The following is a 72,089-nucleotide window of genomic DNA, read 5'->3' on the forward strand; positions in this document are numbered from 1 at the left end:
AGTTATGGACCTTTTAATTTTTGTTTTTCATTATGTACTATAAAACTAATACCTCCCATTTGGTATTAGCCCATATGACAAGCTCATATTAAGTACTCTAAAAAATATTAACTTTAAAATTCAATGCAAACTTGTAACAGAAGTACTGTTATTTATCCATGTTCTACAGTTCAGGAAATAGAATGCTAAATTTCCATTCAACATATGTTAATATTCTTATTTTGATTAATAAAACATACTTTCAATCTCATTTTTTTGTGTGGGCTTAAAAACTGACACCCACTAGGATATTTAAAAACAAAGAAATAAAAAAAAAGAAAGAAATAGCTTTCCAGTAACTGTATTATGCTAAAAAATGCAAGATTTATAATTTAAGTAGAAGCTCAGTTTACTTTTCACAAAGATGGTGCCTAAAGCTGAGAATGAAGCCCTGTACCTCACAAATTTGAAACTAAAGCAAAGGCTTTGAAGGCCAAAAAAGTGATGCTGAAAGGCATCTACATCTACCAAAAAAAAAAAAAAAAAAAAAGAAGAAGAACTAGAAGAAGAAGAAGAAGAAGAAGAAGAAGAAGAAGAAGAAGAAGAACCATGCATTACCTACATTCCAATAGCCTAAGATACTGAGTCTTCAAAAGCAGCCCCAACATCCTCAGTAGAGTGCCCCTAGGAGAAACAAGCTTGACCACTAGGCAATCATCAAGTTCTCCCTCACCACCAAGTCAGCCATGAAGAAAACAGAAGACAACAACACACTTGTGTTCATTATGGATGTCAAGACCAGTAAGCAACAGACCAAACAGACTATGAAGAAGCTTTATGACATTAATGTGGCCAAAGTCAACACTCTGATTAAGCCTGATGGAGAGAAGAAGGCACATGTCTGGCTCCTAATTATGATGCTCTGGATGTTGCCAACAAAAATGAGATCATTTAACCTTGAGTCCAGCTAGATAAATCTAATTTTTTTACAATAAAAACAAACAAACAAAAACCCTGTTCAATTAAGTTAAAGAAAAGGAAAATATCAGATTTACAAGAGTACTCCATTTAATTAAGAAATAAATATACTTAAGTGAGTTGTATTGGGTTGTCAGCAAAATTTTGTTCATATTAGTTCTCAACTTTAAAGTAAAAACTAAATGGAAAGTTAACTAGGCAATTATAGAGTGAAAGATTTCTTTCAACCATCATTCAGATATTACACAATAAGCTTTTAGTGATGACTAGAAAATCCAACCAAATAAGAGAGCAATGTGATAGGTACAATGAGTATAATGCAAAATAACTCAATGGGATTATTGCTTATAATTTTAAAATAAAGGAATTGGGATACCAGCAAAAGAGAAGGGAGATTTTAAAAAATGGAAACATCAAAGCAGTTTTTCAATCTTGAGAATGTTAGGAGATAGTCTCTGGACATAGGTGCCTGGAGACTGCATATCCAATAATGAGAGGACAACTGAACTCAGATAAGAAGCTTCTCTAATACCTGATAGGCAGAACCAATGTTTCAAAACCCAGTCTTTGGGGAATAAAGTTTAGAAAGAGTTTCTGGTGTGTATAGAAGATGTTACCTTCACAGTGCCAAAATAAGGGGCACCTGTGTGGCTCAGTTGGCTGGGCATCTGCCTTCAGCTCAGGTCATGCATGATCCCAGGGTTCTGGGATTGAGCCCCGAATCAGGCTCCCTGCTCAGCAAGGGAGTCTGCTTCTCCCTCCCCCTCTCCCTGTGCTCCAACTCATGCTTGCTCTTTCTCCCTTTCTCTCTCTCTAATAAATATAACGTTTGAAAAAAAAAAAGCCAAAATACATATGTTCTTAGATTGCTGAGTATTGATTTTATAGTTTAATTCCTTCATGAAAGAATCCCCGCTGTTCTCTGTCTCCTGTGGCATGAACTATATTCTGAGCAATGTGAGTTAAAATTGATGAGGATTCAATCAGGGGTGGCTTTAGGATCACAGTATAAGCAGTGGCTGGCCTCTCTATTTACATGAATTAAGCAAATTATGAAATTTTTCTATGACTGTTTCTATTCAAATGACTATTCTAACCTACCTCACAAAGTAGTAAGGGAAAAAAAAATACATACAAAATGTACAGCAGGCACAGAATAACTGGAATAATTTACATAACCTTCATTGCTATATATTTTAATAATAATTAGAAAAAGATAACTACACATGATATTCTCTCAAAATCTTCATCAATGTTTGCCTACTGAGAAGAACATGTCTCAAATCTTCAGCCTGGCATTCAGACCTGTCCACAATTTAACCCAAATCTATTTCCTCACCTTTATTTTCCCCCAATAAATACATTCTCATGTATATTTTAGAATTCTCCCCTAAGATGCATGTTTTCTAATAAATAAATATTTGGGTTTTTGTTGTTTTTATAAAATTTTTGTACATCCAGAATTCATTCATTCTGTTTCTGATGAATGAACCTAGGAGTTCTCCCTATAGGTCTACCTTTCCTCTCCATCCTCAGCACTTGTGTTTAAGGCTAGAATATCTCCATGCCTACCTCTGATGTGGTACATATGAACTAAGACTCCCCAATCATTTTATCATATTTCTCTAAAATAGCTAGTTTAGAGATTCAAAGGAGATCATAATCAGAGCCAGTGAGAAATAATGAGATCTTTTTGCTCTTATATTTATGGGAAATACTCTATTCTTTCTTGGTATAGAAAGGAAAGCCTGAAGCCCTGGGATCATAAGGTAAGAGCTAGCTCAAACTTTTCCAAAGAAGAAGAATTAAAAATAGAAGAAAATTGGATTTTAGTAAAAAAATTTAAGCCCTGAATCCAGCATTTTATTTATTTATTTTAATTTTTTTAAGATTTTATTTATTTATTCATGAGAGACAGAAAGAGAGAGAGAGAGGCAGAGACACAGGCCGAGGGAGAAGCAGGCTCCATGCAGGGAGCCTGACTTGGGACTCCGGGACTCCGTCTCGGGTCTCCAGGATCACGCCCTGGGCTAAAGGCAGTGCTAAATCGCTGAGCTACCCAGGCTGCCCTGAATCCACCATTTTAAAGATAAAAGGAGGTATATTAAAAATGTTGAGCTTAAGAAATGTTGGTTGGCTATAGCTTAAGGCCTAGTAGACCCCTGATTCGTTGTCCTTAAGTTTTGAGTCATTGACTGTGTTTGATTTTGGTTTGCTTAAGTAGGCCACAACAGAATTAGAGCCATCTGTCTAATGGCCTCCTTGTTTAATATTAGAAATATCTACCTTTGAATTGTTTATTTAAGTGAGCCTATACTTTCCTTTCTCTTCTTTTTTCTGTGTAGGCAAGCTTGGTTGGATCTCATTTTCAGTCACTTCAAGATTCTCAATCAATACCTCTTCTATGGATACAAAAACTCTTCTATGGATACAAAAACTGGAAATTTTACATTTATTTCCTTCTCAATAGGATATTTACTTCTATTTTGGAATATGAGCTACTTATTAAAAAATGAACTAAGAACATAATATAATTTATAAGACCAATAATGAGCTATGGCAACATTGTCAAAGATGTTTAAGGCAAAGATTTGAGTTGGGCCAGAAAAGATAGTAAGATTTAAGCTAAAAATAGGTAAATATTAACAGTGAGCCAATGGAATTTTAAATCTGCCCTCATATATTTCAATTTCTATAACTTTTATTTAAGTAACTTGACATACTTTGTTCCTGTACTGTAGCATTTAGCAATTTTAAAGATTATATTTGATCTGGCAATATGGAAAAAAAAGTCTTCCAGGAGCTTTTAAATATGGGGTTACTTTTATATTTGACATTTGATTACAGGAGTTATGATTATATCATTTGGATAAATATTTATTTTTGCCATAGTGTTTTAAATGGAATGCTGCCTTAAAAAAAATCCAGAAAGTTAGCCAATCAACAAGACAAATGGTTTGCAGCTGTTTTGTTAACTCCTATTAACACTCTAGCCTTACCCAACTCCTTCATTTATCCTTCTGTTTTCAAAGGAGCTCTTAATTACTTCCATCCCCATTTCAGTTGTAAATGCTTCTTTATTGCCATTCTTTCATTAGAATAAATCCTCCAACCTATTCGAGGACCTGACACTTCACCACTGATTTACTAGTGATTCAATTTTATTAATCAGATGCTTGCCCTAGCTTTGGAGTATCTGTACTGCCATTGCTGGTAATTGTTGATAAAGGCCTTCTTTCTTCCTTTCCATTTCTTGGAAAATATACAGGTACATTTTCAGCATTTTATTTCAGTAAGTCTGAAATTAAAAAGAACTAGGCAAAATTGAAAATCTTGTAATTGTCTTGAAAAGAGTTAGTATTTCATGCTCTTAGCTGAGCAGGCTATAGTTGCAGTGGGGATAATGTGACCTATACAAGACTTGTCTGAAATTTTCCATTAGAAATTATTTCTTTATAGATTTCAGACTACTTCTGAATTCATATCAGAGGACCAAACCATAATACCATGGCATAATACTCTAAAAGCAAAATTAAACAACATGCAAGAAACCATATTAACTATGGTGGTTGATTTTTACCATTTCTTTTCATGTTCAGAAAATTCCTCTTTAAGACTGATTTAAGATATATTAAAGATTATATATATATATATATATATACACATATATAAAGATATATATACATATATAATGATATATGTGTGCATATATACACTATATCTACACATACACTATATATTCATGAACTATATCTGCATTATACAGTCTTCTTTTATGACTTCGCTATGTGGGGCTTTCCAGCTAACAGATATTATTGACCATGGGCTGAAGTCCTTGGGATCTCTGACTGTAAATGATCTGGTTAAAAATTTGGTGGAGGCATTGCTAAAAGCAGTCTTTTAAACAATCTCTTATTAAACAGTAATCCTTGTCTAACATTTACATATGAACTCCCAAATGTTAAAGTTAAATGCTTTACATTACATGTGCATTATTATTTTCTTCATTTGACATTGTAAGTTTTCCTTGAATATTTTCTATTTATAGTAGTGATACCATATTGCATGGAATCCACAATCCTTCTGAATAGTTTCATTTTCTATTTCATATATTGCTTTAAATAGTAGTTCAATCTTAGTTTTATATAAATGGCTATTCTTGTATAATAGTTTTTTTTCCCCATTTCCACCTTTTCTCATTATTGTATTAGTTTCTTATTACCTCTGTAGCGAATTACTACAAACTTAGTGGTTTAAAACAATACAATTTATTTTCTTACCATTCTGGGGGGTCAGACAGTCAATATGGGGTAGCCAAATTGCCTTTTTCTTAAAAGCTAAAATCAAGAACTTGTTTCCTTATTTCCCCAGCATCTGGAATACCTCTGCATTCCTCATGAGGCTCATGACCCCTTCCTTCATCTTATGATGATGGTATAGTATCACCAAATCTTCTTTTCTCTCTGAAACCTAGTTCTGTCACCACACCTAATTCTCTATCTCTGACCCTCCCGTTTCTCTCTCATTATGATTCATTATTTCATTGGGCCCAACTAGATAATTCAGGATAATCTCCCTATTACAGAGTCCTTAATGTAATCACAACTGCAAAATCCTTTTTGTAAGGTAACATTGACAGGTTTCAGGGGTTAGAACATGGAAATTTGTGGGAGACTATTATTCTCTAACCATAGTTATATAAGTCTCTGTGTTCTTTGTATTCATCATCTTTTTTTCTATGATTTTTTAAACCCAAGGAAATCCCATCATTTTTCAGATCTTCCATAAGTAAAGCTTTTCAATAATTGCATTATAGCCAGTTGAGTTGCAGAGCATGAGAATTTAGTTCCATTTATGCATTGTATCTCAACTTTAAAGTTGTTGAATACTAGCAGTTGGAGTGTTATTCTATTTTCTACTTTTAGTAAATAATTTTCTATTATCCTGGGATTGGTTTGATTTCTGATTACAGTTGGCCCTCAGACAATATGGGGTTGACTGTGCAGGTGCACTTATACACAGATTTTTTTTCAATAAATATGGTACAGTACTGTAAATTTATTTCCTTGTGTCCACAAAGAAACCCTTTAAAACATGTATTCAGTTAGATCAGCTAGTCCTCCCTCCAAATATAACATACATAATTTGTCCATTCCCTTCTATCTTCACTGACATGTCTTTTGTCCAGGTACTACATGTTTAACCTGTATCACTGCAGTTGCCAGTCTCTATTCTCCCACTCTTGCATTTGTCTAATCTATTTTCATAGGACAATAAAGAAATGCAGAAAGAGTAATTTGAATGTCCAGGTCATGTAAGATGCAAATTACTGGCATGGTCCTTAGAACCCTGCATGAATTACTCTCTGCTTAGTTTTCCTATCTTTCTCTTATTACTTCCGTATTCCACTACAGTCATATTGGCCTGGCTGTCTGTCAGTTCTGCACCCAATGAGCCCTTCTCCACAAAACAGATTTGTCACCTTAAATTCTCTTCCCCAAATTTCTCCCACTGCTAACCTCTTCTTGTCCTTCAGGTCTCAGCTTAAATGGAAACTTCTTACAGAGGATTTGTCTGACTACCCTCCCTAAATTAAAGCCTCTCTATCATTATCTGTATTTTACTGATATATTTCCAGACCCTTCCCTAAAATAGCAGGTCTATGGCTTTAAGAACTTTCTTATTTTTTTATTGTATCCCCCAGCACCCTGCACACTACCTTACACATAATAGAAAATCAGTTTGTATCTGGCAAAAATATGAATTAATAAATGAATTATGAAAAGAGGGGAGATCACCTTATTCCTCTCATCACTGGTTTTTGACTCATTCTAAACTAACAAATCTTACAGATGCAACGCGATGTTGGAGAAAGAGACAGGGAAGATATAAAAATCAAAGAGAATGCCCCACAAAGCAGAAAAAAAGTCATTTCCAAATACTTCACCCGCTAGTTATGACATTGCAACTGGAGAAAACTCCTATGCAAATTCAGTCATGCAAGCCCCATTTAGCTCAGGAAAATGTGTAGAAATTGATTGAGTGAGCAGCTGGTGATATTGTAGTCAGGCTCTCTGGAAGTTAATTGGGAAGCGTTGTGAAAAATCCTGACATTGTACATGTAGCTATACTGACTTCCATTGTGCCCTAGACACTCATCACACACGGTTGCTCTCCACTATTACAAAATAACTGGATGCCTCTGAGTCTCTGATGACTCTCATCAATAGCCTGCTAAGAAAACGGAGGAGGAGCGAGTGATGAGTTGGAGTTTGAACTTTTATAATTGGAATGAAAAGCTCCTAATCTTGTGAGTTTTTGTTCCCTTCATGAACTGTTTTTATTCTCCTGTAGATAAATACAAACTATTTTTTTCAAGGTCTGTTTTTATATTGTTTTCATGGAAAATCTATCATTGAAGCTAAATCACTTTTTTTCCTGGTGTTTTATTTATTATCTGTTTCAGTTAGTTATTGTCATGAAAGAAACACCCCTAAATTTTATGCTTAAAACACCAAGTGACCAAGTATTATTTCTTATAAGTCTATATAGTTCAACTCAACAGTGCTATTGTTCTAGAATGGGCTTGCTCATGTGTCCCTGATGAGCTGATGGGTTGGCTGGTGGTCTAGGCCTCATCTGGAGTAACCTGGCTATTCTCCATATGTTTCTCAGATCTTTTGTGTCTATTATATCCTAGGCATTGTGTTCTATCCCAGGAATACAGAGGTCAGTAAAACTCTTTATGTTGAACAGTTTAGGTCTGAAAGAAGAATGATGATATGTAAACAAATACTGCATTTAAATGCCATCGGTAGTATAAGAGAAATTTGTGGTATACAGAAAGGACATCAGAGAGAAAATACTCAATCTTGAAGAGAGTGGGAAGAATCAGGAGGGACTTTTTGATATATGTTTCTTAAATCAAGTTTTAAAATAGTTTGCTAGGTTTCCAAGCCAGGAAAAAAAGATCCAGGCAGGAAGGGCAGCTGAGCAAAAGCACAGATGTGGGAGACACGCACTATTTCATTGAGCCTGGTGGATGTACAGTATAATACACTAGAGCAAGGTAAGACTGAAGGAGTAGATAGGTACCATGGGGTTTTGTATGCCAGACCGAGATTCAGTTTTGCCTTAAACAGTAAAATAACAACAACAACAACAACAACAACAAATTATCCACAACACTTACTATGTTTTTGCTATGTGCTATACATTCTCCTAAGTGTTTTGCATGCCTTCTCTCCTTAATGTTCCATATACCTCCACAACATGGGTACTACTATTTATCCTCATTTTAAGATATGGCTTTTAAGGGTAAAGACTCTAAATAAACTTACACATAAATAAAATAAGTGGCAAAATAGGATTCAGTCCCATATCTGTTGGCCTGAATTCTTAACCTCTAGGCCATATTGCTATCATGAGAGGATAATGGAATGGGTTTAAGTAGAGAAAGAATATGATCAGGTTTTCATTTTATAAAAACCTTGTTTGCAGTACTATAAAGGAGATAAAAGATTGAAGACAGAGTAAGATAGGGAAATAGTCCTGGTTAGAAATAATGAAGATTTAAATTTACACATTAGCAGTGAGGACAGAAGAAAAGAGATGGGGACCCAAGTTCTGTTAAGATTTTGTAACATATTGCATATTTATGAAGAGAAAGAAGGCTAAAATGATTACCAGGTTTCTGACGCAATTGACTGAACAGATGGTGATAGCAAAGGTGCTGTATAGCTTAGATGTTAAAAGTCTAGATTCTGAAAAGGATTATTACCTACCTGAGTTTAGACTCCAGCTCTGCCACTTACCTAGTGGCTAAGTGCTTCAATTTCTTCATTTGTAGAGTGGAGTGACACCTACCATAGTAAGTTGTTATAAGGAACTAAATGAATTAATGGATAAAAAATGCTCAGCATAGTACCTGATAGATACACAGTTAACTCTCAGTTGGTATTTAATATTTCTCAATGAGAAAAGAAGAGGGATTTGGGAAACATTGGTGAATACAGTTTGAGACTTGTTTAGTATGAGGTACCAGTGAGTCAAAGGGTCTGTAAAAGTTCAGGAGAAAGATCTATGCTGAAAAGATACATGTGGAGCATCAGCATCCAGATAGTGGTTGAAGTTCTATGTGGTTGGGCTAACATAGGAAAATGGACAGTCTTAAGAGAAAAGCAACATTGAAGTGGTGAGAAGACTAAAATGCTGATAATAATTAAAGGAAAAGGCAATTAGTCAAAAAAGAAAAGCTTTTAAAGTGATTAAGTACAATACACCATCAAATGTTAAAGGTTAAGTAAGATATGAATGTGTCATAGGCATGTCTAACCTACCATGCCTTAAAGGGGGATTTCATGATTTTTTCCCAACCATTTGTCAATTTAATAGCTGGCACTATTTATCCAGGGGTAAGGCCAAAATCATGGACACCATTCTTGATTATTCTCTGTTTCACTGTCCTAACTTCAGTCCTGCAGTGATCAAATCCTTCAAATAAAAAAAAAAAAAAAAAAATGAAGTCTTTTCAACACCTCCACCACTAATCTCTAGCCAATAAAAAAATACACAAATCTTCTTTCCTAGTACTGAGAAAATAATATTAAATAAAATGGGAAGTTTCATATATGATGAACTCCAACATATGCTGCCTGCAATGCTTCATAGCATGTAAGTGGATGATGAACTAGTAATAAGCATACAAGAAATATTTACTGAATTTAATAAACCAATTCAGCATGATGAGAAGATGTAAAATCTATGTAGGCTAATTTTGACAATATAGTGTTTTGTATGATAACCATCCAGCTAAATGATTCTAGGGGGAAAATACTTTTGACATGCTCAACAATTTTCTTAAGCATTTCAACTGAGTGTTGTATTTGTGTTAATATTTCATTGAGGACATTTTCTGTCACTTAATGTATCTATTTACAATCAAGTTTAATATTATTTATATATTTGTTTCCCCTGAAGAGCTATGGTTTCTACTTTATAATAACTTGAGTTATGCATCTTATGTATGTTTCCCATTTCATTCTAGCTTCCTGAAAGCCTGGAGATAAATATCAATCACATTGCCTGTATTGACCTATTTGGAAATTTCTTTACTTGGTTCTGATGTTATATATTTCACTAATTTGTTAAATATGACCTTTGTTATAAGCTAGCTTAAATTATTTACAGATGAGGTAAGTTATAAGCAAGTATATTTGATTTTTAAATATCCAAGAAAATGTCTTACATGAATCAAAGTTGAAACACAAGTGATTGAAGAAGTGACAGCTCCACAGTGGCCCTCTCTGCTCCGGGCAGCCAGTGATTCTGTCATTGATATGGAATACTTAAAGGTACCTAATTTAAAAAAAGAAAAAAGAAAACTGAACAATGAAAGGACTTCATTTAATGTCCTAGGACTCCCATGAGAAAAAAACCTGTAATACTATAAACAGGATGAATATGAATATATACATATATATATATATACTCATATATGATATGTTATGTTATGTCTCCAAAAAGAAGCCGCATTATATAGGAAGGAGTCCTGAACCTCCAAGGACACCCTTGACTAAATTGGGAAGTAACCTTGTATAGTGGAGTAGTCTTAAGAGCTCAGCCTTGGATGTTCCAGAGACAAGGGGATTTTAGCTCAGGTATGAGGCTATATTTGAAACCATTTCAGCTCAGTCCCCAGGGAGCACCTAGATGACCTCAGAAGAAGAAAGGTATATGATGCAACTAAAGACCTGTGTCACTAGTCACTAAACCTTCTAATGTGGGACCTCCTTTCAAAGATAGTGAATTACCGTAACAGAAAGCCATTTCCCAGAAGGCTGGAAAGAGGAATGAACACCAGAGAAAGGAATGAGGTAGTAAAGCAATCTAGGAGGTGTTAGAGGAGGAATAAATGTCTCCTGAGAAATCCCAAGAGACACATGTTAGGGCAGTTGTCTCTGAAGTCTTGCCATTTAACATAGGGGTAGTAAGTCAGTAGAATAATCAAGACAGTTTAAATGATGTTGTCTAGGACTCAGAAACAGTCAAAGTTTATGGAAACATCCTGGAAATTATAGTAAAGCTTTATAAAATCTGAGTAATTCCTCATTTCCTATACACTCATTACCTCATAGCAACCCAGGATTTCTGCTCTCATCTCAAAGGATTCTATTGTGGTCACTAATGATCTCCTATTGTCTAAACTAATGGATTCATTTTTCATTATTCTATGCAATTTGTTTAACAAATACTTATGGAATGCTTACTAAATTCCAGGAAGTATTCTGGGCACCTGTGATACAATAAATAACATTCCAGTAGAGATGTTACAGAGGCAGAGAATGAAAATTGTTTTCCAGGTTTTTTTTTTTTTTTTTTAACTGATGGACTTGGGTTTCCTAAATTTTTATCAGTAATGTGGGTGAGGTTTTTATGATATTTTGCTAGGGGAATTAAAAATAAGTTAATTCTACCACAAACCACATTCACCCTGCCCTGTAGTTTATCTCAAGGGAGATAAATGATGTATGCACAAATTCAAATGAAAAAATGAGAAATAAATTATCATTTTTTAATCTAGGCTTATGCCCAATATTTTAGTATAAAGATTTCTAATAAATATACTAAAGCATATGAGCTTAAAACTTAAGTCAAGCCCCCCTTCCTAAGACAGATCTTACCATAAATAAGATTCCAAACATCTAACCAATGAGTATTCTCTAAATTTAGAGGTAAAAATTGTTAAACTGAGGATGCACTATATTCTGCCTATGTTGATGAGTGATTCTCAGTTTGTCACAGCACACATCTTGTGGGACACTCTCCTGTTATTCGGGAGATATGAGACATCCTCCCAGGTCATCTGTCTGATAGGCAATACACAATGTTTTTGTTTGGCCTATTGTGTCCCACCATCTAACATAAAAGCAAATAAGGAAATCTCTATGCATACCATTTATAAAATGATATCAATTTTCAAGGCTCTACACAATCAATAGCACACTGCTTATCTGTGGAATGACATATTTTGGTTCAAAATTTGATTTTTTGGTATTTTCTAACTTAAAATGTCATGAAAACATTTACAAAATAAAGATCAATGGTGACAAGTAGCAAATAAACCTCTACCCAGAGATAATTTCAATTAATATTCTGAAACAGGTATATGTTTCAGCATACACTTTCTATTTAAAGTGGAAAACTGGAAATACTGTTCCAGTTTCCACACTGGAAATACTGTTTTCTAACATATCCTTTTCATATAAAATATCATGAGTATCTTTCTATAGTACTTAATATGTTTCTACAACATTATTTTTAAGACAACTTTATGATATACAATTTATATCATGAATGTCCCATTATTGACTTTAACATCACTATTATAAAGAATGATATGATTTGTAGTCTTTTGAAAAGATCTTTTTATACACTCATTATTTGTGCATTAGGAAAAATAAAGGTAAAAGTAAAGTTATTGGGTAAAAAAGTTCATATATTTTTAAATGTGTTGAGATATATTATTAAGAAATGCCCACAGAATTTGGTCCCCAAGAAGAATATGGAAGTGTTCATTTCTTAAGCTTTCTAAAACACTAAATATTGCAATATATTACTTTCTTTAGAGTTTATTTTGGCATATCTGTATTTGTTAAGGGATTTGAAATTAGCCTTATATGTTGGCCATTAGCATGTTTATGACAAACCACATTACTATTTCAAAGAAAATAAGACTTCAGAGTGTAGAACTCCACCAATTATTGCTCTATTTGACTACAGAAAAAGAGAAAGTAGAAGTTCTTGACAAAGCAACATTTCTGTAGGCCACTAAATCATCTGTTCTTTAACAGGACTGAAATAGCAGCAAGTAAAAGAATGCAACCAAAGTTAGCCAAGACAATAGGGAAAATTATTAATTTCATTTAAACAATCTTCAATAAATAAATAAATAAATAAATAAATAAATAAATAAATAATAAACAATCTTCATGAGCCACAGAAATATGAGAAGTAGAGATTCAAATACTACCATATGTCGCCTCTCATCTCTGCTTCTCTCTGCCCATTAGTTTTTAGACTCCAGACCTTAATCCTGTAGTCACAAGAGACATTATTTTGATTGCAAACTTGGGAATTATTTTGTTTTCAACTTTAAAAAAATTCCAGGGAAAAACTGTGACTGCTTTAGATTATATTTTTATAAAGAGAATTAGTTGCTATAATTGGCAGCCTTTACTACATTTTTGTATTTGGGAGATTCTATCTTCCCAAAGGCAAAAAATATTATTTCCAGTTTAAAGATAAAGGCTGGTTAGACAACTAGTGTATGATTACTACACATTAATTGTATCCATTCTCAGACCCCTCCGTTCTGAAGATCTTGACAAAGAGTATCCTAATGAATCTCTTGCATGTTTTACATCTAGAGATGAGAGAAAGATGACCCCTTGTCTGAATGTTATTTTCTGTTATATTTGGGTTAAGCCCTCATTTAATTGGAATAATCAGTTGGGCTGCTAAGTATCCTGCTAAGTATCGAAGATATAATAGTAGAATTTTGTAGGAAGCTTGGAGAGAAAGCATTTCCTTTGCTTACCTATCCAAAGGTAGTAATGAGAGATTCAGCAACCAAGTATATATATGACTCAAAATAATGTGTTCAGTTTCAATGGAAGAACAGACCTCATCAAAAAAACTCCACATTTGTGCCTATCAGTTCTGTCCTAAAACCACCCATGGCTGGAAATGAGAACTGGTATCACCACAGTATGAGTTCTACACGACTTCACAGCTGTATAAGCATGTAGTACTAGGTTTCATGTATAAAGGCATACAAAATCTAAGGTTATATAATCTGTTTTATATTTCTAAAACTTTTAGTTGCTACTAACTCAAATTTACTGCTAAGTGAAGAATAGCAAATCCTTTTCAGTTGAACTATGAATATGTACCTACTTGATTTAAGTTACTAGCAATCAAGATAAAACTGGAATTTTATACAATTGGAAGAGTAGTTACATGGTCTATACACAATAACTGCTCATTAAAGGAACCATAGACTGCTTTTGTACAATATGTGTGTCACACTTTTTGTGGCCATTATCAATCTTAAAGTAATTGAACTGCATATAATTTTGTCCTAAAGTTCCTAACTACTCTTACAAATACATTTATATGAATTCCCCATGTCTTTTCACAGATGCCTCAAAAGGTAAATATTCTAAAAAATACAAAAATAATTAGGAGGCAAGCACAGTGAAAGCACTCTTGATAAGTTTTTCACAAAGAAATAAAATACATTAACTATCAAAAAATGAAATGAAATAAAATATAGAAATCATGAATATAGATGTCCAATATATACAATTCTTGGTCTAAAGGTTAAAAGTTCAACTTCAATATAGATTAGTAATGATGCATTATCATTACCCTTTGAAGGTCACTGAAAAGAAGTCAACAATTTGATGCTAGCTTCCAGGAAAAAATGTCACAGAAGTCTTTTCTTCATCAGTAAAAATTGCCTGAGTCACACAGGAAATAACTCATGGAAATCAAGACCAAAGTCATAAATATTAAATTAGAGACAAGAGTAGAAAAAAACAACAAACAATTTTCATGTTCCCACTGTCTACTTACATGAAGAAGGATAATTTTACTTGATCTGTTAATCAATATGGAAGATACCTTACTTATGCTATATATGTTATTTATTTACTAATAACCCTCTAATATTTCAAAGATACATTCCTTAATTTAAAATAATAATAAATGCAGTATACCGTAAAAGTGTGATTCTTTGGAAATAATTCAGTTGAAAACTGCCTCTACTTGGTCATTGATGGAGATATGGATCATGCTAGTAGAGTCAGTGTCTGCAGAATTTATCAGGAGTTCAGGCTCATGACTAGATAAACAGTTGAAAAATTTTTATTTTTAAATTTGGAACTATGGAAACAATTGAGAATCATCAAATAATTATTATGAAAGATTTTAAAATAATGTATCAAACTATAATTTATATACCTTTATAATTAATTATAATATATTTAATGCAAATCAATTCCTATTCTTTTGCTGACCCCACCATATTAAGGATTAGTTGCATACTGAGCATGTGTGGCAAAATGCCAATTCTAAGTGTTACCTATTTAGCCTCATATGAATCAGTCATCTTTATCTGTAGTAATAATCCTTGAAACATACTGAATCCGGAAGATTTTTAAATTCTGTTGGAATGTACTTCAAATCACAAGTATTAGTCATTTTGCCTTAACAATTATTAATAGTATTCTCATCCTGCTACACTTAATCTTACTCTGTTTGTCTACACACCTTGTTATTAATTTATTCTTTCAATACATTGAACACTATTATGTGTGTCAGTCTATGCACTAGGAGCCAAAGATGAAAAGTTAAATAGATATTGTGAACATTTCCTTTGAAATATTTAATCTATAGTGACAGACAAAGAGAAGATGGTAGAGTAGGAGGACCAGAAGCAAATCTTGTCACAAAATTACAACTAAATATCATCAGCGTCAATGGCCCAGAAAACAACCTGAAGGCTGGCCGAAAATTGTACCATTAAATGTAAAGAAGAGGCCATATCAAAGAGAATGGTCTGGGTGAAGACATGGTCAGGAGCTAAGCAGAGCCACAGAACTGTGTCCATAGAAGGGAGGGACTGTAAGGGCTGAAAAAGGAGAGAAAGGGCTGCTCACACCAGGGAGTCCACACCGGGAAGAGAAATCCCTATAATGTATGGCTTTGAAAACCAGAGGGGATGAATTTCACAAGTTCTTACAACCAGCAGGACTTAAAATCTGGAACTTTAAAAATCAGTGCCCAAGGCTCTGAGAGAAAGGGCAAAAGAAACTGAGTCCCCACCCTTAAAGAACAGCACAACAAACAGCCCATGGAGATACATTATAGAAACAGCAGTTTATGGGCAGTCCCAGTGGCTCAGTGGTTTAGTGCTGCCTTTAGCCCGGGGTGTGATCCTGGAGACTTGGGATCGAGTCCCATGTCTCCAGGAGGCTCCATGGAGCCTGCTTCTCCCTCTGCCTGTGTCTCTGCCTCTCTCTGTGTGTATGTCTGTCATGAATAAATAAAATCTTAAAAAAAAAAAAAAAAAGGAAAGCATCTTCAAGAAAAAAAAAAAAAAGAGGGATCCCTGGGTGGCGCAGCGGTTTGGCGCCTGCCTTTGGCCCAGGGTGTGATCTTGGAGACCCGGGATCGAATCCCACGTCGGGCTCCCTGGTGCATGGAGCCTGCTTCTCCCTCTGCCTGTGTCTCTGTGCCTCTCTCTCTCTCTGTGACTATCATAAATAAATAAAAATTAAAAAAAAAAAAAAGAAAGAAAGAAAGAAAAGAAACAACAGCTTGAAAAACATGTGGGACATACAGGAGGGATATTTGTTTATTAATCTCAGAGCATGTGCTGGAGGGGTAGAAATCATTGGGAGACTTCTTCAGGAACAAAGGAGTGGCAGAAACAATTTCCCTCCTCCCACTCCCCAGCCTAAACACAGGACCACCTGCAGGAACCGGCAAAGGGCTAACACTCTTCACCTAGCTTGCTAGTACTGCAAGTCCCACCCACCATGTATTTTGTGGACCCAATCCTTCAAATATACTCTTGGTTGGAGCCCATTCAGAGTAGTACCACAAGATCCACAGTGTGCAAGCAGCCCCAACAGGGGCCAAAACCACTCCAAAGAGACTCCTTCCTGGGAAGAGAGAATGATAACCATACACACATCAGTCAGACTATGGCCCAGCAGTGGGCTGGGGCCAGACTGCTGGTCTGACTGCAGGCCCCACCTGCCAATGAAAGCTTCTCAGGGACAACAAAGGGAGAGAACCCTTCACTTCAGTGATATAGCATCTCTGGCAAATGTCTGGTCTGATTTAAGTAAAGCCCCAGGTAGCTCCAGACTAGTTCACTATTATAGCACAGGAACCAAACACTGCCCACAATAAGTAAAGAAAGCCATTACAGAAAAGTTTACTACAGGAAAAAATAACTAAGCTACAACAGGAGGACACATGCAACACACAGGAGACCTCCCTGGAAGCACTTCCCCTGGAGCAGGTTCTAGGGGATAGGGGACATTGTACCACAGGGTAGTATAGGACCTTTTCTTCATAAGGTCACTACTTTTGAGAGCAGGAGATGTCACTCACTTTCCTAACAAACAGAAACAGAGAGTTGGACAAAATTATGAGACAGAGTAACATATCCCAAGTGAAAGAACAGGACAAAACAATAGAGAAAGCTATTCAAAATAGAGGCAAGTAATATACCGAATAGATAATTTATATTATAACCATAAAGATACTCACTGAACTTGAGAAAAGAGAGGAGGACCACATTGAGCTCCTTAACAAAGACAGGAAAACATTAAAAAATTAGAGATGAGGAACTAAATAAATTATATAAAAAATATACCAGATGGAATAAAAAAGCAAACTAGAGGAAGCACAAGAACAGACTATCAACATGGAGGACAGAATAATGAAAGAAATCAATCTGAGCAGGTGAAATAAAAAACAATAATTCAAAATGAAAACAGGAGACTCACACATAATAACATTCACATTATAGGGATCATAGAAGAAGAGAAATAAGAAGGTGTAGAAAATTTACTTGATGATATAGCTGAAAACTTACTGAATCTGGGGAAGAAAACAGAAATTCAGACCTAGGAGGTGCAAAGAACCCTTAACAAAATCAACACAAGGAGGTCCACATCAAGACACACAGCAATTTAAATGGCAAAATGTATTGATAACAAAAGAGAATTTTAAAAGCATCAAGAGGAAAGAAAACATTTACATTCAAGGGTTAGCCCATAAGGCTATTAGCTGAATGTTCAGCAGAAACTTTGCAGGCCAGAAGAGTGTGGCATTCAGAATAGGAGGAGAGATAATGAGTTTCTCAGACAAAAGCTAAAGAAATTCATGACCTATAAACCAGCCCCACAAGAAATGTTAAAGGGGACTGTCTGAGTAGAAAGGAAAGATATATAGAAAAATAGAAGCACAAAAGCAGTAAAGTAATTACATCTGTAAAAATCAGTCAAGAGACTCATAAAACCAAAGGATATAATGTATGATACCATATACCTAAAATATGTGGGGAGAGGAGTAAAGAATGGGTTCAGACTTAAACAACTATCAACAATTTACACTTCTATAACAGAAGATGCTATATAAAAAAACAAATGGCAAACAAATCAAAACCAGTACTAGAGATGGAAACAATAAAGAGAAAGGAATCCAAGTATATTGTTAAAGAGGGCCAACTAATTGTGAAAGAACAGAGTAAGGAAAGAACAGAGAACTATAAAACAACCATAAACAAATAAAATAGCAATAAGTACATACCTGTCAATAATTTGTTGAATGTAAATAGACTAAACTCTCCAATTAAAAGACACACAGTGACAAAATGGATAAAAAAACAAGACCCTTCTATATGCTACCTACGAGAGGATCATTTCAGACCTAAAGATACATGCAGATTAAAAGTGAGGGGATTGAAAAGCATTTATCATGAAAATGGATGTCAAAAGAAAGTTGGAGTAGCAACCATTATGTTAGACAAAATTGACTTTAAAACAAAGACTCTAACAAAAGAAAAGAAGGACAGTATATAATCATAAAGGGAACAATCCACCAGGGAGATATAATTGTAAATATTTATGAATCCAACATTGGAGCACCCAAATACATAAAGCATCTAATAACGAACATAAAGGAAAAATTGATAGTAATAAAAACATAGCAGGGGACTTTAACACTCTGCTTACATCAATGGACAGATCATCCAAACAGAAAACGAACAATTAACAGTGACCTTGGATGATACATTGGACCATATCTAACAGATATATTCTGAACATCGCATCCTAAAACAGCAGAATACACATTCTTGCCAAGTGCACAAAGAATATTCCCCCAAACAGATCACATATTAGGCCAAAAAATGAGTCTTAACAAATTCAAAAAGATCAGTGTTATAACATGCATCTTTTCTGACCACAACACTGTACAACCACAGGAAAAGAATCTGGAAAGAGCACAAATACATGGAGGTTAAATAACATGTTACTAAGCAATAAATATGTCAACCAAAAAATAAAAAAATATATATAGGGAAACAAAAAAAGCCAAACACAATGGCTCAAGAGTGACGTTTACAGCAATACAGTTGTATCTCAAGAATAAAAAAAAAAAAATCTCAAATAAATCACCTTACACCTAAAGGAGCTAGAAAAAGAACACAAAACACAAAACCAGTAGAAGGAAGGAAATAATAAAGATTATAGTAGAAATAAATGAAAGAGAAAAAAAAAAAAAACACTATAGACCAGATCAATGAAACCAGGAGCTAGCTCTTTGAAAAGATAAACAAAAGTAATAAACCTTTAGCCAGACTTATCAAGAAAAACAGAGAGGCAGGGAGAGGATCCAAATAAACACAATCACAAATGAAAGAAGATTCTGTATGTTAGTAAATTGAACACCAATAAAAAATAAATAAAAAAAAAACAAATGAAAGAAGAGAAATAACAGACACCACAGAAATACAAAGGATTAAAAGAGAATATTATGAGAAAGTATATGCCAATAAATTGGACAGCCTAGAAGAAATGGATACATTTCTAGAAACATACAACTGCCCAACACTGAATCAGGAAGAAACAGAAAACTTGGAGACTGATTATCATCAGTGAAAATGAATCAGTAATCAAAAAACTCCTAACAAACAGAAATCCAGGAGCAGGTGGCTTCACAGGTAAATTCTACCAAGCATTTAGAGTTAATAACTATTCTCAAAATATTCCGAAGACAGAGAGAGAGAAGAGGAAGGAAAGCTTCCAACTCATTCTATGAAGCCTGCATTACCCTGATACCAGAACCAAATAAAGACAGAAAGAAAGAAAGAAAGAAAGAAAGAAAGAAAGAAAGAAAGAAAGAAAGAAAGAAAGAAAGAAAGAAAGAAAAGAAGAAAGAAAGAAAGAAAGAAAGAAAGAAAGAAAGAAAGAAAGAAAGAAAGAAAGAAAGAAAGAAAGAAAGAAAGAAAGAAAGAAAGAAAGAAAGAAAGAAAGAAAGAAACTATAAGCCAATACCTCTGATCAACATAAGGCCAAAAAATGTTCAACGAAATATTAGCAAACTGAGTCCAACAATATATTTTAAAAATCACGCACCACAATCAAGTGGGATTTTTTTCCTAGATGCAACGATGGTTCAATATTCACAAATCAATCAACATGATACACCACAACAACAGGAGAAAGGATAAAATCATATGACCCTTTCAATATATGCAAAAAAAGCATTTGACAAAGCACAACATCCAGTCATGATAAAATCCTTCAATGTTTAGATGGAACATACCTCAACATAATAAATGCCATATATGAAAGCCATAATGAGACCACCTCACACCTGTCAGAATGGCTAAATCAAAAAACACAAGAAACAGCAAGCACTGGAATGGAGTTGGAGAAATAGGAACTCTAGCACTGTTGGCAGGACTGAAAACTGGTACAGCTGATGTGGAAAACAATATGGAGATTTCTCAAAAAATTAAAAATAAAACTTCCCTATGATTCAGTAGTTGCATTACTGGGTATTTACCCAAAGAATACAAAAACATGAATTTGAAGTGATATACCCTTATGTTTATTGCAGCATTATTTACTATAATTATGGAAGTACTCCAAGTGTCCATTGATAGATGAATGGATAAAGAAAAAGTTTTATATATGTAACATTCAAAATATTGTATATATTTTATATATGTATACATAAGATGGAATATTATGCAGCCAAAAAAGAATAGAATCTTGACAATTGCAACAACATGGATGGAGTGAGAGAGTATAATACTAAGCGAAATAAGCCAGGCAGATAAAGACCCATACCATATCATTTAACTTATGTGGAATTTAAGAAACAAAATAAATGATCAGAGGGTCAAAAATGAAGGGCAAACCAAAAACTAGACTCTTAATGATAGAAAACAAACAGATGGCTATCAGAGAGGAAATGGGTAAGGGAATGGATGCAATAGGTATAGGGGATTAAAGAGTACACTTATCTTGACAAACACTGATTAATGTGCATAATTGTTGAATCACTATATTGTACAACTGAAACTAATTTAACACCATATGCTGACTACACTGGGATTAAAATTTTAAAAAATAAAGCAAGGAAATAGAACAACAACAAAAATGCTACAACTATTCCAGCAATAACACTATTTAAATCCTTAACTTGTTCATATTTCATTGTCTGGCCTTATATCTCATTAATTTTAATAGAAGAAATGAAGGAGAAATCAGTATTTATGGGTAATATCTTTTAAAGGTAAACTTCAAAATTTTATATATATTATATATATTACACACATAAATATATATGTTATACATAGGATAGACTAAATCTGACAAAATATCACTTTTTAAATGTGCATAATACCAGTAGATTTGTATACTGGTATGTAACTAAAGACCTTTTATTTAAAAATAAAATAAGGGATCCCTGGGTGGCGCAGCAGTTTACCACCTGCCTTTGGCTCAGGGCACGATCCAGGAGACCCAGGATTGAATCCCACGTTGGGCTCCTGGTGCATGGAGCCTGCTTCTCCCTCTGCCTATGTCTCTGCCTCTCTCTCTCTCTCTCTCTGTGACTATCATAAAAAAATAAAAATAAAAAAAATAAAAAAATAAAATAAAATAAAGGGTAACTAAGTGAGGTAGGCCGATTTTTTTTTAAAGTCCATATATATGTAATATTATTTTGTGAGGTAAATTTGGGCCATTATACTTACTGAATTATTTTGATAGTTCAGCAATATATTCCATTTAATTAATTCTTTATTAGTATTTTTTTAAATTCTCACAGACACAATTTTGTGTCATTGGCTCCTCTTATAAAGATGTTCAACTGATTTATCCAAGCTCATGTTCAAGTATTTTTGTAAAATACTGTTAATGATGGATCGATGTTGTTTTCAGCTTGTTCACACACCAGTTCAATATATTTGTATCTAGTAAATACTTAGTAAAATATGAAGTCACTATATAAAAGTATTAAAATAAAATTAATTTGCATAGAACTCCCATCCTCTACCCACACAAAATGCAGGATTTAATGGAATCAGATAATATACAGCTGAATTCTACTAAAATCATTTCTACAGTAGTACAAGTAGCCCTTTATAAGCTAAGACTTCAATTCCCCCAGCTCCCTGGCATATGACTTATTAACATTTGCTCTTAATTTTAATGAAAATGATTGAAAGTAATATTTACTAAATGTTTTTGGAAATTTTCCAATCTATGTTAATACTTAATTGAAATGTGCCTAAGGCACTTAACATATATTAGCCTTACACTGATAGTTGTTTGGTTTTCCATAGGACTAAGAAAAATTGTAAATAACAGCAATGCCTTTGGGCAGGGAGGCTGGAAATTACAAACCTAAGGTTAATGAAAATGACCTTTCTGCACAAATGTTACTGTCAGAGGTAAAAAGAATGAGTTATGTTTTAGTCATGAAAAATAAACAAAAAATAAAGAAAACTCTCATATCTCATTCTTATTTTGCAATCTTTTGACCTTTTACTTCTTTTATTCTGTAGGATATATTTCTGTATCAAATTTTGTTCTAACTTGAGTATTCCATTTTTATTTCATTTCTCTGGTTTTAAGTTCAAAATATTTATTTTGTTGATAACATGAGGAAACATATCCTTTTAGGTATGTATATTCTAAGTTCATCTGTGAGGTTTTTCCTACAAAAATTCATAAAAAATGAGATGACTCTAATTATGCTTAATGATAGAAAATTAAAAGAATCATAGGGACATGTAAATGTAGAAAATTCTTCTTTTGGGTCCATTTAACAGATACTCAGTTTACCGTTGTGCTTCATGGGCAGGATATTGTGCTGTGACATGACTAATTAAAACAACATAAAAGAAAAAGTTATAAAAATAGTGTCTTCCCATAATCTTACAGTTAAATTGGGTAAATATGACATATGCATGGAAGCCATTAGAGAATCAGCTAAAATATTAAAAAATACCAAAAACTAAGCATTTTAAATTAGAGACAAACTTTTGTTCCTGACTTTTCCTTTACTTATGGAAAAAAAAAGTCTTAACCACTCTCTTTAAGTTTAACAAATTATCAAAAATAGTATTATGGAAATAAAAGCACAAGAATTCTGCAAGACTTTTTTACTTAATTATCACAAGGAGTTTTCTACCCAAAGATTAAAAGTCACCAAACTCTATTGTTATTATCATAGACACGAACTGCTTACTAATTCCAATGGACGCATTAGGAATTTTTCTCTGAAAGATACTAAACACACATTTAATTAGAAATGTTTGGGTTCACTTGAGAAATCAGAGCTCTTGTTAGCAAATCTTTTGTGCAAAGAAAAACTGCCGTTACAACAGAATATAAAATCATGTACAAGGCACTTGAGAAAGTATGTACAAAGATACATGAAATTAAAAAGAAGCACATATGCTCCGGATTCTTCTTTATTGAAGTAACCATAAATGATATGGACAAAGGTATACCAATGAATGAAAAGATATTTACAGTCAATAATTTTATCAGTCAGTGGAGTCTAAGAGTAGGATGGCAATATTTTTACATAACATACATCTACTTCCAGTTCAACCACATTCATTCATTCACAAAACATTTCTTGATCCTCCTACAATGTTACACATTTAAGGCTGACCACCCTTAAATAATTTCTCCTCTCGGGGTGCTGTTTCTGAGAACACTGTTCTAGTTTGTCTATTACTAGTCTGATTCTTCTTTCTCCATTTCTTGCTTATCTTCTGGTTCGTCTTAGTTCATCAGCATAGGCCATCCCTAAGTTGTCTGGATCCTTGTGTTATTCCTTGTAGTTCTACCTATAACCCATTATGTCCTGTCATAAAGCTTCAATTATCAATTCTCCTCAGATGGCTCAGATTTCTGTATTTCCAACACAGTCCTCTCTCTTTCAACTTGAATATTTACCACCCCTTTTCCCTGGGCCCCTTGACATCTCTACCTGGACTTAACATATCTTCACTTCAGCAGGCCTCTCCCAAACCCTCTCCTCACAAGAGTTCTGTACTCCTCCAATGTGTCTTCTCAAGCCTTAATGTTACCTGATCTCCCTCTTCCATCCCATCACTCCTCCTTAGAGGCTCAGGTTTGATGCCTCTTTTTGAAATGCCTAATTCTACCTCCCAAGAAGAAGGAAAGTATCTATTCCCTCAGAGTCCCACAAAACCAGACCCCATCATGGCTATTTGTCTTCTACTAAAATTTCCTTTTCATTTTTAAATTTCTATTCATGGCACCCATCCCCTGGTCTTTCAAGATTAAAAACTTTATTATACTCACATTTAATTAGTGATGAAAAACTGTAACTTTTCCCCAGAAAAAGCTTCTAGTTTGATACCTTATTTTAGAATTTCTGATCACCTTTCTGAAGCAGAAGCTGTCTCTTCTTTCCTCTAAACCTCACCCAGCAACATAGTTATTGCTGTTTGTGTCCATATATTTTATTCTCAACTATTATTATACTAGAGACAAAAATGTCATCTGCTTCATCTGAGTTTCTACCACAGCAACACTACACAGTAAATGATAAATTCCTTTATTTACTAAGAGATTATTATTATTTGATGATCTGTATTTACACCAGTCTACCCAGTATACTAACCTCCACATCTTTAGTATTCTGGTCAGTCCTGCCCCACTTTAATTTTTTAGCCATTATTATGATCTTTTTATTTTCAACTATCACCATCACCACCACCATCGTTATCATCATCATTATCACCACCAAAGTCATCATTGTTCCTAGAGTGGCTGACTTTTGTTTGTTCATAGATTTCCATTTTCAAAGAATTTTCATACACTTATTTGTTAAACAGGACAGCATAACATTTCTTAATAAATTATTAATTTTCCAGAGGATAAAGAACAACCTGAAGTACTTGGAAATATATAATAATAAATGTGCTCCCTGAACTTAAGAAGTTTACATTGTAAAACAATTAAGCAATAAATAATATATGTGAGTTTTTAACTAGTATTTGGTGACCTTTGTCTTAACTTTGAATAACTCTTTACCCATACTCTTTGAGGTACCTAAAATTTTTTCTTCAAAATTTTCTTCTTAACAAGTGACTGAAGCTGAAGGTATGCTAATGCAGGTGTAATAATATAAGGAAAGCACACAAATTTCCCTATAACCATTTAATTTTTTTTACTCTCAAATATCCCCACTGAGCCTGTGTTAGTAAAAGATTTCTCACTAATTATATTATATTTCAAGAACACCAGAGCTTTCTGAGATGCACAGGAATTAAAAGGAAAGAAATTCTACTTCTCAAGATAAAAGCCTATGACTATGTAGAAATACTATCTACTAAGCAGGCCGCTGCTATTCAACAAACCATTAATAAGATTTAAGAAATTATTTTATTTATTTCTCTAGGTTTGGTGGTTGTACCCTATAGGTGCCATCTTGAAGATTATCTCATTACCCTATAAAGATTGGGGACCTCTAATTTTCCTTTGTCCTCTGTGATATTTATATTCAAAACTTCAAAACCCTTTTTTACCCTTTATTTCATCATAATAAATGTCAACAACCAATTTTTCATCCTATGTCACCATAAAGTCTAGGTGGAAAGCAACACAATGCAACTTGAAAAAGTAACCTGAATTCACCACCCTAGTAACTGAAAAGGAGGAAAAAAAAGGAAAATACACCACAAAATTTAAAAGAAAGAAAGAATGAAAGAAAGAAAAAAGAAAGAAAGGCTTTTGCATAACTGCTATGAATAAGATACTATGTTAGATAATGAAACATACTATTTTCTTTAATCATTGTAATTTAGACAGATAGGTGTTATTATTTTCCGTTTATATCCCTGGAAATGAAAATCAAAGATCTTAAAAAGGTAGAGGTGAGATTCAATCCAAGTTAGTTTTTGATCCTCTAAGTACTTAGTAATCAAAGCAAAACAAAATGAAAGCTAAATGAAAAAAAATTAAAAAACCCATTCATGTAGTTAGTGTACATATATAAAAAGACCCTGGATAGTTTTAACCTCTTTGCAAAGTTTGGGTTGGTTAACCATGTAAAACGGGAGGTTTATTTTAGTGGCCAAACCTATTGCTTCCAAAACAGAGATATAAGGTTATTTCTCAGTAAAAAGATGTTCATTGAATACATAAAATCTATGTATATCTAAATAACATATGATTGTTGCTCAGTAGTTAGCCATGCGATTTGGCCTAAAAGAGGGTGCCTAAAATCTCATGACATAGGATGAATTGAGAAATGCAAAGAGAAATGCAATTCAGTTTAGTATTGAATTCGAAATCATAGCAAATAGAGATAGCCTTGGGGAGGAAGCAGACCACTGATGCTCCAAAGTTTCTTGTTGTGCTTAAGAATTAAAAGAATCTTTTACTATGATTATTCTTGTTCCAAATTTATGCCCAATATATAAAATGAAGACTCCTTCACCAATCAAAATTCACTGACCTATGCTTTTAAGCATTCAGGGCTCATCAAATACTTTCCCCAAACCAATGAGTTAGCAAAAGCATACCCTGACACCTTGAAATAAACAACAAGATGGGAAGTCTTTTAGAAATGCGTGCTGCAAACTATCTTGGCTCAGCATCAGTGAAAATGGTAATTTTTATGACAACATAAATATAATGTTAATTACTCCATGATATTCAGCCCAGATTCTATTTCTACCATGTCAGTGAATTTTAAATCCAGTTTGAAAGACAAAAAAAAAAAAAAAAGGCTTTTGTTTATACATGAAACAGTGACCATCATGTCTGCTAACTAAATCAAATGATTTCAAGCTATAAGGTCAGAAGGTCCTGACAGAGTCAGAGTCAGATGCCCTACAGTTAAAAATTCATATGCTCAAATCAAATACCTAATATTTTTTTTTGACCCTGAAATGCTAAATAAATAAGATCAGAAGAATTTAAAGAAAACACGGTAATGGTGAACTGTGCTGTCATCTTTAATATGTTTTACACAGAAGCTGAGTCATTAGGTTCTGAAATTTTATTCACTTATAATTTATTTTAGAACCTACTTAATTAATATTCATAAGTATCCCTTACTGTCCTTTGTTTCTAAAATTAATACAATTCTAAAACTGGAACTCTTATGTTTGGTTAAGAGCTTAAATCTATGTTATTTTAACTTATGCAAAATCAACTGGAGAACTAAGAATAATTATCCAAATAAATCAACCAAAAATAAAGTTTTGCAGCACTTCTATGTAATGCATAATGAAAAGGATGTTTTATACCCAAATTTTACAAATGATACTTCCAGTTATTTACTTTAGTGGTCTAAAACCTAGGCATGGTGCTTGGATTTGTGGAGTACTTGCAGTAGGCAAAATAATGACCTCCCAAAGATATACACATTTTAATCTCCACAACCTGTAAATATATTAAATGGGGTGGGGGTTAAGTTGGCTAATAAAATGACCTTAAGATAAAGAGACTCTGAATAACAGATAAGGAGAATTTCCTGGCTCAATGGAATCAGAAGGATTTTTATAAGTGAAAAAGAAAAATAGGAGAGCCAATGTCAAAGTGACACAGCCTGAGAAAGACTGCAGTGGCCACCAGGTCCCTTTGGCTTTAAAGGTGGGAGGGCACCTTGAATCAAGAAACTGCACCACTTCTAACCACTGGAAAAGTTAAGGAAGCACAGATTCTCTCCCAGAGCCTCCAGGAGAAACATACCCCTTCTCCCACCTTGAGTTTGGCCCTCTGAGATGTTTCTTACTTCTAACATCCAGAACTCTATTAAGATAATAAATGTATGGTATTTTAAGCCACCAAGTCTTTGCAAATTTGTTATAGCAGTAATGAAAAACTAATACAGATATTCTCACAAATATATTACTGGTAGCTCCTGGATGGATTATTGGTAGCAACATTCCCAATACCTAATACAGTCCCTGGTACATTGCTTAAGCAATTACATTTGACTGATAACCAAAAAACAATTTCCATTATAGGTAAGTAATCACACAGATACAATATTAAGTTCACACTGTAATCCCTCATACAAGTCACATGTATAAATTGTTTCTTGAAGGAGTTTGGAAGACTAGAAAGAAAATTTTATCCTCAGTTTTGCTTTTTTTTTTTTTTTTTTTTTTGGTAGAGACAGCAAAATTCATATGCAAATAAAAGAAAAATAGTGTTATGCCATGAAAAATGACATGTATATAACAATGCTGAAGCAATGCTACCAAAATACCACCAAAGTACTCAAAATCAGAACTAATTTTATGGTACATGGGAGAAGGATTGGGAGAGGGAGAGAAAGAATCTCAAGCAGTCTCTCTGCTGAGTGTGGAGCCCAATGTAGGGCTTGATCTCACAATCCTGAGATCATGATGTGAGCCACCCAGGTGCCCCATATCCCAAATTTTAATAAAAGGAAATAATGCATCAGAGGAAATAATAAAAAATTCATTAAGTCCAGGTAGTCAACTCCTCTATAATAGTAATGGACAGATTTCACACAGGGGAATACTTTCTGGTATCCTTTTTTTTTTTTAAACTAACAAAGCACAATTAAAAATAATGTATAACATATGGGAGAAAGGAAAGAGTGGACAAATATAATAGTTGTAATGGGAAAGAGATTTGATTAGGAAGACCAGAATGGATCTTAAGTGTTATCTGCTTCAGACACCAGAACAAAAATAAGACAGCAGAAAAATGGACGTATAAACCTCTTACCCTACTATAAATTATGGAAAGGGGTCGTTTGCTTGTTTGTTTTCTAGATTTACACAAACCTGGTTCAAATTCTGTTGAGACTGGCCAGGAGGTCAATTTGTGTTTTTTCTCTGGAGTCCCTCAAGGTCAAATGGGTCAAATATAGTACTTGCTAGAAATTCCTAAATAAATAAGAAAATCTTGTCTTGTCTATGCTAGATTTCTTCATTACTCACAAAATGTCATTATTTCTGGGGAAAAGGTTGAACTACTTTAAGAGAATCTAAATTCATTATAATGAGCTAAATTGATGAAATTGAGGGAATATCTAGCATACTCTGAAGTATTTGCAAATATAAGCTAGCAATACTTTTATATGTGATAAAAGTATATTTTTAAAAGGGAAAACGATAAATCCAAACCTCAAAATAACAATTGTCCTTGACCATGAGTCGGGACAATGCTACAGTAAAGGAGCACCTCACTAATGAAGCAGTGTTTGTTACATATTTCAGTTCTTAAGCTGAGTGATGAGTTTGTAGATTCAGTTTTACTCTTATGGCTCATATTTTTCATGCATCAAATTAGAGGAAATAAAATGCAAATCACATCTACCTACAATAAGCTTGCATTTTAATAATTAAAAATGAAAAGTCTAACAAGAGAGATGAGGAAATTAAAAATTAAATATATGGGAACCACTCCCTCCATGAAGAAATTCCACCTATGCTGCTTTCCAAAAATGCTACTGCCACTGCTGCCATAGCACGTGTCCAATACTTTGCAGACATGTTTAATATTTACCCTCTCAATGTATCCTTACAACATCTGCAATGATACTCATATTTTCTCCATTTTATGCAAAAGACAATTTAAGAAAGGATAAGTGACCTACATACAACTCAGTGGAGATGGCAAAACTGTAATTCAGGATTGCCTGACTCTAGAGTCCAAGATATACCATGTTATACCTAGAAGTCCCCTATGATTTTCTAGGATTAGTTGTCTCATAGGTCTCCAAATTGGACATACTATACATTTGCTGTAGAAACACCTTTTCAGAAAAGCCCTTAATGCTAAAAGAAAGTAAAGTTACAAATGGATTGTTCCAAAGCAGATTGAAATTACACACCTAAAAATTGTATCTAATTATCAACTCATAAAGGATAAGTGCAGAACACCAATTAAACAGAAAAGAATGAACTACTGCCAAAGGATAAAACTAAGGCTTTTGTCACTTTAAACTAGTATTTTTTAAAAGATTTTGTTTATTTACTTAAGAGAGAGAGAGAGTGAGCTCGAGCCGAGGGAGGGGCAGAAGGACAAGCAGATTCCCCACTGAGCGTGGAGCTCAACAGAGGCCTCAATCGCAGGACCCTGAGATCATGACCTGAGCCCAAGTCAAATGGTTTAGCTGACTGAGCCACCAAGGTGGCTCTTCAAAGTAATATTTCTAAACTCTCCCCATAACTGCTGATCTTTAAAGATTCATCAATGTCCTCAAGATAGAAACTCCAGTGCTACCTTCAATTCCAACAGCTAAAGAATGACTACTCTAGCACATAAAGTATAATTCAGCCTGAAATTATCACGTAAAAAAATGGGATTATCTTAAAAATAAATTGCAATAATATATGATAATCACTATTCAAACGCCTATCTTCATGTTTGTCCTCTGATATCAAAGTTTTGGTAGCTCTGAAGAAATAAAATAGATGCATTTATCTGGCCTACTCCAGTTGTGGTATGTGTGTTTACAATCTTCATGTGTATGAACAGGAATATAGTCTAAGTTCAGTTTCTATATAGACATTGTTTCAGGGAAACATAAATGTTAGCCTCCTTTGTTTTAAACCCCGGCCTCCTGTTGTATGGATAATGTCGTAGCTATCCTTCAGAACTGCTCTAAATACTGATGACTCAAAAAAGAAAGAAAATGTGACTCAAGTGATAGTTTGGTGTATATTCTCGCCTACACAACCGCTCACAAACCCCACAGTATAAGAAGTGACATACAGTTATCAGACATCTGAGTGTAGATAATCTTCCCATCATTTAGAATCGCAGAGACAGCAGTACATCTGCTGAGGAGGAAAATGTAGAATGCAGCCTCGAAAACAGGTCCAGACAGCAACTGGTTGTTAGAGTCAACTGCTTTATTCCTTTTGTAATAAGAAAAACACCCTCCTTTCATCTTAGCCGACGACCTTACTTTATACTTTGTTGAGAACATTTAAGAAAAAGAGAGGAATGCCTTCAGAGTTCCTCCAATAAGCCTGCCACCCACCAGATATCCCTTCAGGTACGACCTGCTTGCTCTCTTATGACAAAGAATGAAGTGTACCTTTCTTTTAAGACCGATCTTTTCTGGGACGCCTGGGTGGCTCAGTGGTTGAGCGCCTGCCCTGGGCTCCAGGATCGAGTCCCACATCGGGCTCCCTGCCTGGAGCCTGCTTCGCCCACTGCCTGTGTCTCTGCCTCTCTCTCTCTCTCTCTCTGTGTGTCTTTCATGAATAAATAAATAAAATCTTAAGAAAAAAAAAAAAAAGACCAATCTTTACATATATGTTCAGGCTTCCATCCTCCTGTCCCTGTCTGTTCCTGTGGAAGATGTAGGTCCTTCATTCATCTGCTCCAGGATGAATATCATTTCCTCTTGCTGTTGCTGCTTCTTGAGTAGAAAAGTCTTGAAAAAGTTCATGATTGTGCCTCCGGGACCCACTCTGTCTCCTCCCAATCCGCCTCTTAATCTGCACTAGTGAAACCCCCGTTGTCAGTGTCAACCATGGCCTCAATGAGGACACATCACCTGGCTGCCTCTGTGTTCTCTTCTTACTCATCCCCTCTTGCACACTCGATAATCCCCCCATTCCTGACACGGGCTCTTGTCATCCGTGATCCATGGTATCGTGCTCCCAGTTTTTGTTCTGCTCCACAAACTGCCGCTTCTCAGTTCTCTTTTCTGGTTTCAGCATCTCTAAGGGAAACCCAAATATTCCAGAGCTCAGGTCCCTTGTTTTTTTTTTTTTTTTTTTCTATTCATATGTACTCCCAGAAGATTTCTTGCACTCTCTATATGTTGATATGCAGAGTTACATATCTATCCCTGATCTATTCCCTGAGCTTCACAACTCTTACGTGCAAGTATTTATAACACATCTTCATATCTATGTCCAAAGGGGCTTTATCTTAATTTTTCTCTTGGCTCCCAGAGCAGTCAGACTGATGTTTTGGAATATAAAATGATTTTCTGTACTTCCAGGCTTGACATTTAGGGTAAAATCTAAACTTCTTTTCAGAATTTACGAGAAGTTCTGGCCTTCACCTGGCTCTCCTGCATTATTTCTACCACATTCTTCTTACTTCCCTCTGCTCACTTCAATTTTATATCTCTTTCAGACTTGACTAAAATCAATATGTAACTTTTAAGACTTCTCATATGTGACCCATCTCAATAGATTTTCAGGTTTTCTTTAAAACTGCTAAAATATTGTTCTCCATGTGTACTGCTTAACTTTCAATTGACTTCAAGTTATGTGTTTTTTTTTTCTTTTTTTTTAATGATTATTTAACAAAAGTTTATTCTTAAATGGCCAACAAGATCTAAGACAACACTTCATTCTAGCTACCGGTGGCAACATATGTTGTGACAGGGAATCTAGATGTTTAAACAGGAATGGAATTAAGGATCACCATTGCCTCAAGCACCAAGAACACCTTACTTTTTGCCAGATTTCTTGATTCCACCTGTGGCCTGGAGGCGCTTCCCTGCCCACAGCCTTTGCTTTTAGTTCTTGGAATTTCTTCTGCTCTTCTTGATGTTTCTGTTCATAGGCCTTATCTTACCTGTCTCCTTGGCCTGCTTCTTGGGCTGCTTTAGGGGCTACCTCTTGCCACCTTCCTCTTGGCACCTGCTGCCCCTTCCCCAGGCCCTGCCACCAGAAGCTAGTGGTTACGTTTTTTTATTGGTTTGGTTATGTTTTGATTAAATCAGTCCTTATATTTATTGGTCACCCATAGTATTGTTGAAAATTTCCCCCAGTGATTTTTCAAATACTGTATGGAATTTGATGAAGAGGTCTCCTACAGCTCTCCATGTCACCATTATTTCAGAACAAAGATGAAAATGTGCAACTAAGACCCCCTAAGTAGGGTCACCAGTGACATAACTAGATATAGCAGTAGTACATTGTTGAGGTGTCCTGATATTCCTCACCTCCCAGGGTTCCTCTGCTGTACGACCCCCCATCCCACCTCCCACTCCCCACCACCATACAGAAAGATTTACAAGCTACCTTGCAAGAAATTCAGTTTCTAATAATGAATGATTCCAAATTTTGGTTTTACTCTACTATAAGGCCAAGAAGATGTTGGTATGTCTTCTTCTACTTCCTGTAAGAAAGTTTGAGCTAAGTGGTTAAACATTTTATCTCAGAATGATACCTATTCTTCCTCTATCTTGTTTTGTTTCTATTTGACTTTATTTGTAACTATTGAGCTTAAATATATTGGTAAGCTTTGGCAAAATCTTTTTCCGAATAAGTGGAATATATAAAATTTTTATATATATGATATGCCGCAGGACAGTGCTGAGCTCTGTACCAGCAGCTCTCTTAAAATGGCGTTCATGGTTTTAGTAAATGAGAAGTTGAATACAAACCTAAGCTAGTGTTACTAAAATCACTATTACTCAGGCTTCTGTAATAGAGGCTTCTGTAATAAAAAAATGGTGTTCTAAAGGGGACAAAAAAATCCCACTGTAGTCTGTACTTATTAGACAGTACTATTCAATAGAAGGATGATGTAAGCCACATGTATATTCTTAAACTTTTTAAAGCCATATTAAGAAGGTAAAAGAAATAGATAAAATTAATTTTATTAATATACTTTACTTAATTTATTAAAAAGTGTTATAATTTCAACATGAAATACAATAATTATTAAAATGCTGTTTTATTTTTCCCTGTTTTAAATCCAGTGTCTTTTTTACACTTATAGCAAATCTCGATTCAGACTACTCAAACTCTCAACAGCCACCTCTGGTGAGGGGCTACCATACTGGCCAGTGTATTAGACTATATCTGTAAGCGAATATTAATTTAAGATGCACATACATTTAAGAGACTATTATAGGAACCAAAATCCCCATCACCATTATGTGGAATACATCTGAAGTTTAAATAACATAAACAGAGGACAGATACATTTATTTCCCCTGAACTCTACTTCAGTGATTCCATAATGTAGCATTTTAAATATTTCTATTCAAATAAACATGATTTTGTACTTTACCTCCTGCTGTGGCAACTTTAAAATGCTGCAAGTAAAAAGCTGCTAAAAATTACAAATTGCCACCTAAGTTTCCCTGCCTGCATGATGATAATTAGTCCTATTTTTGAAGGACCACAAATTATTGCCAAACAATTAGATGCATCTTCAGGAAAACTCATCTCTTTTCTTTCAAAATACTTTTTGGAAGAAAAAGAAAAAGACTCTGGTTCCATTCAGTTTGGAAATCTTCACTTTTTTTCCCAAAAGTCAAAAGTAATTATTTATTACTCATAATATACTAGGTATTTATTGGGGATACAAGATGAGTAAGGTACTATTTTTGCCTTAGAGAACTCACAATCAAGCCAAACACCTGAGCTAACTTTATATAATGTCACCCTTCAAAAATATATCTTCAGTTACTTCAATGAAATCTTCTAAGAACAAGGATTTTTTTAAAAACTACTTTATTGAGGTATGATGGACATAGAGAAAGCTTTACATATTTAATGCACACAGCTTGATAAGTTTGGAGATAAGTATATACCCATGAAACCATGGCCACAAGCTATGTTATATGCATATTCCTCACCTCCAAAAGTTTTTTACTGACCTCTTTATTTTTTTGTGATCACACACTTGCCTTAAGATCTATCCTCCTAGCAAATTTTTAAGTATGTAATACAGGACTGTTAACTATAGACACTATGCTATATAGCAGATCTCTAGGACTTACTCATCTTGTGTAACTGAGACTTTGTACCCTTTGACTCAAATCTCCTTATTTCTCCTCCTCCTCAGCTACTGGCAACCAGCATTCTACCCTCTGGTGCTATGAGTTTGACTCTTTTTAGATTCTACATCTAATTAGTATCATGTAGTTACTTGTCCTTCTGTGTCTGGCTAATTTCATTTAGTATAGTATTCTCCAGGTTCATCCATGTTGTCACAAATGGCGGGATTTCCTTCTTTTTAAAGACTGAATAATATTCCAATATGAGTGTGATATATATTGCATTTTATTTATCCATTCAGTCATCAAGAACATTTATGTTGCTTCCCTCTCTTAACTATTGGGAATAATGTTGCAATGAACATGGAATTTCAGATATCTCTTTGACATCACGATTTCAATTCCTTTGGATATATATACCCAAAGCAGGATTGCTGAATCATATGGTAGTTCTACTTTTACCTTTTTGAGGAAACTTCACACTTGTTTTCCATAGTGGCTATACCAGTTTACAATTATCACTGCCATTAGTGCACAAGGGTCCCCTGTTCTTTTCCACTAACACTTGTTATATCTATCTATCTATCTATCTATCTATCTATCTATCTATCTATCATCTATCATTATAGCCATCCTAGCAGGTGTGAGGGGACAGACATCTCATTGTGGTCTTCATTTGCATTTTATTGATGAATAGTAATGCTGAGCACCTTTTTATATACCTATTGGCCATTTGTATGTCTTCTTAGGAGAAATGTCTATTCAATTATTTGCCCATTATTTTTAAAAATCAGATTGTTTTATTTACTTAGTGTTTTCTGTTGAGTTTAGGAAGTCCTTACATATTTTAGCTATTAGTCCTTTATCAGGTGTATGGTTTACAAATATTTTCTCCCATAGCATAGCGTTACCCTTTCATTTTTTTTTTTATTTTTTTTGTTACCCTTTCATTTAGTTGGTGGTTTATTTTGATATGCAAAACCTTTTTATTTTAATGTAATCTTACTTTTCTATTTTTGCATTTGTTGCCTGTGCTTTTGGTGTCATATCCACGAAATCACTGCCAAGGCCAATGTCAAGAAGATCTCCCCCTATATTTTCTTTTAGGAGTTTTAACGTTTCCAGATCTTATGTTTAAGCCATTAAGCCCTTTTGAGTCATTTTTGTATATTGTGCAAGATAAAATCAACCAATTTTATTATTTCACATGTAACCATCCAGCTTTCCCAGCAACACTTATCAAAGACACTATCTTCTACATTTGTGGAATATTCATTTTTAAATTATCTCTAAAATTAAATGAGTCAGTGAGGAGTTATACAGATCAGGAGAATTAAATGGAGAAAAAGAGATATGTGCACATAAACTAGAAAGATTCAGGAACAGTAATTCACAACCACCTGCCCATACCACTATCTCTCTCAGTATAACTTGTTTTCATCCTGTCCTCCCAAATAATCTGAACCAGAACTTGAAATGAAATGTTGTAAAGAAAAAACAAATTAAGTTCATTTTTAAAAAAAGATATTTATCTTCTTAGTTTTTTTGTAAGCTCTCCAAAGCAATGACCAGATTCTATTAGGGTATCAAATAGGACTTAGCACAGTGCCTGTCACAGAGCAGGCCTTAACGTATATTTCACGAGTGAATGTTAGTTTTGTTAATAAAATTCTAGATCATTTTTAAAAATTCTCATTTTTCTGTATGTTCATTGTGATCTGGGTTCCATAATGCTAGAGCAAAAACTATTAGGGTGAGTTATGTTCTTTCCTTCTCTACTTAAGATAACAAGGGGAACATATCAATGTTCAAAAATTATGTGTCAACTGGCTTTATGCTCTATAAATATCCATGTCGACCAACAGAGCAAATAATTCTCATCATGAAGGACTTACTTTCAAGTAGCACAAAAAAATGATAAGAAAAATAGTTCATATAAACATTGCATAACAGAAGCAGTAAGATATAGAAGGCTGGTGGAGTTAGAAGTAATTGAATTCAGGTTTCTTAGGTGACTGTTGAATACACAGAATGAAAGCATATCTATAAATTTTATAACATGCAACACTCAGGGTATTATTTTAATCTCCTATGACAAACATTTTAGATTAATTGTTTTGATCATTTTGAGACAGAACCAGTTACTTTAAAGCAATATATAAGGCTTATTCCTGTATCATTTAAAAAATCAATTTTAATAAAAGTTATCTTAAATATTGTTGCCTTTGGCTTCAGCAAATCCTTTTCATTTGTATGGGGTTTTAGATTTTCAATGCACTTTCATGTACACTCATCTCATTTGATTTTCTTAAGAATTCTATGAGTTGATGTTACTATGCTATAAGTAAAGATATCGAGTCCAATTGATTTTTCTGACTACAGGTCAAAGAAAAGACATTCTGAGAGGTTGCCCTAAAAATCCAGTCTTCCTTTCTTGTATAAATGTACCTTTACCCCATTCTTTTTGCCTTTATCAACATCCCTCTCTGATCAGCATCTTGGAGATATCAATAGTTTGCTGTCTCTATACAGAGGACCCAGGAACTTTTTTCATCAACCTCTCAATCCTGTTGTCAAGCCTAATAAGCAAACAGACGGCACTGTATTCTTTCATTTCTTATTAATATTTTATATTTGTTCTCCTAACACTAATCCTGGTTACAAAGTCTTTACAATGTTCCTCCCCTCCACATCACTCACACATTACCAAGGCTCCAAAATTATAAAAATTTTAACTCTGCACATGCATGATCTATATTCATTCTACTTATTGCAACAAGATTAATTCGATATACGACAAATAGAAAGAAATTGTAATTCAGGACTACTTACTAATGACACTGCTTAGTGAAATCCAACTTTAGAAATAAAAAAGTTCTCTTGTGCATCTCTCAGTTATTTCTCACATGCATTTCCTTCTCCTGTCCAACAAATTTCTAGTGTGTTTCTTCATATCCAGATTCATAGAACCACTCTCAGAGCTCTCAGAACCACTCAAACATTTTTCGCTTTCTCCCTCAATTGACTACATCTTAAATATCTTTCATCAATGTTTGAAACTTTACTTTTAGAAGAGAAAATCAGCTAACTTGACTCAATAGATGATTTTATTGCTTCCTGAAAAGGACCTGACCTCACACAATATGTCCCTCTCCAACCTAGTTCTTTCTCTTTATCATCACCTGCCCTTATTCTCCTTATCTCTTTTTAAAAAATTAATCTATTCCTTTACTAGACTGTTCTAATCATCTGTGCATTCAAGCTCACTGATTCTTAAGAATATGTTACCTCATTTATACATCTTTCATTGGCCTGTTCATCTCACTTTCCATTAGATTTTTCTTATATCACCTAAAACATAGTCAAATCCATTGTATACACACAATAAAAAAAAAAAATACCGTCAGCAACTTTTCCAATGCTGTTCTCTTCAAGGAGATATTTATTTTAAAAAATCCACTGCCCAATTCCTGGTAACTCCTCAACAATTTATAATCTAACAGCTTGCCTCTCACCATTCTTCTCTATACTTGCTCCTACAATGATTTCTCTTTGTATCAGTTATCTATTTCTACACAATGAGCTACCCCCAAACCTAGTAACCTAAAATAACCATTAAGTGTTGATCATAAATTTACTTGTCAGTGGTTCTGCTGACTTGGACCTTGTTTAGTTGAGCTGGAAGGAACTTGCTTAAATCTATCTGATCAGCTGACTGGTTGTTTTGAAACGGACTGGTTGAGGATAGTTGTTTGGCTATTAACTGAGGTTAGAGGAATTCATATGGTAACAGTCCAAATCCAAGAAAGCGTAGAAGCATGCATGGTCTCTTGAGCCATATACACAAAACCAGTATATTGGCATTTCTGTTGCATTCCATTAGCTAAAACAAGTAACAACAGGAGTAGAGAAATAGACTCCATGTGTTTGCAGGTGGAATTGCAAAGTCATGTTACAAAAATGATAGTTACAGGGATGGATGGAGAATTGGACCATGTTTTATTTGGACTCTGTCACATCTTGCTTAACTTCCTTCTTAGATCAAATCAGTCTCCTCTGGGTCTTCAAGAATTACAATTTCCTAGATATTCTCTTTTATTTCAAGTCTACTCTTTTCAATCTCCTTAGTTGGTTGTTATCAATTCTTTGAATATCTGCATTTCTTTAAGTTCTTTCTATGGTCTTTTTATCTTATAACTGTACATGTTTCTTCCATGACTATGTCATATGAATTTACTGCCTTGTCACAGGCTCTGCTTTCATAGAAAACAAATTTTAAAAAAATATTCTTTTCCAACAGTTACTGTTTTAAAGCCTTATCCCCCCCCCCCTTTTAAAGATTTTATTTATTTATTCATGAGAGACATACAGAGAGAGAGAGAGAAAGAGAGAGAGAGAGGCAAGGGAGAAGCAAGCACCACACAGGGTGCCCGACGCGGGACTTGATCCCAGGTCTCCAGGATCGAGCCACTGAGCCACCTGGGCTGCCCCACATTATTCCCCCTTAACTGAACCATTGCTTTAATTTCTTTCCTGCATTCCTACCTCTAGCTTTACCTGTCTTCTGATTATCTGCTGCTTGTGGAATCTTTTTTAAAACTATGTCTGATTATGATATGAGATACTTTATAATTCTAAATCAATCATCTGCTCAAAGAACTTTGATTTTTCTCCATGGAAAGATTAAATTTTGTTTGAATTTTAGGGTCTTCCACTATTTGACCCCAGTCTATTTTATTCAAACTTACAATAATTCTATATACCTTTCACTTCAGTCATATTACAGTCTCTGTTCCTAGGGCATTTCCTATACATCCCTATTCATATCCCTTTCTCATCTGCCCTTTGTCTTAAATAATTGTCCCATCAGACTCATCTACTCAATCCTCTACTTATCTTTTAAGAATCAGCTCAAATAACATGTCATGTGAATCTTCTTCCAGTTTTACATAATATATCTGCATCTATCAGATTTTAATCATTTCAAAGGAAGAAATGATATCATAGATTATGTTGCCAATGGTCAGAGACTTTATGCCTAAGAGTTATAACATACTAAATATCTGTTGAATAGTGCTGAATCACTTGAGATACAAATTAAAGAAAACCCTATTAAAAGGTAATATATATTTAGTGCCTTTCTAATTGTCAAAACCTAACTTGCATATGTGCATTTTTAGTCAGCGAAATCAGGAAAATATCAAACTAAATTAACTGAAGATCTAATTTTGAGATGTATTCCTTTGCTCAATGGAATCACCGAAATGCCTTAAATATAATAAAAACTAAAGCATATTGGGGTGCCTGGGGAGCTCAGCCTGTTGAGTCTGACTTTAGATCTCCGCTCAGGTCTTGATCTAAGGCCCTGTAAAAAACAAACAAACAAACAAACAAACAAACAAAAAAACCTAAAGCATATAATTATATCAATATTTATAGTCACTGTATATTGAATCAATCTCTGTCCATTCAGTAAAGGTGGGTAACTTTAAAATAGTTTAACAAAAAGCCATTTATGAAAACTTGGATATGGTTTAGGAAAACTAGAAGAGACATAAGTACCTTGAAGCTTGTAATACCTGTCATGGAGAACTTCACCACCCCTTGGCCAGAAGTGGTGAGGGGCTAGAGCCTTTATCAGAACCTGCAGACACGGCTTCATAGAGAGAGAAAGCAAACTTACAGGAGCAGTGATCTTTGGTAGAAGGATGTAAGTAGCCCATAGAAAACACAGAGCTAACACTATTTCCTCCTTCTGATCTCATGCTTGTATTTCCCAGTAGCCAAAATCTAACAAGAAGCCAAGTTTACCCTGGAACCCAAGGACCAAGGGAGTCTAGTGATGTGATAAATAGAGAGCAGAGTGGAGAAAGATGGAGAGTGGATCTAGAAGACAAATGTTTGATATTTGGGAGTATGCTTGGATATTTTATTTATATTTTTTCTTTCTTCTGATGCTACTGAACCTCAGTTTCAGAAGAATAACTCAGAATTTATCTCACAGAAATGTTTATTTAGTAAAAATGTGAAAGATACTTAATAGCTAAAGGAGTCCTCAGGTCCAATTATTTTGCATTTTTTGAAGAAACTCAACATCTGCATCAATAATATGGGAGAAAACATTTATAGAGGGAGAGTGGATTCAGAAAACTTTTTATTACAGCTTTCTGCTTGAGTACATAATCAACTTCACAGTCAGATATTTTCATGTCTCAGAGTTATTAGTAGTACTAATGTGCCTTATTAAAAGCATGGAAGTGTTTTTGTTCTTCTCAGAAAATGTTGTAAAGAACAAAGATTCAGTAATATAGCATTTAGGATTTTTAGGTTAATTTGGTAGCCATCTTATACTTGATAGATACAAACCTGCCCAGAGTTCTCCCTTGAAATATATCAAAGGCCAAAGAGATATATACCCAAAATTTTTAATTAATTTTCAACCTTAAGAAGTAGTTGGGAAGATAACATGAGTCAAAATCATTTTAGTGATTTTTTTTTGTCCCAAAAGTGAAGGGACACGAAGAAAGTATCCTTTAGAAACAACATCTTTTTTTTTATTTTGGTTATATTTTAAAGCATACAATCCAAGCTCTGATATAAAATCTAATTGAAGTCTTATAACAAGTGTAACTATGATACATATTTGGATACATTTTGTTACATTTATTCTAAAAAATTGTGTACTACAGAGATTAAGCAATAAAGAGATTGAGGTCTTAGGCTAATAAATGAGAAATCCTGCAACTGAGGTGATTCCCAGTGTAGTGTGGGATCTGTAAAACATTTTGAGCACATACCAAAATTTGTGTCATTTATTATACTAAAAGCATTGTGGAACATACACAATAAAGTTTTTTTTTTTTTTTTTCAATAAAGTTTTAAAGGGGCAGCCCAGGTGGCTCAGCAGTTCAGCACCTTCAGCCCAGGGTGTGATCCTGGAGACCTGTGATCGAGTCCCATGTCGGGCTCCCTGCATGGAGCCTGCTTCTCCCTCTGCCTGCGTCTCTGCCCCCCTCTCTCGCTCTGTGTCTCTCATGAATAAATAAATACAATCTTTAAAAAAAAAAGTTTTAAAGGATGAAAATAAAATAAATATAAATTGAAGATCTGAGATTTTTAACTGCATACCCTGTTTTGAAGATTATTAATCAATAGTACATACACCAATTTACTCATCTGAATTAAAATAAATTTGCATTCCTCAATGCTCACCTTACAGAAAGTGAAAGCCAAAGGCCCTTAAATACGATAGGCCCAAAATTATGAACAAAAAGGGAAAACTATGAAAGGCCATTTTGAGAAAAAAATTTAAATAATTTAATAACCAGTAAGATGTAAGGACCATAGGAGTAGAGGTTCGGAAGGATTTTTATTTTATTTTATTTTATTTTTTGCTTTAGCCATTAAGCAAATGCTGAGTGAGTTATCCAATGCTAGAGATAGGACACCAAAGCTTAGTTTTATATTACTGTTAATTTGAAAATCTTCCCCTTTGTTTATTGGGATATTTAGCTTTTCTCTAATAAAAAAGGATCTGTTAAGTCTTTTGCCCATTTCTAAAATGGGATAATTTTTTTCTTGTTTAATTTGTACAAGTCTAAACATATAGATATTGGGTTTTTTGTCCCTTTTATGTACTTTTATGTTTGACTTCTCTTCCTCAACATTGTTTGTGAGAAACCCGTATTTTGGTGTGTCACTGTAATGTTCATTCTAGTATACGATTCCATTGTGACCTTTTTAAATGCTCTAACTCAAACTGCCTTAAACAATAAGGAAATGTATTTTCACCCATAACTGACAGTCCAGCTGTAGGACAGACCCCAGGCATGACAACCAGAGCAGCTATGATGTTATCAATAAAGAAGTTTTCTTCCATCTCTCTGTGCTGCCATTCTTATGATCGCATGATAGCTGCCAAAGGAAATGGGACTCTCTGCTTTCTTTCTGTGTCTTGTAAGATAGAGGGAGAGTCCCTCTTCTGACCAAGAAATATAAATCTTTCCCTTCAGTCTCTCTGGGCCATAATTATAAAGAGATACGTTTCCATCAAATAAGTAGGCAAAATTTTCAAAGATCTACTCTTTCCTCCCAAAATAATCTATCCATATATCCCCAAGAATGTCATGCATAAAATTTACAAAAATGTAAAGGAACATATAACTCCATTACTATTTATTTATTTATTTATTTTTTTTTTTTTTAACTCCATTACTATTTAAACTGTACTGCAGCACAAACAAAAAAAATCTTTTTATGGAATAAGTATAATCATGGCCATGATAAAGAGTGCAAAATTAGGAAATTACTGGACAATCATATCATGTTAATAGAGTAAATCAGAAGTATTCTTATCAAAACCAGTAAAATAGCTTATTTGAATAAGTCTTGGGATATAATGTACACTGTGGTAATTATAATCAACCATACTATATTGTACATTTGAACATTCCTAAGACAGTAGATCTTTAAAAATTCTCATCACAAGGAAAAAGATTTTCAACTACGTGGTTGTGTTAACTAAACTTATTGTTATCATTTTGCAATACATACATACATCAAATCATTGTCCTAAGACATATGAATACAATTACATGTCAATTAAATTTTTTAAATATATTTTTCTTTTTTACTTTGGAAAATTTATTCATAATCTTTGTTCATTAGTTTCTTCATTCATAAACAGGAGAGAATAATATTACCTAGAATTGCGATGCACATATTCTAAATTATGGAGTGGGTATGTACATAGCTTGCTCAAGTTGTAGAATTGTTGCCAAGAGTCTGAGGAATACTGGGCTGAAATTTACCAAGGTCTCTTTCAGCTCTACAGATTGTAAAATGCTAGTATATAAGAAACAAGATGAACAGAAACATTTCTCCTTCAAGTTATAAATCTAGATTTACGTATGAAATAATGCTTACCAATTACAAGCTCTTAAAACTGTATTTTTATGACATATATACTATTTATACATTTTATAAGTATTTCCTATATAAAATTTAATAACTATATTTCCTTGTTTATTTCAAACAGTACCTTATGTTTTGTACTCATAATGATGGTTCAAAGCGGAATGAAAAGGATGGACCTTTTTCAATCGGTAAAGCAATACCATAATATTTCTATTTTAAATTATGTCGTTTCAAGAATGCTATATGAGAATATGTAAGTCCTTTAAAAAATTAAGTAGATGCTAGCCTCTTTTAAGGGGGTTGTCCACCAAAATCTGTTCTCTGTCTTCTATAATAATGAAATTATAGCTGGGCAAAACTCTATCACTTGACTATACTTCTCAGCCTCCTTTAAAGTTAAATGGGTTTTATATGATGAAGTTTTACTAACAGGATGTGTCCGGGGTAATTTATGTTATTTTTCAGATCGGGGCAGAACTCTTCCAAGTTCTCTTTCTCTTTCCCATATGCTGAAAGCTGGATCCGGAATAACCTGTTTCTGCCAAGCAAATGAAACAATGACCCAGTGTAAGGTAGAAGAACGTTTAACAGGTTCTGAGACCTTGAAGGACCATGGAGAGCAAAGATTCCGGACATCCTGAAGCACTTGAATCAAACATAGTATGTAATAGGAAAAAAAAAATTTTTTTCCATTGCTTTCAATAGTCAATGAATTGTTGGATTTCTTGGTTCTTAGCAAGTCTTTACCATAACTAAAGGCAGGTTCATTAAGTTCAAAATACCATAGAGTCGATTTTAAAATCAAAGATAAAGCAAGGAGATCTGGAAAAATGAAAGGCCAAGGAAAACTTTTATCAGTCCCAAGTATGAAATAGGAGATAGATTGTTGTTCAAATTTCTTCTTATAAAAGCTCAAATTTTTAGTAGAATGCTTATCATTCAGACTCTTAAGAGTCAAGCACCAACACATTCACTGTTGTCCTTTCCCAAATTTTCCCTAAAACATGACAGATGTCTGAGAGTTTGGGTATACAAAAGGACTTTCTTACTAATAAGTTATCATGAAATAAGCAAAGATTATACTGACAAGTAGATTCTGAACATGAATTTCATAAGTAAAATCTGCTATCCTCTAAAAACAATGTAGTTTTAATCCTGATCATTGAGAGATGAAAATCTTAGTTTAAGCTTAAAATTTGAAATTTGAGCATGACTTATCCTTATAAGGTCAGATGTGGTTATTATCTAAGTGTCTTCCTTGGTCCATTATTTCCAGTGCCTAAATATATTCATAGACTGTCTATATCAGATGGATAAGATATAGTTCAAAAAAGCATGTTTATATTAGATAAATCAGAATTGTAATTAATTAATCACTAAACAGAAAGATTAATAAATTGTGTCACCTATTCATGTCGATTTTGTGAGAATTTCTCAGTGAAAAATCTGTTTCTTTTAGCAAAATAGAGATTTTGCTTCCATTCCATGGAATGGAAGTACTCATTCCATATTGCTTTGACTTATATCCTAATTTTTTATAGAGGAAAAGATAAAGGAAGTATAGTTTTGTGAATAGCAGCCATAAAAAATGCTGTTTAAAAATGCCAATCCTTCCTGCAACATTGGTTTGCTAACATGGCCTATTTTTGCTGCTCATTTCTATAAATTATAAGCCCTTTTCATATTTTGGCATTGTAACCCCAAATCACTAATAATTATTAATATGTACCAATAATTCAATTTATTAAACAATTTGGTATTAGTTTCATCATGGCAATACTCATAAACTGACAAACCTATGTCTAAATTAAAGGACAAGAAATGTCTTCCAGTATTCTTCAAATACGTTATAAATATCACAAATATGTTCAAGTTTAGCAAAGATAGCCTGTTTTATGACCTACAGAAGTACTCATTCCATATTGCTTTGACTTATATCCTAATTTTTTATAGAGGAAAAGATAAAGAAAGTATAGTTGTGTGAATAGCAGCCATAAAAAAGGCTATTTAAGAATGCCAATCCTTCCTACTACATTTGTTTGCTAACATGGCCTATTTTTGTTGCTCATTTCTATAAATTATAAGCCCTTTTCATTGCACAACAAATTATGAAAATAAAATGTCAAGGTATTATAATCTGAACTATTAGTTTATTTTAAATCAAAACAGATCCTAGATCAAACTTTTCTAAAATCAACTTTACCCACTTCTTTAACAGACACATATTTTGATATTACAAAGATCTTTTGTATTACTACACGGTGCTTTATCAGTTATCAGCAGAGAATTTCAACAAAGTTGAAATATTTATCAGCCTTAATCCATCTCATGGGGCATTTTGGTTTCAGAGGTTTTTTTAGGAATTATGCTTAGAAGTTGTCCCCACTTATATGTTTTTGTGCTCATTCTTTTACAATTTTTTACATACTTATTCATGATTTTAACACAAAAGGTACTTAAAAACTAAATATTTTGCCTGCTTATTGAATATTCCCAATTTTGTCACACGTGGCAACTATTTTTGAACATTTTGATGCATTATTCCCTTATTATATAGAGCTTTCCCTCCCCTATTTATTTATAAGAAGTGAAAAACGTCAACTCAAAGAGTATATTTCTCTGCTAATATAAAGTCATATAGGAGGAAAATAGGGAAAGGAAAGTGTCAGAAAATACGCATTTATGACTTTCACATTTTGGATGATAATTCTCATTCATCAACCACTTACTGTGGCATTTTACATATAACATCTCAATAAAATTTGTATGTTTTGAGGTAGATGTTGCATTCATTTAATGATGAGAAAAGTAAGGCTTGGAGAGATTAACTAATTTAAACCCAAAACTACAGTTAAGTAGTAGCAGGGCTGATATGCTTTATTCCTATCCTTTAATTTCTACTGCCTCCTAAAACTGTTTTATTTCTTTCACTGTAAGAAATGAAGTAAAGGTGATAAAAATACTTTTCATATCCTCACCAAGATTCTTCTTATATTTTTCAGTCAGAGAGGAAGATCGTATTATTTACAACAAATATCAACTACCTTTCAGCAAAATGCACAGTGTCTTCAAACCCCAGGAATAAAAAAAAATCACAAAACTATTTTCCCTGATACCTTTTTTTTTTGTAATATATGTCATATATTTGAAACTTCTGGGATATGTCACAAATAAAACTCAAACTTATGATTTAATTTCTAGCCTTTGCAAAAACTCATATTCTTCTCCATCACTTATACGCTGTATTATATTCATGATTTTTATGAGGTACACTGGTATCTTCTTTACTACTTAGTCAAAGGTGCCTATTCAATAAAATGCAAAAAGGTTTTTTTAGAACATGGTTGTTGAAATCAACCACTTTTTTTTTGTTTTTGTTTTTGTTTTGCCATTGAAACCACAATTGAGACTTAAATCGCTTTGGAGGCTTTTGATACAGAGACAATTAATGATTTCTTAAAAACTATTAAATAAAGACAGTAGCTGTGCACTGACTATGCTCTACTGCCTAAAATGTAATAAAAATAGTGAAATAGTATTTAGACTACCTAATCTTTAATTATCTAAAACGATCACTTACATTAAGCAAAAATGGTAGCTCACAAAGAGTAAGTCAGACATTGAACCTCGTAAAATGTATACATGTCATGTATATTTCTTAAACATGTGTAAAAAGGTAACACACTTCAAAGAATAGTCGTGGGAAGTTTCTAGGTTATTTTTAACGCACCAGGTTTATTTATCAATTTAAAGGATCCCTTATAAGCTTAAAAATTTTCTTGGGGGGGTAAACAAATCAGTTTATATTAGATGTTTAAGGACTAGAGCAGGGGGCAGACACAGAGCTCCTAATAAATATTACCTTTTTAATAAAAAGGTGTTACTTTATAGGATATCCTAAGTAATACTGATTTATAAAAGCGAATGTTGGCCACATAAGAGATCATGGCTGGAGCATTTAGGGGACTGAAGTATGAACAACAAATTCAACCAACTCAAGATGCATTAATCATTCCTCAAAGAACCAAAACAGGGGGGGAAAAAGGAAAAAAAAAAAATAGGAGAGGTCCTCGCGCCACCGTGAAACGTTCAGGCATCGGAGAGCGTTGACTGGCACAGTGTTCTCGCTGTTGTAAAGGGCGCCCCTCGGCTTCCAGGCCGCGGCCCAGGGACCCCGCAGGGCAGGAGGCAGGAGGCAGGAGGCAGGAGGCAGGAGGCAGGTGCTGTGCAGGCGGGCGGCGGCAGGGGGGCTCCCGAGGGCCGCAGCGGCGCTCGCCCACAGGCCGCCCTCGCCCCGGCAGGGCCCGGGGGGGGGGGGGGGGGGGGGGGCGGGGGGGGCGGAGCGCGCGGCGGAGCGGGCCAGGCCGTTGCTAGGCGCGGGGAAGGCGGGGCCGCGCGAAGCCCCGCCCCCGCCCCGCCCCGCCCCCCGCCGGCCGCGGCCGCGGGCTACAGCCAGGGCCCGGGGGGCCCGGCGTCCGGGGCGCGCAGGCCTGGCTCGGGGGCGCGCACGGGCGGCTCGTCCTTGTCGCCACGCGGGCGCGGCGCGCGCGGTCCCCGCTGCTCGAGGTGCAGCTGCAGCAGCGCCCGGCGGTACATGGCCTCCAGCTTCTCGAGCCGGGCCCTCAGGGCCCTGGGGCTGCCCGGCTCGTCCTCGAGGCCGCCGCCCCCCGCCCCGCGGTTCGTGCCGGCGTCGTCGGGGCCCGGGCTGGCCCTCGCCGCGGCCGCGGCCGCCCCGTCGCCACCGTCGCCGGGAAGCCGCAGGGCCTGACGGAAGAGGCTGCGGTTCTCGCGCTTCAGCCGCCGGTTTTCCAGCCGCAGCCGGGCGTTCTCCTCGCGCAGCCGCGCGTTCTGCCGGTCCCGCTCGTCCCGCGCGCGGATGGCCTCCAGGTGGCTCGCGGCCAGGTCGGCGAACCGCTCCTCCAGCTGCTGCCGGGCGCCGCCCGCACGGCCTCGCCAGCCCACGCCGCCGCCGCCGCCGCCGCCGCCGCCTACGCCGCCGCCGCCGCCCCCGCGAGCCCGGCCCGGGCGGCCCTGCCCGCGGCCGTCCCCGCCGCCGTCCCCGCCGCCGCAGCCCCCGCGCCTGCTGGCGCCACCACGCATGCGCCACATCGGTGCTGTCCCCGCCGCGCCGCCGGCGCCGTGGGCCGAGGCGCGGGCGGCCGGGGCCGCGGCGGAGGAGGCGGAGGAGGCGGAGGAGGAGGAGGAGGGAGAGGTGGCGGGCGGCGGCTGCTGGCCCGGGGCCAGAGGGGGCCGGGAATGTGCCCGGGCCGAGGCGTGTCTGTCTCCCGCGGTGGAGCTGCCCCCCGCCCCCGGGCCTGGCTCCGCGGCCCGCGCACACAATGCCCCGGGGAGCGCGTTGCTGCTCAGCCCTCGGGCGGGGGCGGGGGCGGGGGCGGGGGCGTGAGTCCCGCGCGGGGTGCTGCGGCCGCTTCCGTGCAGGCCCGGGCGCTGCAGCCCAGCGCAGCCACCGCCCGCACGACGCTCGCAAAGCACATAAGGATGGTAACAGGATGCGTTCTGAGACACAGAGGGGCAGGTTGGGAGCGGGCGGTCTTGAGCCCCTCTAGGCGCAGTGAAGCGTCAGAGCTGCGTGTGGGGCCTCGAGTGGGAACAGGCACGTCTCCGAACAGCGTGGGCGACTCCCCACCCGTGAACAGCCGGGGTCCCGCCCTGCAAATTGCAACCCCGTAGAAACCAGGTTAGGATTAGTTGCTTTCTCAAGCGGGTCCACAAACCTATGAGACTCAAAATGTGCTCCAATAGCTAAGAGACTGAGTACTAAGCACCGGAATTTCTGGTGACAGGTGGATGCAACTGATTGAATGAATCACGTTCCTTATTTTGAAGGGATTCCATGTATAAAGTAACTGGATTACTGCAAAGTGAATTAAGGAACATGCTGATGCCAGAATCTCACGGGGGAGGGGGGAGGGGTGGGGGGGTGGGAGGGGTGGTAGCAAGAATATTTTTAGCAAGGTCCCAGGTGATTCTTAGGTTCAGTGAAGTCTTCAAACCTTTGGAACATGTAAACGAGCCAGAAGAGCATGCGACATAGATTCACAGAGCTGGGGTTTCATTGAACAATACAAGTAAAAATAAGAAACTTGGAAAACAGTTAACCAAGTTTTTGTAACTGACCATTGTAATGAACCATACTGGGATTCCTAAAGAACACTGATGCTGGTTGCACGAGAAGTCCTCCATGACCTCCTCTCTACACCTGACTCAATCCCAAAGCACTCTCTTTAGCTTTGTAAAAGTAATGAAGCAAATGTAAAATATAAAAAGCAGATAAAACTGATTAAGAAGACCGAGTAAAATTGTCTATCTGCTCAATTTAGTCCTCTATGACCTATGGCTTATATAACTATTTTAGTAAAAGAAAGGGAAGAGAGGAAAGGAAACGACAGGACAGGACAAGAAGGGGAAAAAAATATATGTATATAGGAGGATGATCCAACCAAAAGCTATCAATAACAGTCCTGGAGGTTATCCTGTGCATAGCAATGAATATTCACCTTATGGTTAATGGAGGGTCCACTAATCTTTCAAATATGAGGTAGAAACAATGGATATAATTTCTAAGTTGAAAGAGGATTTGAGGCAACAGAATTACTAAACTGACTACTGCCAAAATTATTGATTTATATTTAAATGTATTTAAATATAACTTAAAATAATATGTCAATTATCTGCCATAAAATGAACATTACATTATTTCTAAATATAGCAGTGCAAACAGTAAAAATGCTTCTCATTATTTTTTGTCAGTAGTCTCCATATGAAAATATTATTACAAAAATAATATCGGATGAAAATAAAATGGAAAAAATATTGGATAGAGAAAAAATTATGGAGCTGATAAAATTTAGAAGAAATATGGGGCTATAGTAATCTTTATAGACAAATATGTAAGCTCTTAATTAGAAAAAAATAGACACCTGTACTTTCTTTTAAGAATGGGGGATTCTAAACAGTAAAATTATTTGCTTGCTAAATAGGAAAAGTCTTAAAGGACATAGAGTGCTCTTTACCTGACTCAACATGCGTTGTCCTTTAAGCTATTCTTACTCAAGAGAAAGAGGTAAAGAAAGGGATTCCTGGGTGACTCATCGGGTAAGCATCTGCCTTTAGCTCAGGACATGATCCCTATCCTGGGGTCTGGGGATTGAGTCCTGCATCAGACTCCCTGAGAAGAGCCTGCTTCTCCCTCTGCCTATGTCTCTGCTTCTCTCTTTCTGTGTCTCTCATGAATGAATGAATAAACTCTTAAAAAAATAAAGCAATGACTGTATTCCATTAAGAAAATTAAAAAACAATAAAATAATAAAATACAAACTCCAATGGATCGTTTGCACACTGTGTTTAGGAAACTCTAAGGCTAAAGATTATTCCTTCACTAAGGTCATGAAATTTAGAGTAAAAGAGCAGAAAAATGTAAGTCATTTAGCATACTTGATTTTGCTATTTCCCTGCAAGTACTACTACTTTATTTTATTTCATTTTTTTTTTACTAAGTTTTTTTTCTTTAGGTTTTTGTTTCCTCCTCTATACTTTCAATGCCTACTGTCTAATTATTGAACGACTTAAATTTAATTTTAAAAAAGTATTCTCCCTCCTGTGTTTGGTAAGAAAAAAGATGATTAGATGAGGTTATGATCATCACTGTGCTTGATACAATGCTTTAAACCAACATTTTTGTAAATAGTGTAGTTGAGAAAAGCCAGGTCAGCAAGTTGAAGTGGCACTGCTTTTTGCCTTACAAGCTATGCATCTATTTTAGTATTTCTCAAAACCAACTATGGTTGACAGCTGTTGAATTTATTGCACTTTCTCCCATCCTCCAAAAAAGTTTCTTTCCATACATGGAACTGTTATATATTTCTACATCCTTGCTTGAGGAAAAGGCCCTATGGTATATACAGTTTGTTTTCTGTATCCCTAGTTGATTTCTAAGATCTTTTATTGTCATACTGTACTCATTTGTCTCTCATGTCTCTATTTTGAATCACATTCCTTATAAAATGAGTCATATGAAGGTAATTTATGGCACATTTACTTTGGGACAAGTAATTCTATATGCATTATCTCTCTGTTCCATCTCTCCTTTAAAACATCCTAACACATCTCACCAAATAAATTTTGGTTAACAACTTCATCAAGTTCAGTTATATAACAGTGTTGAACTCTTTAGTCTGGAAGTTATGGCTAATCAGGAAGCCCTGGGTGTTTCTAAACTTACCTTCCATTTTTACCCTGCTGGTCTATTCTCTCTTCTACCAAGAGTCATTGAGCTCTTTTGCCCTGGAGTTTTGTTATAATGTCGCTTCTGTGAAGTGAACTGTGTCCTCCTAAAATTCATATGTTGAAGCACTAATTACTAATGTGACAGTATTTGGAATGAGTCTTTAGGAGGTAATTGGGTTTAGAGTTGGTTAGGAAGGTGAGGCTTTCCTGATGGGATAATTGCCCAAAGAAGAAAAAAGAAGATACATCAGAAAATTTGCTATATCTCTCTCTCTGTCTGTCTGTCTGTCTGTCTCTCCTTCCCACCTCCCCATTTGCCATATGAGAACACAGCCAGAAGGTGGCCATCTGCAAGCCAGAAAGAGATCTTTCACTGGGGAACTGGATCAACCAGCGCCTTAATCTTGGACTTCCCAGCCTCCAAAACTATGGAAAATAAATTCCTATTGTTCATACCTTTCCTTTTTTTCTCCTCACATGTCTGGATTGTAAAAATCCACCAGTGCAAAGTTTATACACTACCATTTATACATTGTATGAGTTTATTATATTCATACCATTTGTCTTAGATCCTCTAAATTCAAAGTATTATTCCCCTTTAAAACATTGATAAAGTAATACCTATTCCAGTAATTTGATGCTGAAGTCCTTTCCTAACATTTCTAGTGTAAGTGGATCTGCAAACAGGATATGAGTCCTGTCTATATCTATGTCTATACCTATATAGAGAGACTTAATATATGTCTTATGGATATATCTTGTATCTACCTATTTAGAGAGAGAGAGAGAGAGAGAGGATGAGAGAGATAGGGAGAGAAAGACTGTGAGTGATACAAATATTTCTTTAATGAATAGGATGTTAAAAGAATTTATGCCTTATTTCCTTATTTTGTTATATACACTAAAAGGAGGATTTTACCAAGTAAAACTGCTAACCATTTAATAGTCAACAAAGTTAACCTATATATCTAGCAAGCTGAGCTAACAGAGACTCGCAGTTTTGTAGCATGCTGGAATTACGCAGACTGAAACAAGAAGGTTGGCACTGGCTTGTTAATGACTTGTCTTAATATATAGTAGGTCTTGGGCAGCCCCGGTGGTGCAGCGGTTTAGCGGCACCTGCAGCCCAGGGCATGATCCTGGTGACCCTGGATCGAGTCCCACATCAGGCTCTCTGCGTGGAGCCTGCTTCTCCCTCTGCCTGTATTTCTGCCTCTCTCTCTCTCTGTCTCTCTAAATAAATAAAGTTTAAAATATATATATTATATATATATATAGTAGGTCTTGGGATACTCCGGTGGCTCAGTTGGATGAACATACGACTCTGAGTTTCAGCCCAGATCATGATCTCAATGACATGGAGACCCCTGACTGGCTCCACACTCAGCAGGGAGTTTGCTTAAGATTCTCTTTCTTGCCCTCTCCCTCTGCTCTTCCCCTGCTCACTCACTGGCTCTCTCTTAAATAAATAAATAAATAAATAAATAAATAAATAAATAAATAAATAAATCTTTTAAAAAGTATACAGTGGGTATTTATATGTAGATTTAAAAATATGTAATAAATAAGAGGTATGGGTTTTGGTGTAAGATATACCTGAATTTGATAAATATCACAACTCTCCTACCACAGATTATGGGCCTTGGGTAATCTCCTAACAACACAGCTTCCTCAAAGCCACAGCTTCCTCATTCATATAATGAGAATAAAATAGTATCTAACTCATGAGGTTCTTGTGAGGATCTCTGAATATCTTAAAATAGAGTCAGCCAGCAAGGAGTACTCATAACTGCTGATATTATTATTTTGTAGTTGTTTTATTTTATGAGATAGTCATTTATAGAATGAGTTCTCCTGAATAGCCAGTGCTATTTAAAAATCTTCATTTGAGTTTTTTGCCAAAGGAGCCACCCAAAATATAATATGCAGCCCCTTTGCAGATATGATTCTTCCTTTCTTGATGGTTCTCATTAAGTGTTTGGGTTTTAAAAATCCATATTTTGTAAGCCCAGTGTGCTGAAGTCTTTGGTTAATAACATTGTAAGCTTGGATGTTTGCTAATATTCTTTCTAAAGCCTGAGCTGAACATGGTTTATTTTCTAGGAGTAGATTTATTAGGGCAATGAAGAACATGTATTGATGCTTGGAAGCATGAATATCTCTTTATTGGAATAATTACTACAGAGTTAGGAATTGGGGATATCGATTGCATTTATTTAGTCTTTTGATATGGACAAAAATATTAAAAGCCATCAAACACTAGCATTGCCCTTTGACAGCATCATTTAATTCTAGCTACAGGGAAAATTGCAACATAAACAAAAGCTGTATGACTTATCTGTCTTAATTAAGATACTTTTTATAGTGAGGGAAACACCCTCCTTCTTTCAAATATTATGAAAGCACTTGCCAGATTAATAAAAGAGGACAAAACATTATAGATTAACAGAAAGTAGCATGGCTAAGAGCAAAAGGTATCTACACAGGATATTTGGCCAAAATAAGAGTACAAAATAGACCTTTTTTTTTTTTTTTTTTTTTTAATAGGCTCCACACCCAGTGTGGAGTCCAACATCAGGCTTGAACTCATGACCCTGAGATCAAGACCCAAGTTAAGATCAAGAGTCCAATGGTTAACTGACTGAGCCACCTAGGTGCGCACCCCCCAATATAAACTTTTTAAGGTGGGAAATGGCTGGGAACTGTCTTCATCAGTTCTAAAACAGTGTTATTTCATGCTGTGTGTTTGTAGCTCAGCACAAGCCCTTAAAGAGTCTGGACCCGTGCTGTCCACTAGCCACAGGTAGCTGTTCAAGTTTAAATGAGTTAAAATGAAATAAAATGTAAAAAAAAAAAAAAAAAAAAAAAAATTCCTCAGTTATACTGGTTACATTTTAAGTTGTCAGTGGTCACATGTACCTTAGTAGCTAGCATGAGTGGTGGGGCAGATATAGATCATTCTCAGTATCACAGAAAGGTTCTATGGGGGCAATTAGTATATCCTACTTCTTACTGTAATTACTGGTCTCAACCTTCAGAAATCCATGTAGAAGTTGATAATAGAAAAGAATACCAAGAGACCTGAGTATTTCCAGCATTTTCTGTATGTTTGGTTTCACACCAATGAAATGAGTTTTCTTTTCAACCATGTACACACAGGGCCATCTATCTTATTCTCGAGCATATGTAACTGAAGACACTGATTCTATCTCAATCGAATTCTCCAGTTATGTACACATCACTGAAGATAGTAATAAGAGTTTGGGAATAATTTCTAATTAGAACTAAGTTATTCACAAGCTATTTTCAGAAGAGTTCAAAAGACAAGCAATTTAATTGTTCTCCTACCACTGTCCCGCAAACCCATTCTGTTAGCTATTCCTTCCATTCCCTTGGCTAATATCTCAAGAAGAACCATTAATTTTCAGTGACTTCCAAGAACTAATGAACAGTCCTCATTTTCAGATATTAAAGGCCTATCACGGGGATCCCTGGGTGGCGCAGCGGTTTGGTGCCTGCCTTTGGCCCAGGGCGCGATCCTGGAGACCCGGGATCGGATCCCACGTCGGGCTCCCGGTGCATGGAGCCTGCTTCTCCCTCTGCCTGTGTCTCTGCCTCTCTCTCTCCCTCTCTCTCTGTGACTATCATGAATAAATATATATATATATATATATATATATATATATATATATATATATATATATATATATATTAAAAGCCTATCACAATATAACTTGAAACTTCCAATGCCCATTCAATTCATAGCTTCTCATCTCTTCACAGCAACATCACTGCCCATACCCCGGATCTGGATTAACCAGTCTGCAGTGGGAAAGGAGGATGGAATATATGTTTAGTTTCTTTAATGCCTCACCACCTCACCTTCCTCTAGTTGCTGTTTCTAGCTCCTTTGGGACAGGAACAGAGACAAGGTAAGAGTGAGACTGAAGTAAAAGGAAGAAAAATCATAGAAAAATCATGCTGCCATTTTCTGGCACTTGGTCCTCTGATGGCAGATGCCTGCATGCAAGCCTTTGCTCTCACAGGGTACATTTATGGGTTCTTTGACCATCCCACATCAATCTTCTGGCACAAATCATTCCCTTTTCTTCATTTCACCTCTAGTGCCTCCCTGCTCCTTGCTTTGGTGGTAAACTCTGCACAGCCTCTTTCTGTGGGTTGCCTTACTTCCTACAGGTAGTCCTTTTGGAGAAGTCCTTTGGGGAAGGCTAAAGTCAGTTACATTCCTTGCTTTCCATTAATCCAAACTCAGGAAGTGTCAGTCATTCCCACTTGTCATTCTTCTCTATCATCAAAGTCATCCTCAGCTAACCTTTAACCTTCAGATGGATCTAAACAACAGTGTCCCAACAATACCAAGTCTAAAGGCCACTTTCATTGCACTCCATCTTGTGGAAGCATAAGAATATGAGTTTCTACAGTTCAGAGTGCCTTCTGCTTCAGGGTGAATGTCAGTTTCCATTCTGTGGACTATTCACACTATTTATCTGTAGTTCTTTAGAGGTACTTATATTTGGAACATGTAGGGACTGTCTATTAGACTCTTCAAAGGAATTCATACTCCTCAATCTCCTCTCTGATGATGCTGTCCTCTTATATACTGGTCAATGAACCAGTTTCGCTGGCCTGATCCCTTGATGAATGCTCTGGATACAGTTTATCCTCTTTTACACAAACAGGTACCTATCTTCTATGCTTTTAGTTTTGGCACTTGAGCTAAAATGAGGACACTTTCTACCACATTTCCAGCAGAAAAAAAATATTTGTCCTAGGGAAGGACAAATATTTTTGTATATTCAATATACAATATTTTTGTATATTCATGCAATCAAGTAGTATTTATTGAAATTCTGTAATAAACCAGTATTTAAAATACTTTAATGTATAAAGTGTCTAGCACATTGTAGAAACTTGAACATAGGGATCCCTGGGTGGCGCAGTGGTTTGGCGCCTGCCTTTGGCCCAGGGCGCGATCCTGGAGACCCAGGATTGAATCCCACATCGGGCTCCCAGTGCATGGAGCCTGCTTCTCCCTCTGCCTATGTCTCTGCCTCTCTCTCTCTCTCTCTCTCTCTCTCTCTGTGTGACTATCATAAAAAAATAAAAATCAAAAAAAATAAAGAAACTTGGACATATGTTGCCATTACAATTATAAACTCTAAAATTACAAACTCTCAGATTATACTGGATTTTTTTTTTTATACTGGATTCTGATGTCCTTCATTCTCTATGTTTTCACTAAATATTTCATTCAATCCAAGACCTTGTTTTTTTCTATGCTAGTGATTCCCAAATTTATATCTCAATCCGAATGCTGTACTCTGAGTTCTGGCTTCAAATATTAATTCTCACCTGACATGTCTTGTTGATTATATCACAGGTATTTCAAACATTTTCAAAATAAAACCCTTAATATACTGCCCTTTCTCCTAACCTGATTTCCTCCCATACTTTCCCATCTCAGGGATTAATACTACCACCCAACTTGTTTGAGACAGCTGTCTTCTTTGATTCTTCCTTCTTCCCTACCATTCCACCCCTGGTGCTAGATCCATCTCAAGTTGTTCACTTTTTTCTCTAAAAATATCTTGATTTTTTCTCAGCATCTCCTCTGACATCAGATTAATTCAAATTACTATCATCTATTATGCAGCCTATGCATCAACTGCTTGTTGGTATCAATATTTATCCTCTCAAATCAATGTTGCATGGAGCTGCCAGTGTAACTGTTTACAAACATAAATATGAACAAAGCTGCCCCTTTGCTTAAACACCCCCCACCTCCTCACAATGGTTTCCCATTATACTTTGTATAAAATCCAAAATCCTCATCATGGTCTACAAATTCCTGAATAATCTGTGGTTCCTGCTTACTTCTTAAGACATCAAATTTTGTTGTGTGCCTGCTTGTCTACTATACTCTAACCATGCTGGGTTCCTTTAATTCTTAGAGCTTGTCAGATTATTTCTTGCTTTGGAGATTTTGAACATTCATTTTCATTAATTGGAACATATTCTTTCCACTTTTTGTGGCTTGCCTTAAAAAAAATCCTTTAGATCACAACTTAAATATACTTTCTACAAAGTTTTCCTAGATGACAACCATCTTTGCTATCTACATGCTTATCTATCTATCTATATTCCTTCACTCTATTCATTTACTTTCAAATGTTGAAAATTAGTTATATTTTATTTTGTAATTTCCCATTAATACGTAAGTTCTATTTTAACACTGCATTGTGTTTATTCCACTAATCCATAAGATACAAAGAAACAGAGACCACATGTAATTTACTTATCCCTTTATACAATCTAAGATAATATAGGTGCTCAATAAATATTTGTTGAATAATGAATGAATCCAGGGATGACTGATAGCACTTTTTTCAATTGCTAATTTACAAAAATCCTTGATTATTAAAAATGAAGCTATTACTAAATTAATTTTTGCTAAGCTTAATTTTTCCAAATACAAGGAAAATAAAAGGACTTTGGAATTCAAATGCTGATAAACCATGGCTTAACTGAATCATATCTGCAGGAAATATTCAAATTTAGAGAGATTTACTGAGAAGAGATAATAATCCATCAATCAGTAGAATTTAGTTTAGAATAAAACAAGACTTGGGATGCCTGGGTGGCTCAGTCAGTTGATTGACCAGTTCTTGATTTTTGGTTCAGGTCATTGATCTCCAGATCCACAGATCAAGCACTGTGTGAGGCTCTGCAGTCTGCAAGGAGTCTGCCTAAGATTCTTTTCCTCCCACTTTGTCCTCCCCAATGCTCATATTCTCTAAAATAGATAAATAAATAAAATAATAAATAAAAATAATAAATAAATAATAATAAATAAATAAAAATAAATAAAATCTTTAAAAAAATACTAAGCACTTTTAAAAACATTTGAGTTTAGGGAACTGATTCTACAGTGTTTTTCTAGTCCAAAAGCAACTGCTGTCTTAAGACAAAAAATGAAAAAAAAAAAAAAAAAGCAAACAACAAAACTACCTTACATGTCTGTATGTGTGTGTGTTTAATGATTTTTTAAAAAGTAATCTCTACCCCCTATTTGGAGCTTGAACTATGACCCCAAAATCAAGAGTCGCATGCTCCACTGACTGAACCAGCCAGCCACCCCCATCTTGTATATATTTCTAATAATATCCTGTATTATTGAATTCTTCTCATAATGAAAATTGAGATAGAAGGCAAAAGGGAACTTTGGCCAACAGGCTGTTGATGAGGAAGTAGATAGAACATATTTTAAAAACAAAAACACACACAGAAAATTGCAGTCTTAGAAATAGGCAAAAAATATGGCAAATGTAGTGGGTGGAGTTAATTACCTAAGTGTCCCTGAAAGCACTGGGAAGATGCAAGAACCCAGTCAGTCACCACTTTACAGTCACAGGGACACCATATCAAAGAGTTCACCAGTGATTATTTACACTGAGAGAAAATAGTATTTGTATGAGATTGTGTAGAAGCAAAGAGTAAGAAGTGGTAGAAGAATTATTTCTTCAAAGAGAATAAGGGAATAGAAGAGGATATCTAAAATGTATACATCTGAACTGGAGGCCACATGGGAGAGAAAGAAAATTGAGGTGGATATTATAAGATATTAGGTTGTAATTTTTCTTGAGTACATTTTGGCTGGTGCATAGATTCTGATTTCCTAGGATATAGCCCAGAAGTTCATATAGTTGAAGTTCAATAAGCTATTTTAAGAGATGGATAGATAGCTGAATGATTAAATGGGTAAGCGGTGGGTTGGCAATAACGTGACAGTTAGGGTGGCAAATACGTGGCCCAAGGGCTATTACTCCCTCCTACTCCTGTATCTATGTAAATATCACCAATCATTTATCCTATTCTTTCCTGCTAAGACTGGATTTGGACTCAGTCTTGCAAACTTTCTCAACACAATGCTCTAAGCTACCTCCACTAATAGGTGGGGGATCTAATTTCAATTTCTTTCCACAAGCAATTGAAAAAGCAAAGAGTAGTGGCTGATTCCTCACCTTTCAAGGGCAGCACTTTTATATACTCCTAAATTATGTGCTTGAATGTTGTTACTAGGTATATCAGCTGTAGCTAGGTGAAAGTAATAATAATACCTCTTTGTTTATGCTGGGAATTCCAACTAACTTTGGATACATCATTGAATATATTTTCCCAGATCCATAATCTCATGAACTATCTCAAGACTCACATAGACATGTGATCAAGACATTTTAGATCTTCTGCCATTTGGCGAAGAGTAAAATGTTTTTATGTACAAATACACACACACACACACATATATATGAAATACAAAGGCATTGATATATGCATTTTCCTATGCAACTTAAAATAATTATTTCCATATACCTTTATCTTTTCGTGGCATGTGGTAATAATAGAAACACATTTGTTTGTTCAAGGTAATTTGAGTTACTTATAACAAGTACAGGATAAATTATTGGTCATTTGCTTCCCTTTATTTACTTGCTACTGAGAGATATACCACAGTTTGGCAAGCTCTGCAGTGTGACATTAGCGATGATCCAATGAGTGGGATGAGATAGGAGCATCCCAATCGCCAGTCCTACTCTCAAAGCAAGCTCTGAAACCTTTTGTTTGAAAGGCTAGAAATAATGCTCTCCCCTTATTCCAGATATCAACAAACAACAAACAAAAGCCAAATCTTTTCTAAAATCCTCTTAAATGTCTCAGATCAGGACTGTCAGCTGAGCCTATTGTTGCTTAGAGATTTAGAGGTTTCAGGGGAGAGTCCAAGAGAAGGAACACTGTCTGCTTTAACAGCTCTGACTTGAAAAAAAAATTTTTTTTTCAGCCACCTCACAAGCAAGAGGCATCTGTCTAGGGATGAGACAAAGGGGCGTCAAAACAGAGCTATCCATGAGAATACTACTTAAGGGAAAATACTATTCATATTCAGAAAAATAAAGTAATTGAAGTCCATAGAATGAAGATCAGGGCAGACATAATACATGCTAACAGGGATAACTGGGGAGTATATGCAAGCATCAATGTGCTTCATGTTCCATTCCCAGGGAATGTATTGTTTGTTTGTTTGCTTATTTTTAAATTTAATTCATTTTGTGACAGCTCAGTGGGTATCATTTCAGTCTGTATTTTTTTTTTTTTTCTATTTTAATGTATGTGGAGTGCTACTGCCCCAGAAGGTAAAAGGCCTGTCCATGGACTCTGGCAGGGCTGAGGGCCATGTGGCCACCAGTGGGAGGCTCCCTGACCAGGGATGGGGTAGGGCTGGGAGCTACCCGCAGGCAGTATTTGCTCTGCCAGGTCAGAAGGCATTCTCATGGTCCCTGCTCATGTGGAATCTTACACTTTCAGTAAACAGAACTCTAACTTCTTGTTCCAGATACTGCTTTATATTTTAGGAAATGGACAATAGTTTTGCTGCTTAAAAAGGCTGGAGACTCCTGGCTTAGACCCTTCTTGCCAGAGAATCTTTAACTCCAAAGGGTGATGATGAACTGGGATTGACTATTTCTTTTCAAATCCATCTTGCAGAGGCTTAAGGGGTGGGAAGTGAGTTAAGTGAGATGATGTGAGTTCTGGTAGATAAAGACATGATTAGAGAAATTACAGCCACACTTAAATTCCCTATTCTCATTTCCCACATATGCCTCTTAGTTCATGTCTCATAGGAGTTGTCCTCATTTCCCCCCCTTTTTTTTTCATAATGATATGTTTAATAGAATATTTAGAGTGTTAATCCTTATTATGGTTTCAGAATATTCTTTATGTATGGCCTAATGGCAAGTGATAAAAGCCAAATAAATATTTAATAATTCTCAATCAATTCCTATGTTCGGGGTTCACCTATGCATGAACTTTTCAGAAATTAATACATATTCAGAGTAAGTAGAAATTAGTTCCCTTTCTCTTTCCTTTAACCTCTGTGTTACCATTTCTTATTCCATTGCACAGTTTCCCTTCAAATTTATTTCTATCAAACTGAAACTTCCAGTTTAAGATTTTTGTTATTTATAAGTGAAAACTACAAAAAAAAAAGTAAGCTTAAGTACACAAAAAGAGAAACATATTTTAGAGTAACTGAAGAGGCATTAAACATACAAACATAGGTATGTTTCTTTTTAGCAAAAAAAAAAAAAATCTGATCTTTATATTAAAATAATCTATCTAAGCTTTATTATTCTGTATTCAAAGAAAATTCTTACATGCATTGGAAGTCTTCAGATTTGCTCCCAGCATAATCAGTATGACCTCTATTGGAACTTCTGCTGGTTTCAAATAAGACAATTGTGAAAATTCCAGCAGCCTCTGATAGCATTAATTTATGAAAATGTCACTCTCTGACCTTGGCAAGTTGCAGTTCAATTTTTCAATGAACATCTAGCTCTTAGAACTTCAAATTCCATGTTGTCACCTAAGGCCCATCAACTTGCTATTTTGTCCTGTGTTCTGAATATGACATATGGCTGTATGTGTCAGGTTCAAGGAAAAGACATGGCAAAGAAGCCAAGTCTTTTTTTCATCTAAATATATTCCTCTAATCAACCTGTTAAAAAATAAATTAGTGTTTATTGAAAGAAAATTAGTAAATCCAATTGAAATCCATTTTTTCCCTTTTTTTTTTCATTTTTTTCCTATACCAATTAAAATAAATTAACTTTGTCCTAAACAGAATTCATAATCTCTGACCTCAGGATGTTTACAGCAAATAGTGTACACTGACATTTCAAATCTACCTCTTATGTAGTTAGTAAACATAGTGCTGAATAGGATTCCAAACAAGGTTAAGACTGTTGTAGTTGCTTCATTAGATTTTGGTTCCAGGCGTCATTGGTCATCCTACCTGGATATCTGAAGGCAGAACTGAACTGGGTGGAATGTACTTATAAATGGAAGTGTACAGAATTTACTGAGTTGGTGCTTATATTTCATTAGAGACTGAGCTATATTCTCTTTCTTATGTTTTCTTGCGCAATATTCACAGGTCTTATTGAATACCCCCAATCTAATTAATGTTATTTAAATATAGAAGTAACACATTATATAGAACAATATGATCATAATGAGAAATTCATTTTATATAAAATCTCAGAATAGATACAAAAATATATATACAGATAAGAGTATACAATTGAAACGAATGTTTCAAAAAGTAACACTTAATCTACTATATATGATGTCTTGATATTTTCCTGTGTGTTAGTGTTCAGAAGAAAGATTTTCTGTTACAATCCACTAATATGTTGTGACTTGGCTTTAAAAACACTGTAATAGACATCTAAGGAGTCATACTATATTACTAGTGGCAAACATGGCTTTGAAATCTAAAACATAAAACATGTTTAATAGAAAACCTTATCACTAAAAATTATGTACTTCTGTTTCTTGTTGTGGTCTCCTTTGATATAAGAATAGTTATTTTAATAAATATATTTTGAGTGTAAGAATGTTAATTTCAACTAAGTTTTTTTTTTCTTTAGATTATTTGGAATGGAAACTTTTAAGGAGATTCAAAAGAAGAGGGCTTGAAAATCTCTTACATTATTTTCACAAAGGTATGGTAAAGTAGCCAGCATTTGAAGTAAGAAGGTAGGAATATGAGAAAAATGATATCTTCTCAATTTCAAGGAATCTGTGGCAAATCATTTGTAATTTTCTGAGAATTTTTGTTTCAATGTTGCTTGAAGTTATAGGATGTTAATTATTATTTTGATATATATGGAAAAAAATCCTACACAGACCATATACAGAAGTGTTAATGGTAGGAAGATTTTATATGGGAATAAAATAATTACTTTGTAGAAGAGGAAACTGACACTCAAAGAAGATACAGTAATGGATCAAAAGCTGATTAGTAGAGAAATGGGCCTGGCATTCATATTTTCTCATCCATAGCATGTCATGTTTCTCCTAACAACAGCAATTCCCAGTTGCCCAATTTAAGAATTATTTAGGGCATTTATTAAAGATGAAAATTTCCAAACATTGTTCCAGAAAATTTTGAGTCATTAAATCTGGAATGAGCCCCAGGAGTTTGCATTTTAATAAACATCCTAGGTGATTCTAATACTGAGGCAAGTTTGGGAATCATCACCTCTGATTATTTTAATGACTGAATTATTTGTTCTTGCTACAATGCAGACTTTGTTGCTGAATGTAAAAATGACAGTTTCAGTTAAAGTGCAACAAATTGCCCACTATCCTATATGTATGTGAAGAAAACTAAAAAATCTGCAATGTTTGAATCAGCTGTTTGTTTTGCCCATTTAGAAATTAGTAAAGATGTACTAAGCAAAGAGATTTGAATTTGGTATAATAACAAAATGTATACATCCCATATGTTAGAAAAAAAAATATATTTCCTAAAGAGCCCCTGTCTCACAGTCTTGCTTTCTATAATAAATCTAACCTGGTCTCAGATACCCTGAGGACAGTCCCTTTAACAGCCTTCTCTTAACATTCCTTGATCTCTTCTCTTTTGATAACTTCCACAACCTCACCACTTCAGCTTTGTGTCCCCTAGGTCACACCTCATACTTTGCAGTCATCCAGAGCTGTAATACATCTGAAAACTTAAAACTCTGTTCTTCCAATCTTTGACTGTAAATCCCCATCCTTCCAGATGCTACCTACTTTTGACATACATTTTATTCACTGAGAACTCCAATTTTCTCTCTCTCTCTCTCTCTCTTTTTTTTTTTGTTTGTTTTCTGCTTATACTTCCCTGTACTGTACTCAGGCTACACTGGTATTCTTTCTGATTTTTAAACACGATAAGATCTTTTCTCTATGTGGAATATTCTTCTGCTAGCTTTCATGTGGTTACCTCTTCAAACTTCAGGTCCTAGTGATATGTTTGCACCAGAGGCATTTTTTATGTCTATCTATTGCAGAAACTGACCCCTTCTTCTACTAATTGTCTTCTTAGCATCCTACTGCTACTGCTCACAGCTCTTTTAACAACCTGTTAAAATGAATATTTTATATACATATTTATTTACTTGGACAATAAGAATAGGCTATAAGTTCTATGAAGGCAAGGACCATGATTTTTTACTATTCTATTTCCAGCATCCAATATAATGTCTAGGTTATAGCAGTGACCATACTATGTTCACCTGGACATACATTTTTCACACTAAAATCGCTTCTTCCATAGTCTTTGTCTTAACAAAAGGAACATTTAGAAAAAATATAGAGTGTCTCAGAAACTATTTGATAGAACAAGTCAACAACTAATCTATTTCAGATGAAGATTTCAAACAAGAAGCCAGAGAAAAAAGACAGATGATCATGAACACCTTGTTCATCAACTAGGTAAAGCTAATGTTAAAATGTTTCAGGATGTTTAACCCCTAAAGTTTATTTTAAAATATTATATTTATTTTAGTTGCTATTCCATTAGATGCTCAAATTATTTTCACCTATCCCAAACATATTGTGCAGTGACTCATCAGACAGCTGTGACAAGTAAACATACACAGTGCATTTTTAGAGCAGCAAATATGGGTGTACACATTTATAGTACAACCAAAATTAAACCTGATTTGAAAAAAAAAAAAAAAGTGAATTCTTCAGTCCGGACCACCATTGTGCCATTTTCCTCTTTAGAACCTACATTTCCATGGTACAGTTTTCAGATCACCTCTCACCTTTAAATGCCAGAATTAATGGAAAATCATCCCTTTTTCTGTGTACTACTTTGCTAGAGAAGCCCTTCTGCAATGAATGTTGAACGCTGTTAAGCCCTATTTATGGCTTTAATAGCTCTGCATTAATGAAAAAATCAGATACCCTTTATGTACCCACCTCAGGGGTTCATCTAGGAGATATTCTATTGATGTGAAAGAGAGTCAAATTGATTTCTGCCAAAGATGAGAAAGTAGTAAAAGGCTCAAACTGCATGTGGATAATGAAATGATTTGTTTTATCACAAATATTCACTGCACGTGTCTTCTCCTTATTTCTTCTAATAGTTTTCCCTTGCTTTTCATATAGCTCAAATTCTGATGTTAAACTGTTATGTGTATCCAGAGAAAGAGGAAATGAAGAAGATCTCATAACATTTCAGGAAGAAGAGAGTTAAACACAGAGTTGTCATTCCTGCATTTTCATTTCTGTGTTCATGGTTATTTGGATAATTGGAAAGTATGCTTTTTCAGATGAGTTAGACTTCCTGGAACAATTATATCAAGGTCTTAATCACTGCATCTGTAAAAATGAGGTAAGATGTGGGAGGCTAAGAACTTTCTAGCACAAAACTGTATTTTTTCCCCTCTCTCCTTTAAAATACCAGGAATTTCCAAGCTATCAACATTTGCTGAATCTAGCTATGAACAGTTTTCAAAACTAGTCTGTGTGTCATTTATTTTCAAAATACGTTCCATTTCAGTAGGTCTCCATGAAGTGAAAACATTTGCCATAATGGATAAATTTCATCAGGGAGCTCCTTTAACAGTGTTCTAAATGAATAGAGTAAAATCATTGCAAAGATACAATCACAAGAAGTAAACCTCTTTTTAAAAATGTGCTAAAATTTAAAGCAGAGTCTTATTCTGCAAATTGGACAATATCCCAGGTGTTTTGTTAAGAGTGAGTGAGTGCTGTAGAGAAGTCTGAGACAAAAAAAAAAAAAAAATCTGGAGTAGAATCAGCTGGATTAGATACAGCAAGACCACCATGGCCAGGGGAGTTGACAGTGAACCTGACACAAGCCAGGAGTCATGATGGTGCCAAGGTCAAATCAATATCAATGAAAGGTGCCTCGGGCAAGGCAGAGAATAGGAGAACCAGAAACTAATGACTCAGATTCAAATATGAGATCACAAGATGAAGCAAAAGCCACCTCAAACAAGAAGTAACAGGAAGGAAGGCAGTCATAAGCCACCAGCCAGAGTGTATGTGTGGAGACAGGTATTTTTTCCTGATCATAAAGCCAAAGAGGAGATAAAAATTCAGGCAGGAGTTCATGTGGTATTTTATTTTGATTCGAATGTAAGTAGTCATCACAATCAATGGATAAAATTAGTCATCCTCACCAGTTTGTATGTACAAACTCTTAAGAATGTTGGATAGTCCAAATATATCTGCAAAAGTGAGTGAGGTAGACCTCTATAAACTTATGTGGAGTAATTTTCAGGATATATATTTTTCAAGTGCAAAAGAATACAGTATGCAGCTTTTTAATTTTTTTTATTTTTAAAAGATTTTATTTATTTATTCATGAGACACACACACACACAGAGAAGGAGAGAGAGAGAGGCAGAGACACAGGCAGCGGGAGAAGCAGGCTCCATGCAGGGAGTCTGACGTGGGACTCTATCCTGGGTCACCAGGATCATGCCCAGGGCCAAAGGCAGGCACCAAACCATTGAGCCACCCAGGGATCCCTAGTATGCAGCTTTTAATTAAATAAAGAAAAGCAAATAAGAAAATATCAATAAATCTGCTCATTTGTGCAAAACACAATTCAGGTAATAAAATTCAGAAATAAGTAAGATGGGTTACTTTCAGGGGTGGCAAAAACAGAGTGTTAAGAATGGGGAAGTTCTAAGAGGAAGGGAGTTTCTCAGATAAATTTCTCTGAGTATATCTTCACGTATGAGGGAAGGACTGAAAATGGAATATAAAAATAAATGGACCTAAGCCTATTACAAATGAATAACATGGCTTCATTGAAGGGGCAGAGGAAAATAGACTAAGTAACTTCATTAACGAATATTTTGAGGAGTGCTTGGTGGCTCAATCAGTTAAGCAACCAACTCTTGGTGTTGGCTCAGGTCATGATCTCAGGGTCTTGAGAACAAGCCTCAGATGGGGCTCTGCACTGAACACAGAGTCTGCTTGAGATTCTCTCTCTTCTTCTCTGCCCTTTCCCCTGCACACACTTTCTCTCTCTCTCAAATAAATAAAATACTTAAAATATAAATACGTAAATAAATATTTTGAAAGATACTCTAAGGCTAAAGAAGAAAAGAACTATACACAAATATCATACTCCAGTTAGTAAATTTGATTTTCACTGGGGTATGGATTAGCAATTCTGAAGCTATTGTATGTAAATATATTTTATAGAAATAGATTGTGGGTAATGAGACTCAAGTTTCTTGTGACCAAAGAAAAGAGCTATAAGAAAAGGAAGTGGGAAAGCTAGAATGAACTCATGCTATTGGACTAGAATTGGAAATATCAATTGGAACTCATGGATTTTGTTATAAATAATGTGAATAGATAAGGAGATGTAGATGTATGGATATATGAGTTACTGTTCATATAAATAGTTTTTAGCTGTAACCACTCAGAAAGCATAAGAGCAATGACATTCCAGTGGTGTTAAGAACACTATATGCCTAGATCTTGGTTTCTATAATTCTCAAAAGAATGAAAAACACTGGGAAAAAATGGTTGACTCTAGGTCTGGGAAGTTACTGAGGAAGTACAAGATGGGTCTGGAACAACTCTGAGTGCTGGAAAGTAAGGAAGTGTTAAAACAAAATAGATAAGGATCACAGAGCCAATTTAAGAAGGCTCCCAACTGCCAAAGCTGGGAACATTTGGGGAATACACTAAACAATGATAAGCAGTGGATGTTAGCCCAACAAATAAAATAAGTATCCATGAGTCTACATTGATATAAAGAACTAAATGCATTAATAAATAAATGGGATAAGAGGGACACCTCTTCCTTACGGTAGAAGGAATAATAAATAATAAACATAGAAGAATGAAAACTTGCCATTTGGTAAACATTTTTTGTAGTTAGTATTTGCAGACAAGAGTCATCAATGAATGCTAAAATTAGAGGGAAAAAGTATGATGATAAACAAAATATTTGCATAGTCTCAAAATATATCCCCACAAAATATTTATTCATTTCAAAAGGAAAAGTAGAAATTTTACTGTAGAAAAGCTTGGCAAAAATCAGTAATTAACCCCATCAGGAGTAAGACAGATCATCAATTACTAAATGTTTTCCTAAACTCTGGAGTCATTTATCTGAAAGCTTTAACACAGAAACACCACTTCCATTGAAGTGATTTTCTCCCTTCTGACTTTTGGGTACAGTATTCCACAGAATGTATCCAGTGGAACCAATAATGTTGTGGACTTGCTTGGAGTTTCAGTTTGATGACAAGGAAGCTCTTATATATGTCTGCATTTATCGAAAGATTCTAGCATGGGAGCTGTTATTTAGACAGTTTTGACCAAATGATAGTCCCTTTCTTTTAAGGAAAAAGACTATGACAGAGATGATCTGACCAACTGAATGAATCCTGCCGGGTGATAGATGTTATGGCTGTGTTTCTTATAGCAGTCACATAGCTTGAGGGCTAACTGAGAAAACTTAAGTCCTTACCTACACAGACTTGCTGTATGTCTTCCAAGAAGTTCCTATCACTACAGCCATAAGCCAAAATGATGCTATGACTATCATGCAGAAATGTACTTCCCCAAAATTATCCTATAGAATACTGATCTTAAGGGATGTTAAATGGTGTTCAGTAAGGAAGAAGTGGAGAGCTCTCATTTGAAAATATACTCATATAAAAAATTAAAATATCCAGGTATTTGACTGCCATTGTAAAAACAAAGCCAAACCAATTAAAATTGTTACTTCTAGCACCAAATTCCTAATTCAGATACCTAAATTTAGATATGATTCTTGAAGATCATATCTGATTGCATTAAACAAGAATCAATTAAGTTTAGGAAATACCAAGTTAATATTTAACACATGATTTACCAAAGTCTTAGTATGTCTTCAAATTGTATTATGTATTTTCAAGAGGAAGGAAATATTGTGCAGCATTTCACAAATGTGTTCTATCATATCAACCACCTCCACTACCTTTTTTTCCAAGAATCTCTTAAGGGTTATGGAAAGAGCCCAAATGTCTATTGACTGATGAATGGATAAAGAAAATGTACTGTACACACACACACACACACACACACACACACACATATAAATGGAATATCACTCAGCCATAAAAAAGAATGAAATCTTGCCATTTGCAACAATGTGGATAGAGCTAGAGAGTATTATTCCAAGTGTAATAAGTCAAAGAAAGAGAACTACCATGTTATTTAACTCATATATGGAATTTACAAAACAAAACAAATGATCAGAGGGGAAAAATGAGAGAGGCAAACCAAGAAACCAACTCTTAACTATATAGATAACAATCTGGTAGTTACCAGAGGGGAGGTAGATGGAGGATAGGTTAATAGGTGTTAGGGATTAAAGAGGGCACTTGTGATGAGCACTGGGTGTTGTTATCTAAGTGTTGAATCACTAAATTGTTCACCTAAAATTAATATTACACTAGATGTTAACTATCACTTAAATAAAAACAAAAAATATTCAATTGGTAAAATAAAAAAGGATTTTCTGGAACATATTTTGAGAAATAGTTGAGAAATAAATTAATCATCCAGTAATCTTCAACTATAATAAATAACCATAGAAAATTAAAGCTTTTATGCTTACAGTTACACTGGGAAGTTAAGGCTTACACTTAGATATCAATAAGATAAGATATCAATAAGATTCAATAAAGAATCATATAATAAAATACTAAAATGGTTCAAATGATCATTTCCATAGAGAATATCAAGATGGATTAGAATCTGCAGAGGAGCAGAGACTGAAGCTGGGCTTTGATGTGTGAATAGATTTTGCATACGTAGACAACAGAATCACACAGAATGCTCCACACACAGTAGGTATTGATTAAGTGCTTGTTAATTAACCAACTAGCCTAAGCCGTATAGCTCTCGGAGGAAGCATGGCCTGGCTCAAACCAGAGAGGAGGCACTAGTAAACTTTCCATCTGGCAGTGATGCTGGGGAGGTGCCTTTGCAGGAAAATCATTAGAGTCTATGTGATGAGCACTTTCTCCAGTCACCTGCTGGGAGACCATTCAGGCTGTTAGGCTTACCCTGGAATTCTTCCTTGAAAGATGAAAACTTGGCTGAAATGTTGAGGGCTTGAGGGTATAGTATATCATCTCCATCTGTCTCCAAGAGTATATAAGAATATCTCTCTCCTGAGGAAGAACTAGACCGTTAAGTTATGACTCTGTCATCACTCCCTACACTTACTTTCCACTCAATCAAAAATACCAGCTAAGCAAGATCATATAAGCAGGGCACCATGACAGATATTATAATATAGCAGGTAGGAATACTATGTCAATTTATCCAGGATGAACAAGGCCAATGTATACTTTGTTAAAGCCTTCTGAAGTGTATGATTCATACCTTGTCCATCTGTGCATTCCTTCACCACCCAGTGATCATAGCGTGTACTCAGTAAATAACCTCACCTTCACTTAGCTGGGACATGGCTCAAATAATACATTCAGAACACAACAGGAGCAATAATATTTGATCATAAATGATTAAGTTATTTGAAATAAAGTTTGGACATTCTGGTAACATGTCAGGCCAAATAAACACTGATAGGGACCTCTACTTCTGCTAACATTAACAACAACAACGACAACAACAACAAAACAAATTGAAACACTAGAAAATATCAGTAGGAAAGATAATGGTAAATAGAAATTTAAAGTGATTTTTATTATTCAGGAGGAATTTAGAGACATAAAGTAGTTTTAGACTCTGTTAACTAACATATATGATAAAAATATAAAGCAGAATCCATATATTCTATCCTTATAAATTCCACAGCTGTAAAGGAAGAAAAATAAAAAGTACACTCAAGTCAATTCCTTTAAAAAGATCAAATGAAGAAAGAAAATCAACTATAATGAACACTAAATAGAAAACATTTTAAAAGAGAGGAGTAGATTTTGGTCAGCATCTATCAGTTATCACAATATAAAGAAATAGGTTACTCTCCCTGTTAGGCAAAGATTCTGAAATGGGTTAGAAAAGATAATCCAGCTTATTTTTAGAACATAGTCATCACATAATGCTAAATGTTGACACAGAAAGGTTGAAAGCAAAGGGATTAACACACACATCCATATACACACATGCACACACATACACATACTTCAGTAAAATACTTAACCAAAGAACCCTATGGTATCATTATTATTATACAAAATATAATTAAAGGAAAAAGATCTTTATTG

The 72,089-nt window shown here is 35.4% G+C and overlaps 1 protein-coding gene and 1 pseudogene across 1 annotated transcript; both read right to left on the bottom strand.

Moving 5' to 3' along the window:
* Positions 1 to 32,508: 32,508 nt before the first annotated feature.
* On the bottom strand, positions 32,509 to 40,559 carry LOC111097906 (annotated as a pseudogene).
* Positions 40,560 to 48,156: 7,597 nt separating this feature from the next.
* On the bottom strand, positions 48,157 to 48,819 carry TUSC1 (tumor suppressor candidate 1). The gene has a single exon (XM_038552557.1). The coding sequence runs from the start codon at positions 48,817 to 48,819 to the stop codon at positions 48,157 to 48,159; it is 663 nt and encodes a 220-aa protein (XP_038408485.1).
* Positions 48,820 to 72,089: the final 23,270 nt, after the last annotated feature.

This window comes from Canis lupus, chromosome 11, assembly GCF_011100685.1.
Source record: "Canis lupus familiaris isolate Mischka breed German Shepherd chromosome 11, alternate assembly UU_Cfam_GSD_1.0, whole genome shotgun sequence".
Classification (NCBI taxonomy): domain Eukaryota; kingdom Metazoa; phylum Chordata; class Mammalia; order Carnivora; family Canidae; genus Canis; species Canis lupus.

What these genes read in the sequence shown, in the direction of transcription:
- TUSC1 (XM_038552557.1), bottom strand. Translation starts at nt 48,819, where the DNA reads ATGTGGCGCATGCGTGGTGGCGCCAGCAGGCGCGGGGGCTGCGGCGGC.